Here is a 64,658-nt window from a genome sequence, read left to right on the forward strand (position 1 = left end):
TGAAAATCAAAACTATAAATTATTCAAAATTATTAAACCTTCCCTATTTCATCCTAAAATTCACGAAAAATCTGTCCAAAAAACATATTAAAGCATGCCAACAACAATTCAGATTTTGAAGGGACAAAATTGATTGTATTTTCCTAATTGTTATGGGCCTTAATAACATTAAGCCAAAATTGAGGGTTAAACATGCAATTTCTGAAATTTGTTGCATGCAGTTACGAGGCTTTCTTATGCTTCTGCAATTTCTTATCCGCAAGGTTCTGCAACTTTCCATACCGCAACTTTCTTTCCATTTCAGCATGCAGACATGTTCACCAACTACCAGGATCTTAACTCTCAATTATCAACTAAATCAAAAGCTACATTTTGTTGCAGGATTAAAGCAAAAATCTGAGCTGACCGTCAAGGACAAAGGGAACTAATCAGCAAAAGAAAAAAAATGCAGCAGGAGCTTTCTCTGCAAAATCACATTTACAAGCTTTCCGTAGCTCTCGGCTATTCATCACCTAAATCTATCGCACAACAATGAACGAAAAGGGAACTACAACATGCCATTTTGATAAGAAAAACAATTCCATCCCTCTAGCATCAAGAACAGGAGCTAAACTACCCAACCTGATAAACAAAGTTTCTGAAACAAGAACATGCAGGAGCAAAGAATCTGGCTTGACTGAGATAGAAAGAGGGAGGCCTCAACAACTCGAGCGGATAAAACACAAAAGAAAGACCAAGGCAACATCAAAACCTTAGGTTTCCTTTTAAAATTCTGGTTTAAGACTTTTTGCGAGAAAATTATTTCAATCAGTACCAACCTACCCCATTACCGATCACTGGATTGAGAGCAAGAGGAAAGGAAAGAGGATATACAAACGGATACTTATGCATATTTTAATAGAAAATAAGTACAGAATTCATTCATCAAAAATGTTAACGGATACTTATGCATATTTTAATAGAAAATAATTGCGGTAATTTTTATACATATCGAAAATTAATAGAAATAAGAAACAATCAAAGTCTGCTTTATGACTTCTAATTTTTAAAATTTAAGCACCAGCCAACCAGAGACAATATGATGACTAACAATTAATGTGTTTCATTTTTCAAGTGGGAATAAAAAATGAAAGATAAAAAAATATCCAGAGAAAAAGGACAAAACCGTTTTCCAGGAAATGGGTAGTCATTGTCTGCAAGTCATTTCTACTGATTTTCATTTCTTAGTATTGAATTGCACCGGCCAAACCCACCCTTGAGGGGGCCTTAACTTCCACGTTTTGCAAAACAGCCACAACAATAAAGGACAAAAAAAATAAAAACAAAGAAAACATCAAGGACCTCTGTTTTGTCGGTTGGAGGAAGAATCAGGACGCAGCAAAATCACAACCTTAGATTCAAGAACTTAAAGCTTAAAAAATATATATATATATTGGAACACCAGAAATTAAAAAGGCAAAAAAAGCAGAATCAAGAGCAAAAAAGGAAGATAGGAAAACATCCCTTTATGCAAAATTGAAGGAGGTATATTAATATCTTATCCCTCTCTGCAAAATTTCAAGTTATATTATAAGAAACTGATGAAGCTGCACTCATCCCATCACCACAAACAAGACTGGAAAGAGAGTATTAGCGCTTCTCATCTAAATATGTACATCTGATTAACCCCAACAACAAAAAAAAAGAAAAGCTAGAAAAACCCATAAGACAAAAGGGGGGGGGAACAGAAGAAGACGAAGAAGAAGAGGTCTCTAATATGATTATTTAGTTTCCAACAGAAATAGGTCTATTTTCAGCCAATCCCAAGGGTGATCTTGAGCGCTGTTGTCGACTGACGAGGGTGATTTCTTTAAGAGCTGGTCTCATCTCTGGCTGCTGAAGAGCACAGAGTAGCAATCATAACACACAGATTTCTCTTTGACATTTCACCAAACATCTTATATGCATTCACAAATTAATCACATTTAACTTAAACGCCTAGTCTCATATGGCTATTAAGCATATTTTACCCGTAGACAATCAAAACTACAACCATTTCCTAGATGTTTCAGTGGACATTTTCAGCCCCAAAATTGCAATAAAATCTTCAAATTCTCAGCCTTGATTTTGCAAGAAAATCTTGACAAACAAAACAAATGAACTATAAATAAATTACAGCAATATAATCAAACGATTTCAAGAGGACATGATGGTCTAACCTCGTCACTGCTATTTTTCATACGCTCTTTGGTTGGCTACCACCGTCGCTAACCCTTTTATTGTGTCTGCATATGGAAGCACCCAAAAACAACCGATCGATGAGAAAGGATAGAGGGAAAGTGGGAATTGAAGATGAAAATTTGAAGTGAGAAAATTTATTCAATTGTAACCAAGAGAAAGTGTGGACCAAAGTGGAAACCTTTGCCTGGGAATTCAATCGTATGTTGGAACTGAGAACTAAGTAATAAGAAGGCAGATGACTTTAAAGAGATGATATCCGAAAGTGTTTCAGAAACCCAAAACTGTTTTCAGAAACTGGTAACTTTTTTACTTAAATATGAACATTTTTTCCTTGTAGTATTAGTAAGTTTAATTCAAAAATAAGTAATTTTCATCAAATAATAAGTAAATTAAATTACTCAAAGTGTAAATTTCTATTTCTGACTAAAACTTATCTTTCAGGCATAAACTTACTAGTTTTAATTAAAAACTTACTAAATTTAATATTAATTATTTTAATATAATATTTAAAAAGTTGCTAAAAAATTAGATCTGTCACTGAAGGTAATAGCAACCTATAATAGCAGATTTTCCTAATATCGTTACATCAACTATAGGCCACTTGTAGCATTGGGCCCTTAACTCTTATAGTTTTATATTTTACTACGTAATCCCTTGTGATTTAATATTTTATTCACTAATCTCTTTAAGTTGTTTTCAAAGATATATTTACATAACCCCTGTGATTAATTAATAATTTTCAACTTCACAAAGGCGTATTTTTGATATCTTAATTGACTCCATTATGAAATGCAAATTTCGTGACTTTGACACTTTAGTCCAAACTATGAGAGAGAGTTATGTAGACCTTATAAAACTACCTGCGCGAGGGGGGGTTATATAAAAAATCACCGAAACACAAGAGGTAAAGTGTATTTTATTCTTTGAAAAATATAGGTCTGCAAACGCTTTATTTATGTTTGCTGGAAACTATTTTATTACTAGCTTGATTTAGTTGGATATTGCGACTGTGTGAACGCACAGAAAGCTAGCAATGCAAAGGAGGAGGGAGCCCACTGCTATAAATTGCTCCAGCCAGTCCACTCATTATCTTTCCAAGCATAGCACTGTATGGACGCACAGTCATTAAGATGTTCAACCAGGATACTTTTCTGTCTCTAACAAATTTAATTTAGTTGGAATTGTTTAACAAGAATGTGTAAATGGAAACTTCCTATCTCCACCTTCCTGGTTCCTGATTACCGCTTTTTACAGCAAAATTGGAAACCAGTCCGGAAATCAAAAAGACAAGGACGGAAAAGAAACAGAGACGACATATCCTAACTTTGACATGCTTTTTCTTCGTTTTCTGAAGTTTGACATGCTTTTTAAAAGTGAAATAGTACAAAGGATAGCGAATTAAAATAACCTTCAACGTGTTGAATCCCGTGTTTTAATATTGTAGTTACTTTATATGGTGCAACTTTACAGCCAAAAAGCTGCTTTGTGTGCAATAACGTGTATTTATATATGCTACCTTTTTCAACTTTTTGGATTAGAAAAAAAGGGTTGTGCTGCTTTATATAGAACTTCGAATGATGCAGGATTGTCAGCAAAAATGGATCCAAGTCCAGTATTGGATATCGTGAAGAATACCTTCACGGAAGCGAAGAGTTCCAAGTTCACCAATGGCAAAAATAGGTCTGTACAAATAACTCACTCAGTGTTTCCGCTTATCAAAGAAGCAGGTGGCAAGGCTCATGCTGTGATCAGCATTGATCCTGTCAGGCAAGAGCCTCTTCCTTGCAGAAAATGGCCTATCTGCAGGATCCCATTGCACGTTCGCGAAGATAACGAGAAAGCTTATGCTCCCAGATTAGTCTCCATTGGTCCACTTCATCACAAGAGGCCTGGTTTAGAGTTTATGCAAGCTCAAAAGTTGAGACTTTTTGATTCCCTTTTGGAAAGAGGCAGACATCATGGTATTTATGTACTCAATGTTCTCAGTGATGCTATGAAAGAATTGGAAGCAGAAACAAGAGAATGCTATGCAGAGGACTTAACACACATTGACAGTGATAGCTTCACAAAAATGATGCTAGTTGATGGTTGCTTTGTGATAGAGCTCTTGCGCCTCGGTGGAAAAAGTTACCAGGTATAGTCTTAATATCTCCTAGTGTTTTAGGTTCAAGTTTTCACACTCTTGTTCTTTTCCAAGTGGGTTTATATGAAGACAAAAATTTCTTGAACAGGGAAAGCTGGCAGATGATCCCATCTTTGCTACTCGTTGGATGCCATCCAATCTTGGTCTTGATCTCCTGCTGATTGAAAATCAACTTCCTCTATTTGTACTCCAAAGGCTTTTTGATCTTACCAGGTTGGGTGATGAAAAAGATTCTCTCAACAAGCTCGCTCTCCAATTTTTCGAGTCGCTCAGGCCAGGGAAAGATGCCATTACCAGCGAAACAACTGATCATGCAGACAGGAAATACACACATTTACTTGCTCTCTTTCATGCTAGCTTTGCTCCAACTGAAACTTACTGTTCTAATACCCAAGCAAGAAGGTCCTGTACCTATAATACATATAGTGGGAAAGGCTGGATCTACAGCGCTAAATCACTCAGCCTTTGTGGGCTGACATTCAAGAAAAAGTCCGGTAACATGTTAGATTTGGAATTCGAGGACGGAGTGCTGAAGATTTCCCAATTGTTCATTGATGATAACACAGGCATTGTGTTGAGAAATTTGATGGCTCATGAGCAGGGTGATAGAGGTTCTGCACCATATTTTACGTCCCTAGTAGTTTTCCTCGGCAATCTGCTGTGCTCAAGAGATGATGCTAGAGTTCTGATGAAAGCAGGGATCATCAGACAACCAGAGAATGATGAAGAAGAAGTAGTGAATTTTTTCAACAGCCTTGTTAAGCAACTTGTGTTTGACATGGACAGATGCTACCTTCATGAGCTAATTGAAGATGTCAATATTAGCAGTCAATCAGTCTGGGCAAAACTCAGACTACGTTGCCGGCCCATCTTACCTCACCTCAGAATCATAGAGATTGCCTTGTTTACTGTCTCCTTGGCACAAACATTTTTCCTCATCAGAAGCTCATAGCTTCTTCCACGTTGAAGGCTGATTTTTTTTTTTCTTTTGGTTGGATGTAACATAGTTCCTATCATGTTCTCCAAAGAAAACATTTCTTAATAAACAGAACGTCTTCCTCATAATTTTCCAGTGTTTTGGCTGGACTGAGAGAAATAATTTTGGTTGAATTACTAGTTACCCTTATGGTTTCACATTTTCCTGGTGAGCACCTTATTGTTCAATAATATTCACTTATACCTCCTTGTTATACTAAGCATTTGAGCAAAGGCATAGGTGGTATTTCAGGTGAATATTTTTAGACCGAATAAGGAATAAACCTATTGATCAATCCATAAGTCGGTGATTCTACCGGTAAAATTTCAAAAAAAAAAATGAAAAAAAAAACACCGTTCAATTGTCAATTGAACCCCTAATTCAGACATTATTATAAGTTAAATATATTATTTATTATAGGGTAAATTACATATAACCTCCGTGTGATTTCATCTATTGTTACATGATTTCCCTAACGTTTCAAAATATCCAACTCACCTCCTATAATTTTATGTAAAGTGAAAAATTAACGAAAAATAACTTATGTAACATCGTTAGTTGAAATACCAATAGTACTCTTACTTAAATACTAAATTAATTGACTACTTAACCACCTTGTATAAAAGTATTGAAAGATTACGTTGATAAATGTAAAAGCCACGAGGGAGTAAAGTGGATACTTATATAAATTATAAGGGGGTTATATGGATATTAAGATTTTATTACACGCGTCTTTAAAGTGCATTTGGTATAAACGCCGTGACTAATTCATTTTTCAATTTATATAAAATCACAAGAAGGTTATGTGATTATTTTAAAACTTTAGGTAAATTATCCAGCATTGTGTAAATTCACATGGGGATGACAAGCAATTTAACCTTTATTATATTATATAATCACTGAATCAACCGATCAACCCACCCATTAAAACCATTGTTGACCCGTCGACCAATCACCCCATTGGATTAGTGTCCAGACTGAATTTTATAATCATAAAAGACAGAGGTACTTTCTGTCTATTTTTCACCTTAAAAAAAAAAAAGAAAGGGCTTCAAATACTCCGTCCATAGTATAGCTTGTCCCCTCTGTTCCATGGTGTCATTTTTTGCCATCTGTTTCTTTCCTCTCCAAAAGGTGCTTTTTTTTTCTCCAAACGATAGCAGAACTTATATTGCAGATAAAATGAACTTACAAAGTTGGAGCAACTGCTCCTACATCATTTCTGGCTAGACTACTGAGCCAAAGAGGGAAAGATTGTTCCCAACTCACTTCACTAACCAAGTTTAAGGCAAACTTTGCCAATGGTGACTAAAATAGTTACCTTCCCTGCCAATAAAGGAAAAATAACATTTCCGGAACTCTTGCTTAAGCTTTTGGATGTCTTCGACTATCGTTCCAATCACTGGATCCCCAGTGCAGTCTTCTTCAATCCTTGCTACAGCCACATTGCAGTCTGATTGTATCCAGATGTTTCTCCAACCTTTTGGCCTTTAACAGTGCAGTTCTAATCGCGGTTGCTTCCTCTATTACTGGTTCAGTACACTTTTTTGCCAGCCCAAGCACACACTAACTTACCACTGTCATCCCTAGCCACAATTCCCCATCCTGCCACTTCCTTTGGTTGAGGGCTGCATCTGTATTTATCTTTATCACCCTCCTTTCAGGTGTTGTTCCTCTGATTCCAGCTCCTTGCTTGCTTTCTTCTTCATCTTGTTCGTGATCCTCCCCCCTTTGTGCCATCCTATACTCCTGCCATTCATATGTTGCCTTTTGTGCTGTCAAGCCTGACATTTCCTTACCTTTTTAAATTGCATTTGATTCCTGGATTTCCATATCTGCCACAGGATATTTACAGTTAATGCACTATGTTCCTCCCCATCCTCTCTTTCCTTTGCCTCCATCAAAGTGGTCCACCATAACCAGAAATTCTGCCTAAAGGAAAGAAAACCATCCCACTTAATTGGTGCAGCCTTCCATATCCATTCAGCATGTTGGCAGAAAAACATCATGTGCTCCAAAGTTTCTGTTGCCTCCCCACAGCATGGACATTTATCCTCCCCTTTCCTTGTTCTGCTTCTACTGATTTCATTGACAGGCAAGACTCTATGTAGACATTGAGGTATTTTAGCTGGAATCTTTTCCTTTGTTTCTTTATTTCATTTTCAGGAACAATTTCTCTCCATGCACATGCGTGAAAAAACACTTCTGCAAAAGTTTCTAAAACTTCAGTCTCGTTGATTATGTATTCACTCCCTTAATCATTCTTTTTCAGCAAATAAAACCCATTAGGCTTGAACCCTCTCTTTTGATGTTACATTTCATTATTGCCCCGTAAGCCTCATATTATTTCGTTCAACAAAAAGTTGACCGATTTCAGATTTTTCTTTTCCATTTTCTTAAGGGAATTTTTTAGGGATTACAAATTTATAGCAGTGATTCCAAAAAGAGATTTTTTTTTTAATTCTTGTCTAGCTGTTAATGATAAACTAAAGGAAAGCAGTTTGAAGCAAATGTCATGGATAACTGCTCCATACTTTGGATTAAAGTTTCAAAGTGATAAATGTTATCCTAAATTTATGAGATGGTAATACGAAAAAGGATGAACTACAAGAGGCTTAAGTATGATTTACCCAAAAAAGAAAAATTATGGTCCTCAGGAATGATAATGTCAGCAAATATCAGCCAGAACTATTTTTTTCAAGCAAAGTCCATCAATCGGAAAATTGGTTCAAGCTTTGAAATATCAGCAGATTCTTTTAGTATGCTTAATGTTATCTTTCTAATACATTGGGTAGCTCTTTATGATCGTATAATCCTTCCTATTACATCAAGAATCATGGGGAAACATGTTCATTTCTCGACAAGGAAAAGAATGGGAGGTGGAATGCTCCTGTCCCTTTTCTCCATGATAGCGACAGCAATTGTGGAGGGTAAATGACGTAGTCTGGCTATAAGTGAAGGATATTCAGATGATCCAGAAGCAGTGTTGGACATGCCAGCACTTTGGCTTCTTCCACAATATTTCCTGCTCGGCTTCTGTGAAGCTTTGAGTGTAGCTGTACAAAATGAGTTCTACTATTCTGAGCTTCCCAGAAGCATTTCAAGTGTGGCTTCCACTTTGTTCACACTTGGGATGTCTGTGGCAAGTTTGGTTGCATGTTTTCTTATGAACACCATTGATGAATTCGCAAAACGAGGAGGAAACGAAAGTTGGATTTCAATCAATGTCAATAAAGGTCATTATGATTATTACTACTGCAGTCTCGCTGGCTTAAGTATGCTTAACGTGATTTATTTCCTCATTTGCTGTAAGGCCAATGGTCCAAGCAAAGAAGATAACTAAAAGATGACTCTTCATGTACAGGATGAACAGAATTGATGGTGTTTCACTACTGTAGTATTAGGTTCATAAACCTGCAGATGGCTGTAAATCAGAAGATGAATTGATCCGGATGTTTTCATCAAGTTTACAAAAGCTATATTGATGTTTGAAGAGGTGATTTTTGGCGGGTAATTAGTCCAACCGAAATCAGCTCTCTTGTTGAGGTGGTGAGGTGGACTCGATTATCTCACCTCGGGTGGAATGAAGTGAGGTTGCACGTTCAAAGTGGATGGCGGGGCTTCTCCCCTGGTATCACTCCGACGATCAAGTTAGTATGAGAACGAGAAAGATAGTAGAATATGAGAATGAACAGTGTGCTTACTTGTTAGGAGTACATGAGGGGTATTTATAGAGTGAGAGTGGAGGGCAGGACGGGGGTCTTATGCCGGTGGGACCCATGCCCTGCCATTACGGCTCTACTCCCTGTCAGGTGGCCTGACTCTGACACTGTAGCCTTCTGGGTATGATGACGGAGAGTATTGTGCAGGTGCCATTAAGTGCCTCCAGTGCTTTTCAGATAAAGCACTAGTCCCGAGTGATGTCAGGTGGCTTGACCTCGTCAGCGTGCAACTGAGGTGGAGGTGCCGAGGTCACCTACACGGTAGACTAGGGATCCGGCCGATCTCAGGGGATATGCCCAAGACACGGATGAGCTCCGATGAGGGACGAGGTGGGTTCACCTCGGAATTGCGGGGTTGCCGAGGTGAGCATCCTCAATAAGCCCCCCAAGCCTCGGGAGCTCCGGGCTAGGGAGGTACCGAGGCTTCTTTGTGCCGAAGTCGTCAAGAGTCGGGGTCCCGAAACTGCTCCGGAAGATGCGGGGACGAGACACGTGGGCGAGTCAGTTGACAGGACGTGGTCACTGGTAACCGTCGCGTCGTGAAGTAGTGGGACGTTTCGTGCAGATGGTGTCAGTCGAAAGGACGGGGCATTAATGAAGAGAGAGGGAAGCACGTCTTTTCAAATTCGAACGTGGCTGCCTTTTCGCCTTCTTGCCGCCTCTTCGGATTCTCGCCGAATCCCTATAAATAGGGGGTCCTTTTCACCGCATGGCCCCTCACTTTATCTTTCAGCCTTCGACTTGTAAAATTCCCGAGTGTTGCCGAGGTGAGTCCAGCTCTGCCAGCCGAAATCACAGCCGAAGCCATCCACTTCGTCAGATTCCGTAGTCAACAGTAAGTATTTCTATTTTCATCTCATCATTCACATATGGCCAAAACGGCTAAAACCCATAAGGAGACCGTGAAACCGAGCTACCAGGCCGAGGTGGTGCCTGACACTTCGGAAGAAGCGACTTCATCCAGCTCTGGGGGATCGACGTCCGGTGCTGCGGAGGGTTCAACCGAGGTGGAGATCGCCGAGGCAGCCTCGGTGTCAGAGTCGTCCGAGATGAGTGAAGCTGGTTCCGAGGTTGTCTTCAATAACGAGCACGGAGCTCAGATACCCCATGATGAGGGAGTACTGGAGCCAGTAGCTCCGAAAAACGCGGCCAAGATTGACTTCGGCAAGATGCCGAAGTTCAGAAGTCGAGTGGGGGAAGACAGGGCTCAGAAGGTGATAAGAAAGTACCCTTTCAGACCGGGGTACATCATCACCTCGCCCGGACCAGATGACTCAGCCGAGAAGCCCCCCATGGGGACGGTGGCAGTCTACATCCAGCAACTGGAAGCCGGGCTGAGGATGCCGACGTCAAGGTTCTTCAGGGACACACTTCGTCACTTCGGTATGAGGATTACTCAGCTCGTCCCAAACGCGGTCCGCATTCTCGTAGGTTTCGAGATGCTGTGCCGACATCAAGAAGTGACTCCAACTGTGGATCTATTCCGCCGATGCTACACCTTCAAGGCGCATGGGACAGACAAGGGGTGGTTCTACGTCTGCAACCGGAACAACACCATCCCGAAGCTAGTCATCGGCGCCCCCACTTCAATAAAAATTTGGAAGCGTGACTTCATCTTCGTCTCGGCCGTGGACTTCCCACGGGGTTTTTGGTGGAGGCCCATCAAATCGAAGGCCGACGCCTCCGCGGGGGATCTCGAAGAGGAGTCTTTCCAGAAATTGATGGGGTCCGGACTTCGGATCTTCAGCTGGGACCACCCCGAGGCCGTGCTGGTCGATGGGGGAATTAGCCGAGCTCTACTGCCCCAACAAGACTCCCTTCTTTTCCATTAAACTTAAGAAACCTGTAATTTTTCTTTCATTGCTTTCCTTTTACTTCGGCTAAGGCATATGATAATATTTGCTTCTTGAGCAGTGACTAAGTTGTCGGACATTATCACGTCGAGCTCAGGTGCCGAGGTGGCAAAGAGGTCGAAAAGGAAGAGCTCGGACGAGACATCGGCGCCTCCGCCCAAGAAGAAATCACAAGGGCAATCTTCTAAGACCTCGGCGGAGAAGACCACCCCCACCACGGCAGACCAGAGCAGCTCGGCTGCTGCGGCCACAGGGTCCACTTCTTCAGTTTCGGAAGGGGTGCCATTAGGGGTGACCACGGCACTTCCACCTCCACACGGCCGAGACAAACAGTTGAAGGCTCCAGTCAACGCGGTGACGGCGTCTTCACTATGGAACCGTTACCAATGCCCCCAATGTTTTCTGGGGAAGATAAATCTCACCCCGGCGAGCATTGGTGTCCGGACTGGTCGCTCAAGGTTACGACCGATGCAGCCATCCTCGGGTCGCACAAGACCTGGTGATGCAGTCCTTGCGAGGACTTGGCGTTCACAAGGAAGCTGACTCCGGCCGAGATGCTCCAAAGCGTCATGGTGACCACGGCCTCCAACACCGCCTTTGTGGCCGAGATGGCACATCGGTATTGTGAACTGCTCGAAGAGCAGGACACCGGCAAAATACAAGATCAGATTGCCAAGCTAAAGAAAAAGCTGGTTGTGTCTGATTCCGAGAAGTCCGAGCTTCAGAGACGCCTTCAAGAAGCCGAGACTAAGGAGGAGGAGGCCGAGGCCACTGCCAACAGCCTGAGGTCGGCTCTGGAAGAAGAGCAGAAGAGGTCAGAGGAAGCGAAGAAGGCCCACGAGCAGGCTCTCGAGAGTGCGAGGACCTCGGCTGTAGAAGATTTCCGGAGGTCCGAGACCTTCATTGGGGATCTCGGCCAGCTGACAAGGCCGAACTTCATGCTTGGCTTCACGTCGGCTATAGATGAGGCCGCAGCTCATCTACCCTCTGAGGCTTTGGAGTCTTTGAGGAACAGTGCCAACTATAACGAGGACTCCAAGGAGCTGTGTGATCGGATGGCCGAGGGCATTCAAGCCGGAAGGAACTTGGCTGAAGTCCAAGATGAGTTCAACAAATGGCTAGTTGAGCTCGACGAGGTCTTTGAGGAGGAAGGAGGAGAAGAAGTTGGGGGCAACGTCGGCGAGGAGGGTGCCGAAGAGCAAGGAGGAGGAGGAGGAGATGCTCACCCCGGCGGGGAAGAAGCCGGGGAGGCAACTGGCCAAGAGGGAGCCGAGGCGGAAGCTTAGCTCATAGGGCTTTAAATGTAAATTCGAGGTGGGGAGATTATTAGAATACTCCTGACCTCGGTCTTTTATATTCTTCTTGTAATGCCTTTTCTTTATTGAATGAAAGATTTATTTCTTCTCACTTCGGCTCCTTTGATTTCTTGCTTCGTCCCCTATTTGTCCCCCTTATTTTTGAATAGCGGATGTGTAGCATCTTGGTATTGAAAAATAACTAAGCGGCTGAAGTGATAACTTAGTAAAATTTTCAAGCATAATACAGTCTGAGGTTCTCGGCGTGCCAAGTCCTCGGCACTAGAGTGCCATCTCGGTAACTTAGTTTACAATACCCACTTAGACTAGATTCCACAACTCGGTAAAGCCCTTCCCATTTCGGGCCTAATTTCCCTTGTAGTTCAGCTCGGCTGACCGAGTTTTTTCTAAGCACCAAGTCTCCTGGCAGGAATCGCCGATGCTTGACGCGGGCATTGTAGTAGTGTGCCAGGGTGTTCTTGTAGGAAGCTGTCCGAGCTGAGGCAAGGTCTCTTTTCTCGTCAATGTGGTCGAGATCTAGCTGCCTCTCCTCTCCGTTCACCTCGACTACATAGGCTGTTAGCCGAGGACTGGGTGTGAGGAGCTCCGCAGGGATGACAGCCTCGGTTCCATAGGTCAAGGAGAAGGGGGTCTCTTGCGTGGATGACCTCGGCGTGGTCCGATATGACCACAGAACACTGGGGAGTTACTCCACCCAAGATGATCCAACTCGGTGTAGTCGGGTCTTGAGGCCATGCAAGAGAGTGCAGTTGAAATTTTCTGCCTGACCATTGGCCTGAGGGTGGCCTACCGAAGTGAAATGTTGTTTGATGCCAAGGTTCTGGCACCAAGCCTTGAATGGGTTCTCGGCAAACTGTCTCCCATTGTCCGAGATAATGATCTGGGGTACGCCGAAGCGGCAAATAATGCATTTTCAAAAGAATTTTTGAATGGCCAGCCCTGTGATGGTCCGTAGAGGCTCGGCCTCAACCCACTTAGTGAAATAATCCACAGCGGTTACCAGGAAGGTATAGCCCCCGACCGCTTTAGGGAAAGGACCGATGATGTCTGTCCCCCATTGCTCAAACGGCCAGGGTGAGGTGATTGGAACAATGAAGTTAGAGGGTTGGTGAAACTCAGGGGCGTGGACTTGGCAGGACGGGCAGCTGAGAACAAGATTTTGAGCGTCCTGTCGAACGGAAGGCCAGAAGTACCCAAGAAGTAAGGTCTTCCTGGCTAACATCCTATGGCCGACGTGAGCCCCACATAGGCCTTCATGTATCTCACGGAGGACCTGGCGTCCTGCCTCGGGCGTGACGTACCTCAGCCATGGGCCAAGGTATGAGCGTTTATACAGTTCTCCATCGCGGAGCGCGTATCGAGCAGATTTGCGTTGTATCTTTCTCGCCTCGGCTCGGTCCTCGGGGAGGACTCCCTGTCCTAAGAAAAGGATGAACGGGCTCATCCATGTTTCTCCCGTGTTCACAGGGCAGGCTACCTCTTCCATGTATCCCGACTCGCTCAACACTTCCACCAAAATGGTCTTGTTGAGGTCAGAGAATGAGGTGGAAGCCAACCGGGATAAGGCGTAGGCCCGCCTATTCTGGGAGCGGGGGATTCTCTGAATTTCGAAAGATTCGAAGTATGCGATGAGTTGGTGGACTTTGGATAGATACCGTTGCATGGTTTCGTCCTTGGCCTCATACTCACCATGGACTTGGCAGACTACGAGTTGGGAGTCGCTGCGGACGTAGATCCGCTGTGCACCAAGCCTGCGGGCTAGTTGGAGCCCCGCGATCAAGGCCTCATACTCGGCCTCATTGTTGGTGGCCAGGAAGTCAAAGCGGAGGGCGTACGAGCACACTTCACCCTGGGGGCCCTCCAGGAGCAGTCCTGCTCCACTGCCATCTCCATTAGAGGATCCGTCCACATACAATGTCCACAGGTGTGGGGTGGACACTTCGGCAATGGCGGAGGTGGATTCTCGACCTTCCGTGAAGGTGAGCTCGGCCAAGAAATCAGCTAAGGCTTGAGCTTTTATGGCGGTACGCGGGCTCATACGACAGGTCGTACTCCCCAACTCAACGGCCCACTTAGTGAGGCGCCCGGAGGCCTCGGGCCGCACCAGTATCTGTCGGAGGGGCTGGTCGGTCCTGACGGAGATGGGATGAGCTAAGAAATAGGGTTTCAGCCGTCGGGCGGCGTGGATTAGTCCTAGCACAAGTTTTTTCACTTGAGTGTATCGAGTCTCCGGCCCACGGAGAGCTCGGCTGACATAGTAGACTGGCACTTGAGTGCCCTTATTCCGGATGAGCACAGCGCTGACAGCCTCGTCCGCTGCGGAGAGGTAGAGGTACAGCTTCTCCTCGAGCCGAGGTGAAGCGAGGGTGGGTAGGTAGTGCAGGTATTGCTTCAGCCTGTCGAAAGCAGCCTGACACTCCTCAGTCCAGGAGAACTGATCGGCCTTCTTAAGCACCTTGAAAAAGGGCAAAGCTTTTTCTGCGGACTGGGATAGGAAGCGGTTCAGTGCAGCCAGGCGTCCATTCAGCCTCTGGACTTCCCGGAGGTTCCGAGGTGGGGACATGTCCTGGATGGCCTTGAATTTGTCGGGGTTAGCTTCAATTCCCCGGCGGGAAATCAGATACCCCAAAAATTTTCCCGAGGTGACACCACTTGAGATTTAACTTCTTGGGATTTAACTTCATCCTTGAGTCCCGCAGAACGCCGAAAACCTCCTTGACATCTGATAAGCTAGCCGAAGTGGTTAAACTTTTGACTAGGATATCGTCCACATAGGCTTCCACGTTTCGCCCGATCTGATCCTTGAAGATGCGGTTGATCAACCTTTGATAGGTTGCCCTGGCATTTTTTAGCCCAAACGGCATGGTGGTATAGCAGTAGACACCTTGGTCGGTGTAGAATGCCGTTTTCTCTTGGTCCTACTCACTCATTCCTATTTGGTGATACCCCTTGAAGGCATCTAGGAAGCAGAGGACTTCATGTCCCATTGCTGAGTCGACGAGGGCGTCTATCCTCGGCAGGGGGTAGCAATCTTTGGGGCAGGCCTTGTTAAGGTCGGTGAAGTCGACGCACATCCTCCATCCACTGGTATCCTTTTTGACCATAACAGGGTTGGACAGCCAGGTGGGTTACTGGACCTCATGAATCATCTTGGCAGGCAAGAGCTTGTCGACCTCATCCGATATGGCCTTGCTACGTTCGGGGCCGAAGTGCCTTCGTTTCTGTCGCACAGGTCCGCCTGTGGGTTAACGTTGAGTTGATGAATCATGAGCTCGGGTGGCACTCCGACCACTTCATCTGCGGACCACGCGAAGACGTCTCGGTGGTCCTTGATCAGGGAGATCATTTCTTCTTTCAGGGGTGAGGGGAGTCCGGCCCCTACTTGGATCACTTGGTCAGGTTTCGCTTCATCCAAGACCACTTGTTCCACCTCATCCCCAGGCTCAAGCCTGTTGGGCTCTCCTGCCTTCTGAGGGTCGATGCAGTCTATGGAGAGGACCGCTGGCCTCTTTTCTTCTGACTTCGGCGAGGGCCGGGGTGTGACTGCTGCTTGAATGGTGGCGAGGTAGCATTCCCGGGCGGCGCCCACGTTGCTGCTCACCTCGGCCACCCCCTCAGGTGTTGGGAATTTAAAACTCAGGTGGTAGGTGGAGTATACGGCTCTCAAGGCGTTGAGCGTGGGCCGGCCTATCAGCATGTTGTAGGGAGAGTCTGCTTTGACCACCGCAAAACTGACAGGCACAGTTCGGCAGCATGGATGTCGCCCGATTGTTACCATCAGGGTCACCATGCCCTCCGGATGGACGACGTGTCCCCCGAATCCAACGAGGGGAGTTCTGACAGGAGTGAGTTGCTCCTTGGTCAGTTTCAAACTCTCGAAAGTTCGGTAGTACAAGACGTCCACCGAGCTTCCGGGGTCAACATAGACCTTTTTGACTATTTAGTTATTGGTGAGGACTTCAATCACAAGAGCTTCGTAATTGCTGGAGGCCGCAGGAACTGGGTCAGTGGGACCATAGGTGATGACCTCGGACAGCCGAGAGCTCGGCTCGGCCACCTCCATCCCGGCCTGGCGGTAGGTCCGCTTCCGGGAGTTCTGGCTGTCTCCTCCCGTTGGTCCTCCCGCGATGGTGTTTATCACCCCAGCGATGTTAGGGCCGTAGCCCGGTGATCCATCGCGTGGAGGCGGCTTGTCCTCCTTACGGTTTTCGGGACCTCGGCAAAGCATGTTCGTGTCCCGCCGGTCGTCTCGGCGGGGGCCCCGGTTCTCCCGGTGGGAGACACTTCGGTTGAAGCCTCCATCCTTGCGGACGAATTGCTTCAGGTATCCCTGTCGGATCAAATTCTCGATCTCTCGCTTCAGATCATTGCAGTCTTCCGTCTCGTGCCCAACGTCCCGGTGGTAGGCGCAGTAGAGGTTTGAGTTCCTCTTATCTCTCCTCCTCGGAATTTCAGGTGGGTTTCGGCCGAGGTGATTCTGCCTCATCACAGCCAGGACATGAGTACGGCTGGAGTTGAGTGGTGTAAGCTCGGCGTCCGAGGTGGACGACCTGCCTTTGACGATCCGATCAAAGACACTTCGGCGGTCTCGGAACTGACCCGACGATCCGCTGGGGCCTTGTTCGGCCCGACCGGCATCCTTTTTCCTCCGGAAATCTTGCCCGGTACGAGTGGCTTGAGCCTCTCGCTTCATGCGGTTTAGATCTTCACTTCGGATTCCCTGATCTACTCGATCCCAGAGTTCCCGAAGTGTGCGGGGGTAATCCCGGTGTATCTCAGTATTGAAGATTCCCGCGATCAGCCCATTGGTGAAGGCAGCTATGGTTACCTGCTCATGCTGATCAGGTATCTGCACGTTTTTCTCATTGAACCTCTGCACGTAGGAGCGCAGTGACTCGCCGGGGGCTTGCTGCAGGTTCAAGAGGTAGGCCGAAGTCTTCGTGATCGGACGAGATGATACAAAGCGGTGGATGAACCGATCTATCAACTCATCTAGTGAGGAAATGCTCCTCGGTTCTAAACCCCAGAACCACTTTCGGGCCGTGCCCTGTAGGAAGATGGGGAAAGCTCGGCAAATTACTGCGTCGGGGACGCAATAGAGCCGAAATGCAGAAAGGAAGGCGCGGAGGTGATCCTCGGGGTCACCTCGGCCATCGTAGGAACGTAGGGCGGGAAGTTTGAAATTTGGGGGGACCATCTCCCTATTGATGTCATCCGTGAAGGGCGGTGCTCTCAGGTATTCGGCTGCTAAGCCTCCGGGACGCCGAGGTGGGTCCTCAGCTCGTTTTCCCAGAAGACCCCGGGAAAATGCCCGGGAAATGGAGGCGATTTTAGAGGTCGCCTTGGAAGAGGCGCGCCTGGAAGTGCTCCGAGAGAGGTGCCCCTCATCGGAATCTTCGCCGGAAGGCACTTCAGGGGATTTCGTCGGTCTCCTCTTGGAGGATTCAGCCTTCTCCTTCCCCTGTCTCTTGAAGTATCTCCCCAGTTCCTCGAAGATGTTTGGGTTATCAGCCACGAACTCGGCCATCTTGGCGATGACATCTTCGTTGTTGGGCTGGGTCCTTGGGGACCCTTGTTCTTCAGAAATATGATCTTGCTGGGCTCCTGATGCCTGCCCAGCCCCAGTTGAGGGAACTCTTCCACTCCTGGAGCGCGTGGATCTCATTTTAACGGTAATCTCGTTCCCACAGACGGCGCCAGTTGAAGAGGTGATTTTTGGCGGGTAATTAGTCCAACCGAAATCAGCTCTCTTGTTGAGGTGGTGAGGTGGACTCGATTATCTCACCTCGGGTGGAATGAAGTGAGGTTGCACGTTCAAAGTGGATGGCGGGGCTTCTCCCCTGGTATCACTCCGACGATTAAGTTAGTATGAGAACGAGAAAGATAGTAGAATATGAGAATGAACAGTGTGCTTACTTGTTAGGAGTACATGAGGGGTATTTATAGAGTGAGAGTGGAGGGCAGGACGGGGGTCTTATGCCGGTGGGACCCATGCCTTGCCATTACGGCTCTGCTCCCTGTCAGGTGGCCTGACTCTGACACTGTAGCCTTCTGGGTATGATGACGGAGAGTATTGTGCAGGTGCCATTAAGTGCCTCCAGTGCTTTTCAGATAAAGCACTGGTCCCGGGTGATGTCAGGTGGCTTGACCTCGTCAGCGTGCAGCTGAGGTGGAGGTGCCGAGGTCACCTACACGGTAGACTAGGGATCCGGCCGAGCTCAGGGGATATGCCCAAGACATGGATGAGCTCCGATGAGGGACGAGGTGGGTTCGCCTCGGAATTGCGGGGTTGCCGAGGTGAGCATCCTCAATGTTAAAATGACAAAACAATTGTTGCTGTATGAGAAGAAGGATGAAAGAATTCATTGTACATGCACATAAACTAGCACTTCATATTTGACCGCAAAAGTGGTGTGGTAAATTGTTTAAATCTAGCTCAGCTGGTAGAACATCAACCCTGTTGCAATGGAAGTATGGCTGGGAGTTGTACTTGAACTGTTGAACCAGCACAGAAAGACAAAATTGAAAATATCAAATGTGTAGAGTTCATATTATTTTATCTGGTGGATGTTGAGAACCATCAATTGCAAAAGCAAATAAAAAATTCTACGGACAACTCAGCCAGGTTCAAAAGAATGTCAAAGAGTAACATACAAAAGTTCAAAACTTAAAAATAAGTTCGCTCCTCTACATAATCAATTTTTCATAGACTGGTTCTGTCTAGTTACCTACCGTCAAACATTTTAGATCCAGTCCCTTTTTATTCTCAATCCTGATGTGTATATCAGGAAATAGAAGGGAAGATGTTTGCTAAGTTTCTTTCCTTCTTTTGCTGTTTTTGACAATCTCAGCTGATCGGTAATGCAAATTAGTGTTTATTATTTTCCGTCATTTATTCCTTCATTGATACATGTCTCAGATATGGCCTATAGAAGGCCTAAAATGTGCCGCTTCTTAGAAAAACAGCAACACACAAGTATAACATGTTTAAATTGTATTGCTACCTCATAGGTACAGACTAGTAGCATCTCAAATCCAGATAAACAGAAATGATGTAGCTTCAATTTTATAGTTGAGAGACTCAGTTCACCTTCTTGCCTCAAAATGGAAACGAAAAGAAAAAAAGAACCAAAATGAAAAAATGAACATAGCAAAAGGGTGCATATACAGTAGAACTATGTAAAATCCATAACACATTATTGACTGCTAGGTGTTGAAAAGACGGCCGAAATTCTGAACCAAAAGAAAATAATTCAAAAGAAACGTGTTTGCTAATTTCCTTCCTCCTAGATTTTTAATTTTAATAAATCAAGTGGACACTATTTTATGGTATTAGACCATTGGCAGTGACCTTTGCTTATATGTCTCCTTCCAACAAATTGACGTGATTTCTATGTTAATCTTTCTCTAGTCTTTCTTAATCATTCAATTCCTTTCATATAGTCAGTACTACTAATAATAATGTTTTCAGTCGTTGAAAGTCCATTTGGGTGGCAGAAATTGCCTGATATAGTTTGTCTTGTTGATTTTGTTCACATTTTGCTGATATTGAATCATCATTCCACTGAGCTTTTCACTCTGAAAACAGAAGGGTTGACCAAACAAGTTTGGCATTTTGAATTCTTGTATTGCTGCACGGAAATCTCTGATGGCCTTCTCCTCCACTTGTGTTGATTCGATCTTACTCAATCTGGAGATTTTTTTTGCTAAAATGGATGTTCAGGAGTTGCTGGATAACAATGCAGAAATCGATGCATTCGAGCAGCTATTGGAGATAGAAGATAATTTGGAAGTCCTGAAGCTGGAGTTGAGACTTGTCAGAACATTTTTTATCTGTGCCAGAATATTATGGAGCAATCCAGAACCTGCAGAGAAGATTATTGATCGTGAGGTACGTCTAGGATCTTTCTTGTTTAGCCTCCAAGATTCTGTTCAAAAAAATGCTATGGAGTCGCACTCTCTTTCCCTTAGACTGGAAGAGGATGCATTCTCATTACTTAGTGATGCCTTTAAGTTGGTCCAGGATTGTCAAAATAACATCTATTCTTTTAAACAAGATTTTGACAAATTCTATGTCACTTTGTTGGGTTGCTTATCGCAATCCAGCTCGGCTGCTTTAAGAGATCATGAACTCATGGAATTTATGGATTCCCTGTTAGAGAATCTAGTCAATATTCTCTTACAGGATGATTGTTATGGAGATGTGCAGCTACTAATTCATGCTCTTCAAGAAAAGATAAAGTTCTTGAAAAGTTTTATTGTCTTTGCCATTTATCGAGGGGTTGAGGAAAGGCAGTTGGCAGATGTCTTGGCTCACTCTCAAGTTGTAGCTGTCAATGCAGCATACCTCTCTTGCCTGTGTTGGTTTGACAAGGATGAAGAAGAAGTCCATGATAAAGTGAAGTTGAAGATTTCTGACCTCTTGGATGGGATCAAGCCCATTGATCCCAGAGCCCATGAGATTTATATCCAAGTCCTGACTACTCCAGGATTATCAGGATCACCGCCCACTCTGAATTTGGTGACAATCAGCAGTGTATTGGGGGACTTTGTTGATTCTCTCCTGGGAAATATTTGGGACCTACTACACTGCGGTAGGAGTTTTATGGTTTCCATGAAGATACTTTATGAGGGACTACGATTCTTGAGAACCATTCTCAAGAATCAGCAGGTGAAGTTCGATGAGTTGGATGAACAAATGATCGATCTTATCGTAGTTGTTGTCAATGAGGCAGGGATTATAATTTGCTCTCTTTTTCCAATCCACATAGCCAAGGGAATGGATCTGGCAGTCACTGAATTTTTGGAAAAGATCAAACTTGTTAAGGCAGACTTAGCCCCCATCTATCCTAGAACATCAATATTCAGCTTTCCAAGTACCAGAGAACTGGACTTCATTGATCTTCTCCTAGAGAATCTAAAGGGACTGGCAAACAATATAGTCTATTCAGTTTCTCTTACAAAGGATAGAGTTCAAGAAGTGGAAGAAGATCTTGAATTCTTAAAATCTCGCTTTGAGAATGTTGCGAAGTATTACAACCAGCATGAAAAGCCCCAAGTTCTTTGGAGTAGCATTATAGAAGTGACAATCAGGGCAGAGTTTGTCATACATTCCTTGAGAGGAGGAGATCTATCTGATTCTTGTTGCATTCCTTTTAACACCATCGCAGAAGATATTAAGCTTATCAAGGCTGAGGTCTTAGAGATTGATGACCAAGAACAAGGCTTCATATCCAAGAAAGCTGTCAAGATTTCGAGTTCTGTGCCATCAGAAAGTGGTATCTCAAAAACAAATGAAGTTATGGTAGCTCTCTCTGATCAGATAGAGATAGTGACCACTTTACTTGTAAGAGGATCAAAGAAATTGGAAATTGTTTCCATTCTGGGTATGCCTGGACTGGGTAAGACAACTTTAGCCAAGAAACTTTACAATGATCCTTCTGTCAGATGCCATTTTCATACTTTTGCTTGGTCTACGGTTTCTCAAGTATATAACGGAAAAAATTTGTTACTTGAGATTTTGGTTTGTATTGTTCCTAAGCTTTCTGAACAATATGCTAAAATGAAAGAAGTTGATTTGGTTGAAGAACTCTACAAGCGTTTGAAGAGAAATAGGTATCTCATAATTTTGGATGATTTGTGGGATGGTGAAGCTTGGACACTCATGGAAAAATCATTTCCTGATGATGCTAATGGTAGTAGAATTCTCTTAACAAGTAGAAATCACAAGGTGGCTCTGCATGTTGGACCTACTAATAAACTTCACCATCTTCGCTCACTCACTGATGAAGAGAGCTGGGAATTGTTACGAAAGAAGGTATTTCATAATGAGGAGTGTCCTCCAGCACTACATGAGCTTGGAGTGCAAATAGCGAAAAACTGTAAGGGGCTACCTCTTATAGTTATCATCATAGCTGGAATTCTTGCAACGAGAGAGCCTGATGGCTGGGAAGAAGTTGCTCAAAGGTTGAGCTCCTACACTGTTTTGGGCACAGAAGAGTGCAGGGATATACTAGAGCTGAGCTATAGAAATTTGCCTGATTATCTGCAGCGATGCCTTCTTTACTTCGGAGCATTTAAAGAAGACCAAGAAATTCCAATTTGGAGGTTGAAGTATTTATGGATAGCTGAAGGGTTTGTGCAAGAAACTGAAATGAAGAGTTTAGAGGATGTGGCTGAAGAGTACATGATTGATCTAACTGACAGAAGCTTGGTCATGGTTGCTAAAAGAAGATCCCTAGGCAAGATTAAGACTTGCCATATTCACGATCTGTTGCATGAGTTTTGTGTCCTAAAAGCTAAAGAAGAAAACTTTTTGCGGTTCTTGCATGGGAATGATGACTCGTGTATCTATAATGTGTCAAGCAATATACATCGTTTGGGCATTCACTCCAAACTAGAGCTGTTCGAGAGGTCGATCCTATTTTGTCCTCGACTGCGCTGTCTGTTGCTCTCTGCTGATGGCTGCAGGTACCCATTTCAACAGCCAAACATCTCATTTGTCTTTCACATCTTCAAACTCCTCAGGGTATTGGATTTGGGGCAGTTCAATGTAGGTGATTGTTTTCCAAGTGAAGTAGAATTGCTTGTGGAGTTGCGTTTTTTGGCAATAAAAGGTACCATGCGCTCCATCCCATCATCCATAGCTAACCTTTCTAATTTGGAAACTTTTCTGTTGGATTCAAATGATGCTGCATTGCCCGATACAATATTGAACATGAACAAATTGAGGCATCTTCACACAATTGCTCAGCATACGAGGTTTTCTTTCGAGAAAGTCAATCTTGACAGCTCATCCATTCTTCATAGTTTAGACACCTTGAGCACTGCATGGATTTCTTATGGACAAGGCATTGAAAAGATTGTGAGAAAGTTCCCAAATATCCGTGAACTAAAATGCGAGCTCGATTATGAGGAATTAGCAGCATCTACTGAGAACAGAGGCAGCATTGTGGATTTAAGTTTTCTGAATAGACTGGAGTCCCTCAATATTATTCATGATGACTATGCTACAATATGTAAGATTGAGTATCATTTCCCTTTGAATCTGAAAAAGTTGACTCTTTCTTACTTCCCTTGTGGTACAGTCTCCACACTTGGAAAACTACCCAATCTTGAGGTCCTCAATTTGTCCTATGGACCCCATGATTGGAAAATATGGGAAATGAAAGAAGGGGAATTCCCTAAACTCAAAACCTTGAGAATGGGCGCATTGTGCACATTGAGATGGATAGGATGTGATGATAGCCTTCCCTGTCTTGAGAAGCTAGTGCTCTCGAGATGTGAAAAACTGACAGAGATCCCTTCTTGCTTATGGTATGCTTCCACTCTTGAAGTTATCATGGTGCAGCAGTGTTCAGACTTTCTTACAAGCTTAGTATGCGAGATTGAGGATGAGCAGAGGAGCATGGGGAATGAAGATCTCAAGGTTCACATCATTCCAGAGGAGAAGAGCGGTTCTGAAGCAGAATAAATTTGTACTCATGTCAGATGTAAGTGGTAAAATCATTCCTAGCTTTTGATTCATGAAGAAGATATTTGGCAGGAGTATCTTGCATACTCAAAATTTTGTTAGACAGAAAAATGGAGGAGGAAACAAAAAGAGATTGAGTATCTTCTCTAGATTTTACTCACTGAATCATGAATTTTATTGTGATATTAACGCATGAGATGCTAGAGCTTGTAAATAATTAGTAGGATTTTGTATTTAGAGAAAAGAAGAACTTGCACAATTTTGGGGCTAGATGACCATCTCTGGAATTTGTGGCTAATTTTTTTTCACTGTAAGAGTTATATAAACATATCCGTTTTAGCATCAAACCAATCTGTTAATTTTAAGGATGAATCGATTTCTCCTGAAGCCATGTTTTCATTCTGCAGGAGGGGATACTAGAAAAAGGACCAAATATCCTCCTTTTGGTATTGCATGACTCAGACCATACCAAACTTGTTTGTCTAAATAGCCACTGTTTAAGGAAGAGCACAACATTTCCACAGCTGATCAAGCTGCACATTAGTTTTTCTTAAAATCTCTAAAAATCTCTTCGTTTCACGCAATAGATGACTGTGTTACATGTTATGATATAGGTGATTACTTTTGTAATAACTTGACACTGATCAATATGTTGCTTTTACTTTGGCTTTAAGATACAAAAAAGTCAGTCACGAGGAGCTGAAGACATTGGAAGGAGTTGTTGTTGTCCTGTAACAGTTCAACAGAGGACCTTGGCTCTTAATATTTGGCAAGTTGAGTATTATTGGGAATTAATTCATATCTAACAGTCGAGAGGATGGTTCATTTCCTGGTTTGCCAATCCAGCAACATAAAGAAATAGAAGGCGATCGTTCATCGACAGAGGACAAGAAGAAATCTCCATCTGCAGCAGTTTCTACTCCAGGGTGTCATATTCTTTCTTAAGAAATTATGTCTAGCAAGCCCTTCACCAATGAGCAGATTTCTTGGTCTATCAGAGTGTTTCCTTGATACCTGGTTTTAGTTTTTCATTGCTTGTTTGTCATTTTATTTTCTATTTAATGTTTCACTCTGGTGATTTTCTTTGTTTTTTACTGTTTCTGTTTTGTCTCTCAAAGTAAGAGAAATGTACTCTTGATGTAACTTCATTATGTTTGGTTGGTTGATGAATAAGTTCTCAAAATGTTACAAGGAAGCTGCAACAGAAAACACTTCTACAGGTGACAAAATTGTGCAGTAACGGAATTTCCTTGGTGTTTTCTACCTAAGCCTTCTTGTTTGGCCTGATGGAACTAGGCAGATAATGTTACTTATCCTAGTGTCTTGTCGTGTTTCTCTAACCCTTCGCTTGCAGTATTTCTATGTTTTTTTTTTTAAATTTTTACAAGATAAGATGATCCACTGTAAGGCGAATTTCTTAGAATATTGTTCAATTTGAAAAAGTTCAGAAAATTAGGGTTATTTAGAGGGAATTGCCGAATAAGGGGTCGCCCCAAGTGAGAAGTGAGGCTACTAATAAAAATAATTTTCATTTTCATTTATTTTGGTTTCATGTATTTTGGATCGATTCTTTTTTTTCTTTTTCTTTTCAAAACCCCTTCACGAGCGGCGAAGGAATCTTGGTCAAATTGCTTCGCCGCTCATCAGATGAGCGGCTAAGCTTTTGTCCTTATTTGCTAATCGAATTTGGTGAATTTGGTGATGGGACCGAGTAGGTGACTTGGTCAAATTTCCCTTTTTCGAAGCATTCTCCTAATTTTTATTATTTTATATGTAATTTTTAATAAGTTATTTAATGTTTAATTTCATATATAATAAATTATTTATTATTTCATATGTAATTTTTAATAAGTGTCGCCGCTCATTCTAGTTTATTTTTTTTGCGAAGCATTCTCCCTACCTTTTATTATTTCATATGTAATTTTTAATAAGTTATTTAATGTTTAACAAAAGGCAGAGCAACCAAGTTTTTTCCTGGCATTTTTATGTAACCTTAAATAGACGTAATTAGGATTTTACGTTTTACATGAAATACTAATTTTCAAATTACAGTGTAACACTTTTTAAATTAAAATTCTTAAATCATATTACTAAAATTCTATTATAAATCAAAATTATAAAAAATTAAAATATAATATTAGAATAATGTGAAATTTATAAATTAACATGATAATGGAGTATGCTATTAAATTACTAATAAAATTTACTTAAGTCATGTTTTTAAATTTTATAATATTATTATCACAATCAATAATGATAAATAATACAATATTTATAGAATGTAATAATTAGTATATAAACTTAAATAATAATAAATCAGGTATAATTATAGTTTAGGATTTAAATAATTGGTATGGTATTAAAAACATTCTAAAATTTACCTAAGTCATATTTTTAAAAATTTTAATGGTAATGCTAAATTGAATAATAATACATAATGCAACATTAAAAAATATTTATAGATTCTATAAATATTGCTAATACATAATGCAAATTATTGCTAATTATTACATTCTATAAATATTGTTTAATGTTGCATTATTTATTATTATTCAATTTAGCATTACCATTAAAACTTTTAAAAATATGGCTTACGTAAATTTTTAGAATATTTTTAATACCATACCAATTATTTAAATCCTAAACTCTAACTATGCCTAATTTATTATTATTTAAGTTTATATACTAATTATTACATTCTGTAAATATTGTATTATTTATCATTATTGATTGCGATAATAATATTATAAAATTTAAAAATATGACTGAAGTAAATTTTATTAGTAATTTAATAGCATACTTGATTATCATGTTAATTTATAAATTTCTCATTATGCTTATATCATATTTTAAATTTTTGATGATTTTGGTTTATAATAGAATTTTAGTAATATGATTTAAGAATTTTAATTTAAAAAGTATTACATTGTAATTTGAAAATTAGTATTTCATGTAAAACGTAAAATTCTAATTACACCTATTTAAGGGTTACGTAAAAAGGGCAGGAAAAAACTTGGTCGCGCTACCTTTATTAAACATTAAATAACTTATTAAAAATTACATATGAAATAATAAAAGGTAGGAAGAATGCTTCGCAAAAAAAAAAAAATTAGAATGAGCGGTGACACTTATTAAAATTACATATGAAATAATAAATAACTTATTAAAAGTTACATATGAAATAATAAAAGATAGGAAGAATGCTTCGAAAAAAAAAAATAAAAAGGTAGGAAGAATGCTTCGGAAAAAAAAAGGAAAAAAACTAGAACATCTAACTATATAAAAGCGGGAGTTGGAGAAGGAACAGTGCAATTTTGGTCAAGCGGTTATCACGTAATTTTGGGCAACTTTGAGGGCAATTGTCAAGCGGCATTTTGGTCTTTTGTCATGTGGCTGGCTCTGGCTTTAGGAAGAATCGGTTAAGCTGGCTATTTCATTGATTCTCTTTTGCCGGAAAAAGACAACAATTATTAAGATGGCTCTTGGCATTATATTTCAATAAAAAGGTCTGGCTGTGGCTGAGGCTTGTTAGCTGTATTATTGTGCTATGTGGGCTACAGGGGCTAGGACTCACAAAAGAGAGCTATACCTGTACGCTCTCTATTGTAAGTAATGCTGCAGGCCTTGTTTTAGAGCTCTGCCATATGCCCTTTTATCTTCTCCAATACAACCCACCCCGGGCCGCCTCACCAAGAAAACCAGAAAAAAAAAGAAGAAAATCTCTGTCAAGCTCTCCAATATATATATATATCTAATCTAAATATATAAAAGGGAGAATTGTATAATGAATAGCTCCATTTTGGTCAAGCGATTATGCTGTAATTCTTGAGCTAGAGGGAAAAAATAACAAGTCCAACATTATCATCATATAAGTAAGCAAAATCGGTTAAGATGCCATAGGTTTCAACTAAAAATGGCTTCTAATTCTATAGCTTTTTCAAACGTACAATTAGAAGGATATATATTAGTCTATATATACATATTTAGTCTATATAATTATTGGAAAAATTTTAATTCCCTTATTTTTATTATTATACTTTTCATTCTATATATATATATATATATATATTCTATAAACATGAGCTTACTTTTGTCTTCTATGTGTGCTACATTATGAGTCTATTTCCTTTTTAAAAGAATAATTAGTTTGTTATTTTACTAATATATCCATGTTTAGTGTATATATAATTATTATAAAATATTTTAACATATTTGTTTTCTCTAATAGCTCTAAATTGCAGTAAATTGAAAAGCGATATTGTGTGCTGATCTTTTTATATTATTTATTTAAACATGTAACATTAATTAGACTATTTCTTACATTTGAAAATTAAAGTACTCTAAATTTGAAAAATAATGTAGTAATACACGTCTTTTACTGTGGATTAATGATCCAATATTAATGGAAAAAGAAATAGGCCTATATTTATTGAACTTAGTGAGTAATAGAGATATACATATCTAACAATATAAAGGAAAAGTTGCCCTATGCACAGTGATTTTTTTTGTCAAGCGGTTATCCTGCAATTGTTATTGGATGTTAGGGCTATTTTCATCAATTATTTGTTTGTTTTTTAACAGTTGCTATAGTTTTGGTGTATTTATTGGACATGTTGACTGAATTCATAATTGGTGGTATAAAAAGTGAAACCTATGAAAGTTGATTTTTTGTGATTAATTATTTGCTTTTGAAGTGTTCTGAAAATGCAAAATTACCAAGGAAATAATTGATAAATTGTTGTTGGCTTTAGTGACTTTAAAAATGGCTTTTATTACTGTGACATGAAATAAAATTGATACATGTTTTGTAAATGCACAATTATTGAGGAAACAATTAATAAATTATTGTTGGGTTAACATAGAATAAAATTGTTAAGTGTTCTATAAATGCACAATTATTGAGGAAACAATTAATAAACTATTGTTGGCTTTAGTAACTTTAAAAAATGGGTTTTATTATTGTGACATGTGGTGATTAATTTTTAGCAGTGTCAAGTTCTATGGTTCAAGTGTTTAATTGATTTTCAGGATCCCCTATTTTTTGTGTCAATAATGATTAATACTCTTTGGGAATGATTCACTTTACAATTTTCTAATTATCCTGATCCAAATGCAAAATAACCTTATACAATTTTTTAATTTATTCTTATGCATTCTATATATTATTGTTCTCATGTATTCTATATATTTCATAATAGTTAACTTTTAACAAAAATTATAATTCCCTAATGATCCGCATGAATTAAATAATAACAGAGATATATACTAATAAACTCATACAACAAAAAACAATTAACACGGGAAATATTAGTCCTCCTGCGCAACGCGCAGGCCGTCTCACTAGTAAGGACAAAAGCTTCGCTGCTCATCAATTGAGCGGCGAAGCGATTTGACCAAAGATGTTTTTTTTTTTTTTACAAAAACTGACCCAAAATACATGAAACTAAAATAAAGGAAAATTAAAAGTGTTTTTACTAGTAGACTCAACTCTCAATTGCGGCGACCCCTTACTCAGCATTCCACCCCGAATACCCCCAATTTTGTGAACTTTTTCAAAATTGACAATATACTAAGAAATTCGCCCCAATATGAGTGTAGGTATTTAATCCTCCCAATCAGCAGTGGTTGACTGCACAACGTTAATTAAGTTTCCATTCTAGCCATAATGTTGGCGTCTACAAAAACTTTTTGTTGCTGAAGAAGATGACCAAATCCCTTAAGCCTCAAACAATTGAAAAATGCGTAAATTACAAATCTCTTATCGTTTTAAATTGGATATAAATCATGAAAAATTAGATCCTACCTAAACCCTATCCAGACTCATGATTCTTTTATTGGATCTGGGTCTAGTTAGGGTTTGAATTTGAAAAATTAAATCCAACCCTACCCAATTAAAAAATTTTGATATGTATAATAATAGGAGATGGAGTCCCAAGGGTAGGTAAATAGTTTTTAATGAGGAATTTTTAATTATAATTGTAATTAAACAGATTTAATGCATTCCAATAATTGATAATAATGATAGCGGTTATGGATTAAAAGTTGGCAATTAAAAACTAAAACATTGTAATATACAAAAACTTAATATTAAAATTATTAATTAGCCACAATTCTCATTCCAATTTCATGATCATCAAAAAAACTAATATTAAAATAAAAAATATTGTCCTCATATGAAAAAAGTAGACTTGTTGCTCTTGTTTCGCATTGGATTGTGCTAAAAACATGAATAAAAGAAAAGGAAAATAGGAAAACTCCAACTATCTCTATCTATAAAATTCAATTGTTAGAATGTACAAGCAAAAAAAACTTATTATTTATACTCCATTATTGACAAAAATAGAATTAACATAATACAAAGAATTCAAATTACATGTATGTTTATTTTTCTAACTTAATTATATTCTTCGTTGATAAAAAATTTTGATGATTGTGGTTTATATGCAATAATGTCATGAATATACAATACTTTTGGTAAAACATGATATTATCAATATTTGATATGTTAGAGTTCAAGTTATAAATCAAAAAGTGTTTCTTCGTGATTTTAAATTTAATCTTAAGGGATATGTCAACTACATTGGAATGTTTTCTGTCTCTTTTCATTTAATAAAATTTTTAAAAGTAACTAGTTTAAAAAAATAAATAACATAAAAATACTATATTATGATGTTGATGATCAAAATTTTATAAAAATTTTTTAGTATTTAAAAAATAATATATTTTAAAATATTACAATCACGTGCTTTGCACGTCAACTATTACTAGTTATAAAAAACCTTAAAGAAGACAACATATTGATTGACTTCTGAGTAGTGAGTAACCAAAAGAGCAAGGGGAGCGGTGGGAAGTGCGACGCGAACATATGCCTCATCTCTTCCCAATAATCCAGAGGTAGTCATGAAATTTTTACACATAGATTGGAGAGCTGAGGAAAATAAAAGGCAGATCCATCCCAAGAGAGATTATGGCCTCCATTTGCATTGATTCAATCTTAGATGAACTGGAGTTGCTGGACAGCCACCCCAGTAAGGATGTGGACTTGGTTGGGCTGTAGCTGGAGGTAAGACTTCTCAGAACTCTCTCTTTTTGTGCAAAAAAATGGAGCAAACATGATGTAAGTTCCAGCTTGTCATCTAGTCTTGGAGATTCTGTTCAGAATGATGGGCAGCACCTTTTTAACTCTCTGAACTCCCATAGAATGGAGGATGGAGTTCAATGCTATTCTAAATATTTTCCTGACAGGGTCGCTGAATTTCGAGAAAAGATCGGGTCTTTTAACCCAGGAATTAGTGAGTTATACGTTAACTTCATGGATTTCATGATGCAGCAAGCCGGTTCCAGTTGCAGTTGTAAATGTACTATTCTCAGAGATGAAGTCATGGAATTCTTGGATTCCTTATTGGAGATTCTGGTTGATTTTGTCAGCTGGGGCGAAAAGCATTTTAGTTCTTTGCATGAAATCGAACCCCTTGAAGAGAAGCTGAGATTTTAAAAAAATTTCATCTGTTTCATCGAGATCAGAGGGGTTGATCATAGTCAACTGGAAAAACTTCTGATTCATTGTGAAGCCGTGGCAGTCATTTCAGCTCTGTTCCTTCACGACACAAGTGACTGGCGAGAGGTCTTTGAGATTCTAGAGAAGATCAAGCCTGTTGATCCCCAAGTCCGCGAGATCTATATCCATGTCTTGATGGATTCAAAGTCGTTTGAAATATCACACTCTCTCACTGTGGAGGCAGGTAATTGTAGCATCCTGGTGAATTTTGTTGATTCTCGCCTAGGCTGCCTTTGGGAGTTACAGGATAACAGTAATATTTTTGTGGCTTCTGCCAAGTATCAAATGCAAATGCTCTATAAGGGACTGAAGTTCTTGAACAACATTCTCAAGCACCAGCAAGAGGAGTTTACTGTGGTACATGAAAAAACCAAGGATCTTATTGAAGGTGTGATTAAAGAGGCAGGGATTGTAATTTTCTCGCTTTATATACAGGAAATGGAATTAGGATCGGCCAGGGAAATAGATGTTGCTCTGTTCACTATACTACAACAGATTGAAATTATTAAGGCAGAAGTAGCAGAAAAGTATCCGGTGAAGTCAGCACTGAACTATCCTAGTGCCAGTGAGGTGGACTTCATTGATCTTATACTAGAAAATTTGAATGAACTGGCAAGCCATGAAGTTTCTTCAACTGCTTTTACAACGGATAGACTACAAACCGTCCAAGAAGATCTTGTGATCCTAAGGACTTTCTTTGGGAATATTTTGGAGCAGTGCAACCAGCATGAGCAGCTTCAAGCTCTCTGGTGCCATTTTGCAGAGATGGGGCACAAAGCAGAGTTAGTCATTGATACCTTAATGCTTGGAGAGATATTTTCATCTTCTGTGGTGAGTTTTGATACCACTACACAAGAAATTGTGCTTCTAAAAAATAGGACCTTGGAGATTGTTGACAATAACTATGTCTTGGAAACCCAAAAAGATTTGAAGACCCCTAGACATGTGGCATCACAAGGTACTATCTCAACAATCAATGAAGCTGTGGTAGTTTTGGATGATGAGACACAAGCAATAATTGATCAACTTACAAGAGTTTCAATGCATTTGGACATTGTTTCCATTGTGGGGATGCCTGGACTTGGTAAGACAACTTTAGCTAGAACTGTTTTCCATGATCCTTCAATTATGTCTCACTTCTATATTCATGCATGGTGCTGTATTTCTCAAGTAGATTGCAAGAAGGATTTGTTACTTGACATTCTGGTTTGTATTGCTTCGACAAATTCTGATAAATATTATAAGATGAATGAAGATGATTTGGCTGAACAACTCTACAAACGATTGAAGGGTAGAAGGTATGTCATTGTTCTGGATGATGTTTGGGATATTGAGGTGTGGAATCTTCTGGAAAGATCATTCCCAGATGATGCCAACGGAAGTAGAATTCTCTTGACAAGCCGACTTTTCGAGGTGGCTTTGCTAATCAAGCCTACAGGTAAACCTTATCCTCTTCGCCAGCTTACTGACAATTGAGTGTTGGGAATTGCTACAAAAGAAGCTAATGCGCAAAGAAGGCTATCCTCCTGCCTTACAGGTTCTTGGGATGCAAATAGCAAAAAATTGTAATGAACTACCACTTACTGTTGTAATCATAGTAGGTATTCTTGGAACTCTGGAGCTAGATGGTTGGAAAGAAGTTGCAGAAAGGCTCAGTTCACACATCGTGTTTGGGACGGACCAGTGCATGAGTATATTAGGTTGAGTTACCAGCATTTACCTATTTACCTAAAACGATGCCTTCTTTATTTTGGAGCATTTTTGGTGGACAAAGAAATTCCGGTTTGGAGGTTAATGCGGTTATGGATTGCTGAGGGATTCGTGCAGAAGAGTGAGCTGAAGAGCATGGAGGAGATGGCAGAGGACAACATGATGGCTCTTATTAGTAGAACCTTGGTTATGGTTGCCAAAAAAAGCTCCATAGGGGGGGGGGGGTTAAAACTTGCTGCATTCATGATTTGTTGCATGAGTTTTGCATGGCAAAAGCCAAAGAAGAAAATTTTCTGCAGTTGGTACGTGGGTATGATGAGCTTCATAATTTTGATGAGCCCTATAACCTGCATAGGTTATGTGTTTACTCGCAAAGAAAGCATTTTGTGAAGTCAAGGCTATTTGGTCCCCATATACACTCTCTGCTATTCTCTGCTCAGGATGAAGGGGGGCTTTGCAAATATATACAGCTTCTCATTCGTTTTTCGCCTCAAACGTCTTAGAGTGTTGGATTTATGGGATATTAATCTAGGATTTCATTTTCCTAGTGAAGTTACTATGCTTATTCAGTTAAGGTACTTGGCAGTTCAAGGTGACAGGTGCCGAACCTGTGCAATAATAATTACTAAAAAGTCCTAATTACCACCACAAATAATTATAGAACAAATCCAAGTACTGGAACAGGGATCCTAGGTGTGCAATAGGTTACTTGATTCACCATGTTCCCGAAGAGTTTGCTCGATCCGATATACTAGATTTGTCTATAAAAATATTGATTTTGCGTACAATGGCAAGTAGGGTCGATTCCACAGGGAGCGGGTAGGAAATTATTTCTTTCCAAATTAGTAGAACGAAATTGGGGGATTTTCAATGGGAGGCAAATAAATAAAATAAAAATAAGAATAAAAATAAAGCGAACTAAATTCAGAACTAACTCACAAAGCACAATTCACTAAAAATAGCAATTAATAAAAGTTCTACCCAAAGGATCAACTGCTCAGGCACGGTCCAATTAAATGATCATCGATACAAAGATATTTCATCCATTCATCACTAGGTTGGTTATAGTTATCAACAAGCTCTGACAACCAGTTCTTCCGTACTTTTTCGACAGTCAAGGTACGACCATTGACTGCTTCTCTAACCAGATAACAACCCTAAGTACGACCGTATGAATTTAATTACCCAATTGCATTAAAGTTAGAAGAACCCAACCCTAACCAATAAACACGCTAAGAGGGTTTATTTAAGCTAGATCTTACGTTTCTCCAACATAAATCCAATTATAGTGGTCGCCACTAGGTATCAACTAAACGAACAATTACGGATTCAATTTAGTTAATGTGACAGTAGGCTATTAAATTAAATCAAATACCCGGCCGTTGATATTCAATTAATAAAATACCCACGAACAATTAATTCAGGAAACGCACGAATAGCAATAAATTGGAAGAAATAATGAAGATTCGATTAGATCTCACAGATATTATGGACCGCGCCCTCGCGTCAACTTTTGGATAGAGGAAAAAATTAGCCGCTCCTCGTCATGTTAAGCTCACGCGATTTAATTGATTTCATCCACGCAAACATCAAAGATTCTGGATTGGTGAAGTAGCGAAGATAGAAAAAGTGAAAAGTCTTGCTTGACTCTGCATGGGAGTCCGTACTGGATTCCCTAAGTTCAATGCCAAAGCCAACGGAAATTGAATAGATCCGAAAGCGAAAAGCAAAAGAGTCAAACGCAAACGCCAAAAACAAGGGAAAGAAAAGTCTTCTGTCTCTGACCCATTCGGCCGAAAAAGAAAAGCTAAAGCTACCTAATTCCTAATGTAATTGCTGCCGAAGAAAAAAACAAAAAGCAAAGAAAAACGTCTGACCAATTTTGCAAAAAGGTAAAAACTATGGCTAAAAGTAGTGATACCTCTGAATCTCGCTTTTTCTTCTTTATATAGCCGCCGCCAGGAGCTCTAAGACGTCTGACCCATTTCATTGAAACAAAAGCTAGCCTTTTAGAGTTTTAATCCTGTGCTTCTCGCGGTTCACGTGGACCAGGGTCCGGCTTTTCGGTAACGTCTACCTTTTAAGGCGTGGCCACGCTCTGAGACGAAGGGTCTTCTGTAAATTTGCCTCAAGAGATCATTTTTAATGCCGACCACCTATAATTCATACAAATATGAAATATAAGTTAAACCTCAGTACTTAGCACAGTAAATAGCCAAAATTAGGACAAAATAACACTGCGAAACGTGCCAAATAATGGCTCTGTCAAACCCCCCCACACCTAGGCAATGCTTGCCCTCAAGCATTTCGGAGCTCAAAAGTACAACCAAGAGAGCAGAGGTCATGTAGTAGTTTATACTAACACAAGCATTTCAGATCCCTGACAATATCACCAAAATTAGAACACACCGGACAGGTTGTAATTCAAAGAGAATATATAAATACTGGGGATGCTCGAATCAACCTAATGGAATGGCCTTACTATAGGCTTGCACATTTATCACATCTCCACCACTGAAAAGTGAGCTAAATACACAAATCAAAGGGACTTTGATCGGGTTGTAATGGGATTTAGGTAAAAGGCGGGATAGGAAGGCATAGAGAGGGGGTAATGTGTCGAGGGACTGTCTGAAACCTACCATATAACCACAATGCTTCACCGGAGGAGTTTCACAAACGAGGCAGTTTCACCTGCTACGCACACTGTGCAGGTGCCGGCAAGATTTTTTTTTTTTTTTTTTTACAACAGGCGGCTTGCAAGGCGTGGGCACGCTCTGTAAGCCATAGTCGCCTGATCACTCCCTTGATTTTTTCCTTTTTTTTTTCAATTTCAGATGTACAGAAACAGCACCATATAGCATCTATTCTGCTAACACTTGTGACCATAGATTTATTTGCCTTGCACAAGTAATAAATTTCAGACATCTCTTAATAACACAAGATTGAACAAGAAAGTCTAAAAAGGTCATGGGTTATCAAACATGGTTAACAGACAAAGAGAAGGATAAAAGCTCAAATTGGTTCACTATCGGGAGATAAGATGAGGACTTGGTTTTAGATAGCTAAAGAGGGTTAAATCCTAAATGCTCTTATCATTTCAAATGCATCCAGTTCAACAAAATGTGGTTTTGACATGTATAAAATAGCAAGTTCTAGAATGCCAATACCATGTGTGCTACCCACTCAATCAAACAAAAAATAGAGCAAACAAGTATAATGTGCTCATATAAGCCTCAAAAGCTCCCAAAAGTTTCAAGAATGGGTCAAGTCCAGTGTATTCAACACTCAACAACACTGCCAAGGGAAAACAAAATGCATAGCTAGCATATTTACCCACATACCCACGCACCTTGATTATGTCATTCATCACAGCAACATGCTCCAGCATTAACAAGCATAGAAATAGATAAAAAACCGACTAACTACAATGTTTTCAATTTTTTTTTCATTTTTTCCATTTTTGTTTGTTTTTTCTTTTTTTGTTTGTTTGTTTTTTCTTTTTTGTTTGTTTTTTTTTTAGAGTAACAAAGCAAAAAGAAATAATGGAAGCCACTCTCTCACACCTAAAACCTACATTGTCCTCAATATAGAAAAGACAAATGAAGTATTAGGAGAAAAGAAAAGAAACTTTCCTGACCACCGGGGAGGGAAAGTGAGACACTAAGGCGGAGGAGGTGAGACGGCTGCGTGCACAAGGTGGTATGGCGGCGGCGGACGCAAGGTGGAGTGGCGGCGATGGATGCAACACCAACAGGAAGGAGAAGACTGAAGCGTCAATTCCAAAACTCCATTCCTTAGGTGTGACAACCTAGCGTGGGCATGTCTAACTGCCAACTTCCTGTCACAAAATAACAACCCACTAAATGACACTAACACTTAACAAAAACTTCAAAAATATAAGAAAATTAAAACAAAAGAAGCCTTGGGTTGCCTCCCAAGTAGCGCCTTTCTTTAATGTCTTTGGCTAGACATAGCACCACTCTTTAGTTTGGATGTAATTGAATTTTCTTTGTAATTGGTGGCCCTCCTCCGGGATCCACATGGCCATTGAGTGCAACCTTTTTCCTAAATTTTCTCTCCATTTTTACCTCATGAATTGCTTTCATCCTATAGGACTTGTTCGCAACAATCTTGAATTTACCCCTATAAGCAAATTTAGAAAATTCTTGCACAGAGGGATTAGTGGTATACATAGCAAACACAAAATGAGAGTTAACAGGATGTTTTATTGTATCAAAAATATTAAAATAGACTATTTCTCCATCAAATTCCATCGTGAGAGTATCCTTACTAACATCAATTTTAGTCTGGGCAGTACTCAAAAATGGTCTTCCTAATATAATAGGTGATGGATTTGGAGCACTTCTATCATCCATGTAAAGCACATAAAAATCAGCAGGAAACATTAATCCATCTACTTGTACTAAAACATCCTCAACTATCCCATCCGGATAAGCACATGTACGTTCAGCCAATTGAATTATTATCCCCGTTTCTTTTAAAGGTCCTAAATTTAGGGAATCATAGATTGACTTAGACATTACATTAACAGAAACCCCTAAATCTATCATGGCATTTTTGATATTAGAATGGCCAATCTTACAGGGGATAGTAAACATACCTGAATCTCCGCATTTGGGTGGGAGTTTCCTTTGAAGTACAGCTGATACATTCTCTCCTACCATCACTCTTTTATCACCCCTTAGCTTTCTTTTGTTAACGCACAAGTCTTTCAAGAACTTTACGTACTTGGGTACCTGCTTGATCGCGTCCAATAGGGGGATGTTTACTTGAACTTTGCGGAACACATCCAGGATTTCTTTTTCCTTTTCTGCCCTCTTTGTCTTTTCCAACCTGCAAGGAAAAGGTGCTATATTAGATTTAATAGGGATCGAAGGAATAGATGTTACCTTAGGCTCTTCGCGAATGCGCCCTTCCTCTTCAATCTCCTTTTCTATCGCCTCCTCACTTTTGCTTTTCGAATTTACCAACTTAGGTCCCTCCACCTCTTTGCCACTCCTTAATGTCATGGCACTTACATTTCTGGGATTTGGCTCGGGTTGAGATGGCAATTTTCCATAAACATGGGACTCTAGGCGATTAATGGCAGTTGCCATTTGACTCATTCGAGTCTCCATGTCTTTCATGCCTGCTTTGGTGTCCTGTTGGAACTGGGTGGTGCTCGCGACTAAGGACCTAGTCTCTTGCTGGAGTTAAGCAGTGGTCGTGACTAAGGTCCTAGTCTCCTGCTGGAGCTGAGTGGTAGTTGTGGCCAAACTCTTGACAATCTCCTCCAAAGAACTTCTTGAGTTTGAGGCCGAGGGTTGGGACTTCTGTTGCCAAGATTGCTGAAATCTTGGTGGACGACTTGAGAATGCATTTTGTGGCCTATTACCATAGTTGAAATTGGGGTGATCTCTCCAACCCGGGTTGTATGTGTTGGAGTATGGGTCATACGGTCTACGAGGCGCGGGCACGCCTCCGGCCATGTTCACTTGTTCAGCCCCATCCTCTTTCAACATAGGGCATGAGTCAGTATGGTGGCCCATATTTGTGCAGATTCCACAGGCCTTTACTTGGGGCACATTTCCCAAAGCCAATTGTCGAACAACGGATGTGAGCTCCGACAACTGTTGCTGAATAGATGTTGACTCCACCTCATTAACCATGCGAGTAGGGTTACTCTCACGGAAGCCAAACTGTTGAGAATTCTCTACCATGGCTTCGATAAGCTCCCACGCTTCCCTTGGTGTCTTGTTTGCCAGTGCTCCCCCACTCGCAGCGTCAATGATACTCCTATCAGTTGATTGGAGTCCTTCATAGAAGTATTGGATTAACAGTTGTTCACTAATTTTATGCTGCGGGCATCTAGTGCACAACTTGTTAAACCTTTCCCAATATTCATACAAGAACTTCCCGAGATACTGTTTAATGCTGCAGATTTCCTTCCTCAAACTCGCAGCCCGGGATGCAGGGAAGAATTTTTTCAAAAACTTCTTTTTCAACTGTACCTATGTGGTAATACTACCCGCTGGTAGGTAGTACAACCAATCTTTAACTGCATCCTTGAGAGAGAACGGGAAAGCTCTCAGTTTAATTTGCTCTTCAGTGACCCCAGGAGGTTTCATACTAAAGCAAACACCTCGAACTCCTTAATGTGCTTGTGGGGTTCTTCGCCAGATAGCCCATGGAAAGAGGGTAAGAGGTGAATCAACCCCGACTTTAGTTCGAAAGCAATATTCTCCGCCAAAGAGAGGAATGTGATGCATAAGGGCTGGTGAGTCAGCTCCGGGGCAGCCAGCTCCCTTAATGTTTGGGTGTTGGCCATGCTTACTTCGTCTTCCACTGACTCGTTTGCACTAAATAATTGCCCTTCTTTACGTCTATTGGTTTCTTGCCTCCGCCTACGCGCTGCCTTCTCAACTTCAGGGTCGTATACCAATTTACCTGTGCGAAAAGAACGGGGCATAAACTAGCAAAAATACCAAGAAGAATAAAATAAAATAAAATAAATACTGAATTTGAAAAGAAATAAATAATCCAAACGCCAGCTCCCCGGCAACGGCGCCAAAAATTGACAGGTGCCGAACCTGTGCAATAATAATTACTAAAAAGTCCTAATTACCACCACAAATAATTATAGAACAAATCCAAGTACTGGAACAGGGACCCTAGGTGTGCAATGAGTTACTTGATTCACCCTGTTCCCGAAGAGTTTGCTCGATCCGATATACCATATTTGTCTATAAAAATATTGATTTTGCGTACAATGGCAAGTTGGGTCAATTCCACAAGGAGCGGGTAGGAAATTATTTCTTTCCAAATTAGTAGAACGAAATTGGGGGATTTTCAATGGGAGGCAAATAAATAAAATAAAAATAAAAATAAAGCGAACTAAATTTAGAACTAACTCACAAAGCACAATTCACTAAAAATAGCAATTAATTAAAGTTCTACCCAAAGGATCAACTGCTCAGGCACGGTCCAATTAAATGATCATCGATGCAAAGATATTTCATCCATTCATCACTAGGTTGGTTATAGTTATCAACAAGTTCTAACAACCAATTCTTCCTTACTTTTTCGACAGTCAAGGTACGATCATTGACTGCTTCCCTAACCAGATAACAACCCTATCTACGACCGTATGAATTTAATTACCCAATTGCATTAAAGTTAGAAGAACCCAACCCTAACCAATAAACACGCTAAGAGGGTTTATTTAAGCTAGATCTTACGTTTCCCCAACATAAAGCCAATTATAGTGGTCACCACTAGGTATCAACTAAATGAACAATTACGGATTCAATTTAGTTAATGTGACAGTAGGCTATTAAATTAAATTAAATACCCGGCCGTTGATATTCAATTAATAAAATACCCATGAACAATTAATTCAGGAAACGCACGAATAGCAATAAATTGGAAGAAATAATGAAGATTCGATTAGATCTCACAGATATTATGGACCGCGCTCTCGCGTCAACCTTTGGGTAGAGGAGAAAATTAGCCGCTCCTCATCATGTCAAGCTCACGCGATTTAATTGATTTCATCCACGCAAACATCAAAGAATCTGGATTGGTGAAATAGCGAAAATAGAAAAAGTGAAAAGTCTCGCTTGACTCTGCGTGGGAGTCCGTACTGGATTCCCCAAGTTCAATGCCAAAGCCAACGGAAATTGAATAGATCCGAAAGCGAAAAGCAAAAGAGTCAGACGCAAACGCCAAAAACAAGGGAAAGAAAAATCTTCTGTCTCTGACCCATTCGGCCGAAAAAGAAAAGCTAAAGCTACCTAATTCCTAATGTAATTGCTGCCGAAGAAAAAAACAAAAAGCAAAGAAAAACGTCTGACCAATCTTGCAAAAAGGTAAAAACTAAGGCTAAAAGTAGTGATGCCTCTGAATCTCGCTTTTTCTTCTTTATATAGCCGCCACCAGGAGCTCTCAAACGTCTGGCCCATTTCATTGAAACTAGCAGATGTTCACCATGCTTGCGCATGGTGGAAAATCATAATTATGCCCAACCCAGTTTTGGCTAATAGTTATAAATATTATATATGAAAAAAATTGCATAATATTTTTTAAGTGTGTTAATGTGTTAATCTTTTAACAAAAACTAAGTCATAAATTAGAATAATATTTTTTGTTATAGGATGTTTAGTAGGGTTAATCCACAATTGAATAATAGCTGGACACAGGTCAATTTTGATATTCACAGAAAAGAAATAAGTTTGTTGTATTTGAATTATTATTTACTAAAACAAATGTATGATAAAAGCTAAGAAATGGATAATTAGACTTTCACTGCTACTGAAGTTAAAATTATCTATTTATCTATAAGATACAAGACTAACATTACAAGAATTACCATCCACATGAAAATAATCTCTATAAGAATTGAGCTTCTTATTGCCAACACGATGTAGGTTATCATTTTTCCAATCATCTCACTGCCTTGCCTTTTCTTGAATAGCAACATCATCATCATCCTCCTCTTCACAACGTCTCAAGTCATCCTTAGGACCTTAGCCAATGTGACAGTAGTCAATTTCTATAATAATCAACAACCAAAATGTGAACAACATTTTTCAGTAAAACCACTACAACTTCTGATCTAAGTAGGTGCATAGCATCTCTTAAAATATAATTGGCTTCTTGATTCATCATATATCAAGTCAACAAAATCGAAGTAGCATCTCTAACATGTTTGAACATTTGATGGTGTTTAGAAAACCATGCAGATGACCTATTAGTCTATTTAAAAACAGAAAAAGGAAACTATAGAAGGAAATAAAAAAAAAATAGAATGTAGTGTGTGTCTCTGATGTAGAGAGAGGTAGAGAGAGCATTTGCTAAAGAAACAGGGTAGGATACAATATAGGTTCTCAGGTTGTATTAGGAAAGCTGACTATGAACTCCAATGATTCTAGCCTCGTTTGGAGACAATAAAAGCTTGGTAAATGGGATAATTATCTAGCACCATGCAAGCAAAAAGGTCCTCGCCCCCTTGCAAAAACGACCATTTGTTCTTGATCATTCCAAAGAGCTAGGGAGTAAAACCACCTAAAGCAAAGCCAACCAAAATGCATTGAACATTTACCATGCTCAAGAACAAACTTAGGGAATAGAGTAACCTTCTGCTATATTGCACAAGAGCCAAAATTTACAGCCTTAAAGCACCACATAAAATTGAGAAATCCCTCAAATTTAAAGAAAGATGGCTAACTATTTTCTTTATCGATCAAAAGAAAATATATAACAAGTACTTTTCAGTTCCATAAAACTTACCATTCATCCACTAAGGAATGTTAGTAATCCATGACAAAATCTTCAAACATGCAACTACAACACTGGAAAAAAAAACTAATAACAAATCTAAAAGGAAAAAAAAGGTGCCAAGAAAACAGGATCTCCAACAGCGAGACATTTGCATGTTATTCTTGCTGAAGAAAAAATATTGGTTGAAAGGTTAAGGTATTACGTTTTAAACTTGAATTCCACCATTGATATATAAGAATAGGGTAGAAATTCACGTGAGAAGAAATTATCTAAAATTTGTCAATAATGGTCTGAGATGCTATGTGCCAAAGAAATATTAGGAAGAAAGGACATATAAAACATACTGCAAGAGAGTAAGTAATTAGGGCATAATGGAAAGAAAAAATTTTGCATTTCATATTTACTTGTCAAACAATAAATTATTTGTTCAGCTTGAATTTTACCATTGGAAATTAAAAATAGTAAACAACTCACGTGAGAAGAACCTTTCAAAATTTTCCCTTTTTTCCTTTTAGACCTCCTAAAATTTTTCATTAATGGTTTGAAATGCTCTAAGCTCAGGAGAAAGTAGAAGAAAGAAAAAAATAGATAAAATATATGCGCAATAAAATAAGAAATGAGGTCATACAAACCTTACCTTTTAATAAATTCTCAAACCTAAATCGTAAACTTTAAATAAACAATAAATGGACACATATTTCTGAAAAAAAAGTTCCAACAAAACCCACAAAAAATGAAATCTGTCAACAAAATTGTTTATGAAGGGAAAAAATTCTAGATATTTTGGGTACCTATATCAGATTTTTCCACATCTTAGTAGAGGGACAATGGTTCTTGCTCCTGCGTTTGGAGAGACTGAATCAAAACAAAGAAGGAAAATGTTACCGAAAAAAAAGAAAGAAAACAGGGACATTAAACATAGGCAAAAAGGGTGAAAGTTTACCATGATTACATTTGGGGAAAAAAATGATTCAGATGACTGAGATGAATCAAACATCTTCCTCCTTCATCTTTGTTTCCTCTTTACTATTATTTGAATAGAGAGCTTGAGAGGAATCGACCATTAACGAAGAAGTGAGGAGAAATGGGTGAGACAAAGGAGTCATCTGCCTTTTTTCTATTCTGTTCTGGTGGGCAACCGAAGAGCAGGGGAAAAAAATTTGAGAAGTGAGAGACTTTGAGAAAGTTTCTGAGAGGGGAGGCGGTGAAACGTGTTACTTGGCACATTGGACAGAGAGTCCGAACAGATGCATGCTTTACTTTTTTATGCTTTTCATACATACATGCAAAACCTTTTTCGTTCCAACTTCCAAGACAACAAAAGAAGAGCCTTTCTATTAGTCTCTTTTGGATTCCAACACACGAATATTCATCAAAACAAAAAAATTCTCACACAAAATCACGTGCAATGCACATGGAGGACGACCATGTTTTGGCATCCTCTTCCCGATTTATATACATTCTTTAAACAATAGCTAGCCTTTTGGAGTTTTAATCCTGTGCTTCTCGCGGTTCACGTGGACCAGGGTCCGGCTTTTCGGTAACGTCTACCTTTTAAGGCGTGACCACGCTCTAAGATGAAGGGTCTTCTGTAAATTTGCCTCAAGAGATCATTTTTAATGCCGACCACCTATAATTCATACAAATATGAAATATAAGTTAAACCTCAGTACTTAGCACAGTAAATAGCCAAAATTAGGACAAAATAACACTGTGAAACGTGCCAAATAACGGCTCTATCACAAGGACAGATGAATGACATCCCATCATCAATAGCCAACCTCTCAAATTTGGAAACCTTTCTTCTGAAGGTACATAATGGCAGTTTCCTATTGCCAGGTAATATTTGGTATATGAAGGAATTGAGGCATCTGATTGTACGAGGTGATAGGATTGATCTTAGATTGACCAAAGACATCCTTGAAAGCTGCTCTTTTTTATATAATCTACACACCATTGCAACTCCAAAGCTTTATTTGGGGCAAAGCATGGAAAAGATACTGAAAAAGTTTCCGAATATTCGCAAACTAAAATGCTGTCTCTTAGAATCAAAAGAATCTATTGAGGACTGCAACAAGATTGTGGCTATGGACTTCTTGAGACAATTGGAGGCACTGAAGTTCGTTCTTTCTGGTTTGAGTAGGCGTGGGATTGAATTTTATTTCCCCTTGAATATAAAAATGTTGACTTTGGAAGACTACTCCTGGAGTATAATTTCCACAATTGGAAAGCTACCAAATCTTGAGGTTCTCAAATTACATGGTGACCGTAATGAGATAGAAACATGGGAAATGGGAGAAGGGGAATTCCCTAAACTCAAAGTCTTGAAATTGGCATGCTTGGGCATTCTCAGGTGGATAGGCTCTGATGAACATTTACCCTTTCTTCAGAAATTAGTTCTAGGTGAAGGTGTGGAACTGGTGGAGCTCCCATGTTGTTTAGGGTATATATCAACTCTAGAACTGATTGAGATGCAGTACTGTCCTGACTCTCTTATAAGTTTAGTTAGAGAGATTGAAGACAAACAGACGAGCATGGGAAATGTGGATCTGAAGATTCTTATCTTGGGGATTGAGGAGGAATGACTCTCTTCTTTATTCTTTGCTTAGGTACTGTGAAGCTTCTTATTGTAATGCATAAATGTACTGGAATCTGGTGAATAGTAAATGATTGCATTATTTGACAAATTGTTAGAGAAGATGCTGATAATGGATACAATTTTGCCAGATGGTTACCTTTGACATCTCTGTGCAATACTATTTGAACGAAAAACAAATTAAGATATGCTGCTTAGTGCAAACTTAGTCTTGCTATATCATGTAAAGAAGATTTCCTATGTTAGTGGGTAACTGACAAGTGTGAATACCTGATCAATATTGTGTTGGGAGAGCAATAGCCTCTTACATGGTCCATAGCTCTCTTTGTTGAAATGCAGCAATATACATTTGATGTTCCTTCAATCAACAACAAATGCAAATGCAAATGCAGGTTGCAACAAAGTACTGGGGTTGATCAAATCCATTATTAGTAGCATTTGGTTTCTTCAAAACCAGCCAATCATTTATTTGAGAGGTATAAACAAGCAATCACCTTCCTCACTTAGTTGTACTAGAATTTCAACTGGAAAAACTGGGGTTGACTTGACTTGATCAATCATTGAGGAGCAGAGAATGAAAAATCTATTTCTGAGGTAGAAGGAAATCTCAGAGCACACAGAAATTGCACACGGCAAAATGTCAGACAAAGGATTTCTTATTTTGTGGTCAAGATTGTTCATTATACATTCACCCTTTATTTGTCACATCTCAGAAATGGAAGAAGGAAAATTAAGCTATCACTTCTTAAATAGTTACGTCTCAGAAAAGGAAAATGAAAATTTTGTTTGACTGTGGATATCTTTTGGAATTTCAGAAGCAGCCCAAAATTCAACCTCAGAACTTCAAGACAATCAGCATGAGTTCACACGTTAAGTTCAGCATGAGTTAATGTTGAACGTCTTACCTAATGCAGTAATTAGCTTTTGGCAATCAGGACATGCAAAAACAAGTAATTCTCGATGCAAAGTTTCGTCTCTCTCTCTCTCTCTCTCCATATAGGACTCAATAAAGAAATAGGGCAAATTACATTTTAGCCCCCTGTGGTTTTCGAAAAAACCACATAACCCCCCTATCGTTCAAAAAGCTATACATAAACCCCCTGTGGTTTGGGTTGAACTGGCAAATAGACGGAAAGCATCCACCGTAACGATTCGTGGGCAAAACGCGCCTGTTCTTCTGGTAGCAGTAGGAAACATACCCATATTACCCCTGACCAATTTGACGTACCCAATAAAGCCTAGATGGGTGCTCCTCATCTCTTTCCATCTTCCGAAATACTTTGTAGCTGACTTTGCACTGAATGTTGGTGAAGGAACCCAAGATAGAGAACGAAGGAAATCTGAAGGTGAGTTCTAACATCAAGGTGCAGTCTTTTCCTTTCCTGAAATATGACTTGAATGGATTATTAATTTTTTTTCAATAAACTATAGATGTCATGCTCAAGCAGTGCTGGTGGAAGTACTGAAGATCTAAGGTACCAATACCTATTTTGTTCATGTGGGAGAAAAGCAGCGGTAAAAATTGTTGAATCTGACAAACCTTCAAAAGGAAAGCAAAAGAAAGTATCTCAATTAATTTAAGGGATAATTTCAGAAACCTCCCCTGAGAGTTGGACGGGTAACTAGTGTGTCAGAGAGTTGCCATAATCTCCTTAAACCCGCATGCGGGTTTAAAGAGTATTCGGATATTCTCATATGCACCTATGCAAATCGAACCAACCGGATATCTTATCCGTATCCCATTTTTTTAAATAAAAATCTTATAAATTTGAAAAATAAAATCAAATTTAGATGTATTAGGGTTTTAAAAATATTATATAAGTGATAAAAATTTTATAAATTGTAAAAATAAAATCAAATTTAAATAATTAAATGTTATATTTGCATAAGAAATAATACAATAATCATAATAATGATAATACAATAATATTGGTGTAATAAAACTGCCATTAATTTAAATATTTACTTATAATGCCCAAAGAGCCTAATTACCAATTTTTTCTTCTCGCGCTCAAATATAACATTAACCCGCATGCGAGCTAACCTTGAAATAGAAAAAACACAGAATCCCGCTTGCGGGTTTCAGTGTTATTATGCAGGCGGGATTTTAACCTGCTTGCTTGTAAACATGTACCACATTGCTCTGAAATTATCCCTTAATTTAACTACCATTATAGCTATGCGGCAAGAGTTCAAGTATAGACAAATAAGGAGCAGTAAAGGTTCAGACTAAGTTCTAAAGCAAAAAAGCACACATCAAAAGCCAATTTCCAAGATGCCTCAAGCATGGAACCAAATTCTGAAGCATTGAACCAAGCATTGAACCAAATTCGTATGACTTACTTAACATGGGCTCACACCACTGAACTTTGGATTCATTTGACAATATAGCTATCCAGAAGTTCATAACCAATTTTTACAAAACAAAATAAGGTACATAAGTAGCTAATCATTAAGTCCAGCAGACACCAAGATTCAACAAAAAGTGTAGCAACAACATATTAACAGTAGACACCAAGATTCAACAGAAAGTGTAGCAACAACATATTAAAAAAAAGCATTTGCAGACAAATAACTTAATTGAATTACAAACACGTTTAGCCCTCTTAGTCCTCACATTCTAGAAACACGTTTAGCTTTCTTAGCCCTCAAATTTTCCAACACACTTGCAACTGTTGGTACAAGTTTTCTGACTCTAGTTGATCTTCTAGTATCCAAAATGGGTTCAACAGCAGAAGCAGTTCTTGTAGTATCCAAAACAGGTTCAACAGGTTCATCAGTTGGTCTTCTAGTTTCAAAAACTGGTTTAGCAGCAGAAGTTTCACAAGGCTGCATAAATAGATAGGTTTAAGTCAGTTAAATGCAGTAATTGCAGTAATAACCATCATCATTAATAGTACCTGTGACACTGAACCCTGTTGTGAGACAGATCCAATACTTGTATTTCCAGCATTTACAACATCTTCACCTGCATTTCCAGCATCACTAGCTCCAGCAGGCACCTATTTTAATGGTAACACATAAGGTAACAAATTAAGTACATATGACACTGATTACAAATTAACTACTACTTACCTTATAAAACTTGGACTTTGGATGGATTGGGAATTTACAAGTCCTAGAATTATGTCCTGGCCTAAAACACTTCTTACAGTGCACAACAAGTCCTTTTCTTGTAGATGTGGTGCCTCTAACTTCATCAGCTTCTCTTCTTCTCACTTTCTTGGGTCTTCCAGGTTGCTTTCTAATCTTTGGGGGATTCACCTTTTCAGCTCCTTTTGAATCCCAATAGTCTTCAGAGGGCATTGCAGCTATAGTGTAGTTATAGGTGCTCAAGTATGCTTCTTTGCTATAACAAGGATCAACATAGTGTTCAGGCTCTGATTTATCTCTTTGAATGGCAGCAATAGAATGTGAGCATGGAATCCCACTTAATTGCCATCCCTACCCATAGCTGTCAAAAGTTGTCCACCAAATGGACTTTTTAAAAAGCAGCCATCTAATCCAATTATTCGTCGACAACCAGCTAGAAACCCATTCTTCATTGCACTTAAACTCCAGTACATTCTTTCAAATATCCCAACCTCGTTCTCATCCAGTCTAGTCACTTGCAGGACAATATGGCTACCAGGATTCCGGATCAACAAGGTAGCAGCATAATCTCTGATGACATTATACTGTCTTATATCATCCCCTTGTAGTGCCTCTCTTGCCAATCTTTTAGCTCTATAAGCCTGTCTCATGCTTATGTCCACCATAATCTCTCTCCTCACAGTCTTGACAAATCCTTCAATAGAAGAACTTGGTTCATCTCTGAACCTGTCTAAATATTTTTTGCTCAAATATCTTGCATTTGCATGATGATTGCTGTTCTCTTCCACACACATGCACTCCCTTTATTGATTTGATCTGAAAGGTGCTTTCATTTTGAATTGGGCTTGCCCGTATTTTCCAAGAACAACCCTTTTTGCACATGGCAATAACTTTTGCTCTTTCATTTTTTTTGTACTTCATGGTGTAGCCTTCCCTGACATTCCATTCCACAAGTGCTTCTCTAAAGGCCCGTAAGTTCTTAAATTTATCCCCAACTTTCAACTCAAAATCTGACTTTCTGAATTCAACTGCAGCATTAAAATCTCGACAACTATTACCTTTCCCATTTCTTTCATCATCTCCCCACATAGTGTCAAGCAGTTCTTCATCATCAATAGCAAATTCATTCCACTCTTCATTAGTTTTAGAACTCTCCCCTTCTTCAAATTTGTTCTTAGAAGAGCCTGGTGTTTGCAGATCCTCCATTGTATATGTCTGGTTCGCTGTTGTTGGTTCTTCATCTGTGCCTTTTGCCTGCTGCTGATTTTCTATTTCATTAGCCTTTGCTCTGTTTGCAAAAATATCCTCATCTTCTGGTCCTTCTAATCCCTCTTTCAACCACTCAGGCTCTTCTAAACTATCAGATGTAGCATCACCGTACTCATCTTCATTTTCAGGCTGTTTTTCAACTTCATCTTGCTTTTCTACAGCTTTTTCACCTTTTTCCTTTGCTGAATTAGACTCTGATTTGCTGTGCTTTTTGTTTCCAGTTAGCTTGGTCTGTCTTCTCACTGACTTCTTGACTATCTGTTTCCCCTTTTTGTTTGCTAACTTTTTTGGGGTATCTTTATCAGATGCCACATTTTGTGCTCCACTATGTGGGGCATCAGTGGGGGCACTTTTACCATGACTTTTTACTCCAACTGAAGCAATTTCACTAGGCATTTCATCACGCAATTCAGCATATATGTTGATAACATCTACTCCTTCATGTGCAGTTAACATTAACTCTATTTCTTTATCTCCTTTAATTTCAGCTGCTCCAACATACAACCCACAATTTGGTATTTCAAAATATAGGTTCACATTCGAGGCATCACCATACCTACTATACAATTTACACAACATATCCCTGGACAATTTTCTTGTCTCACAATTTTTAAATATGGCTACATCGTTACCAGTATAGACAGTTTCTGGTTCCCATATGAATATACCACCGAAATGCAATTTTATAGTAATTCTTTTTGAAGTTGTCATTTTTTTCAAAGCCTGCATTAGAAATAGTGAAACACATGATAAGAAAAAAAAACACAATCTGATTAAGAAAAGGACATTTAATAGATTACACACTTCAATGAAAACACATGATTACAAAAAAATACAATCTGATTAAGAAAAGGACATATTGCATATCGCATACTTCCATGGACCACATGACGGCCAATAAGCCGACAAGCAAAAATTATTCAATGTCCAAATTGTCAAAACTTTATCAGCAGCCAAATCACTCTATATTATTGAAAATCAAGCCACCCACATTTGACCCAAATCTGACACTAATCAACAAATCTCAAACTAACAAAGTCGTATTCTACCCATGTTTAGTTGAAATTCCGGTGATTTTAGAACTCCCGAATGCAATTTTCTTTACCCTAATCTTAATGCATAAATTCAATTCTAGTCGATAAAATACTCTATGCTTAAATATGATAATACAGATTGTCCCAAAGCAGCAAAATTTTAAATTAATCAACGCTTAAGCAAAATAATCATTGATTTATTAACTTTCCAATGCCCGCTAGTTTCTGTTCAAAAACCATGCAAGTGCATCTTATATGCTAAAATGATGTCAAAAAACTTACCAGATGCAACAACAGCTTTCGTGATGCTCTTTCACAGCTACTTTTTGGTCTTCAATGGTAGATCTTTGTGGGTTAAATTTCTCTCCTTCATTCGGTGGTCATGTTTTTCTCTCCTTTTCTCACGACAAAGACAGAACAAGGAAGAATCTGACTCATCTGCTTCCTTTTTGTATTTATATTAGGGTAATTTGGACATTTTGCCCACGAATCGTTACGGTGGGTGCTTTCCGTCTATTTGCCAGTTCAACCCAAACCACAGGGGGTTTATGTATAGCTTTTTGAACGATGGGGGGGTTATGTGGTTTTTGCGAAAACCACAAGGGGCTAAAATGTAATTTGCCCAAAGAAATATGGTTTAGAAATTAAAAGCAGCCATAATTATACTCAGATCTTATCTTTTTTTTTTTTTTTTTTTGTCAAAATATACCTCAGATCTTATCATTGACGTAAACATTCAGTCTAAAAGAATGTTTAAGAGAAGGGCAAATTTCACTTTATCCCCCTGTGATTTAGCGTTTTTTTACATAATCCCCATATGATTTTAAAAGCTATACATAACTCCCTTATGATTTGGATTAAAGTGTCAAAGTGACGGAAATGATTATTCGTAACGGAGTCGCATAAAATATCGAAAATACCCTTATGTAAAGTTGAAAATTATTTATTAACTAAGGGGGGTTATGTATATATTTTGAAAATCATAAGGGGGTTATATGGTAAAATATTAAACCATAATGAGATTATATGGTAAAATATAAAAATCATACAGATTAATGTGTCATGTATTTATAAGGGTAATTTTGACATTTTTAGAAGTTCCATTACGAGTGACTATTTCCGTTACTTTAACACTTTAATCCAAACCATGAGAGGATTATGTATAGTTTTTAAAATCATAGGGGAGTTATGTAAAAAATGCTAAATCACAGGGGGGAAAATGTAATTTGCCCTTAAGAGAAGTATAAAGATACTTTTATCAAAACGTTATCACATTTCATGTTTCCATGCCATGTTTTCAAAATATATAGGGTAAATTATATTTTACCCCCCTGTGATTTAGCATTTTTTTCACATAATCCCCCTATAGTTTCAAAAGCTATACATAACCCCCTTATGGTTTGGATTAAAGTGTCAAAGTGACGGAAATGATCATTCATAACGGCGTTATTTAAAATGTCAAAAATACCCTTATGTAAAGTTAAAATTTATGTATTAACCAAGGGGGGTTATGTGTATATTTTGAAAATCATAAGGGGATTATATGGTAAAGTATTAAACCATAAGGGAGTTATATGGTAAAATATAAAAATCATACGGGGGTTAATGTGTTATGTATTTATAAGGGTAATTTCGATATTTTTAGAAGTTCCGTTATGAGTGACTATTTCCGTTACTTCGACACTTTAATCTAAACCATAAGGGAGTTATATATAGCTTTGGAAACTATAGGAGGGTTATGTAAAAAAAGGATAAATCACAGAGGGGTAAAATATAATTTATCCAAATATATTATATCTGTGGGGAAAAGGTTGTATAAAATATAAGAGGAAGAAAATAATAGGTGTACTATACATATGTTGTTTAGAGCATTATTTTTATTCTTCTTCACCCTATTCTCGACATTATCAAAAGTTTCTTGGAGTAGCCTCTCTTTATTGCATCCATCAAGCAAATTGGCATAATTTCAGACGTTAGTCTTCAAATAAAGCACCATTTTTTTATCAGAAAAAAGTAGTGAAAGGATGAATTTGTCAATTTATTAGTTTGATTTTGACTTTTTTACTATTGATTGTTCGTTTTAATGTAAAAATTAACAGTAACACTTTGACTCAAATCATGAGAGAGTTATATACGGGTTTTTAAATCATATGGGGTTATATAATAAAATACTAAACTATAGGGGAGTAAAAGATAATTTATCCTTTAAATTCCATGTTTTTTGTCAATTTTTTTTAATCAAATTGGTTACTTGGCTAATAGCAGTGTACATTGTTACAAGAAAAGAACGTATTTATTATATTGATTGAGTGAAAAAAAAGTACTTATATTTAGTTGAGTGAAAAAAGTGCACTTTTGCAAATTTGGATGACAAAAAATATGTCAAGAGGCCTTGGTTAAGGTTGAAACGTCAGAATTGAGAAGTTTTGGATTCTAATTACTCCTTTCCCATTTTTTAAATCCCGTCGCTCCTCTCTCCTGATAGAGAGAATTTTTCAAAAAAATAATGACGAAAAGCAACAGTTTTAATTGGTTGGATTATCAATATTACTAAATAAAAAATTTTAATCACCAATAACACAAATCTTTTCATAGTTTAACGGCCATTTGTTCCATTTTGCACGTTCATTTCGATGTTGCCGTAGAAGAAGATGGTAATACCATCTAAGCACATGGTTTTGTACTGATAGCGAAACAAAAGAAAACTGGTATGGTTGACCCCAAAATCAACTACGCGGTTGTATTAGTTTCTTGAAATCCATATGAGATTTTATCGAGAGGAAGAAGAACGCACAAAAGTTTTCCCTGCTTCAATTTTTTCAGATCTGAGAGCACTGGAAGAACGATCATGGAAAGCAGAAAACTGTGGATGGACTGCATCATTATAATCGATTCAACGTCACAGAAACTGCGGTCACTGGTGAGCAAGCGATGTGATTTCAGCAGGGATAATCAAGGCTTGGATGAGCTGAAGGTGGAGCTAAGACTGGTGCAAACATTTCTTCTGTGTGCCAGGGAATTGGCATATTTCTGGTTTAGCCTTGAATATCCTGAGAATCCAAAACTGGGGCAGTTTTATCATCTTCTTCGCCGACTGGAGAATGGATTGCCCCCCATCGACCCAGCTGGCGCAGCCTCTAGTTGGGGAGATACTCTAGAGAATGTTAAGCAAGAAATCAGTGAAGCTTATGTTGAGATGTTAAACTCCGTAGGGCTACCCGTTTCTCTGTCTCAAGACAGATGGCGTCTTTTATATGACGAGCCTTCGCTGTTTAAAGAGACAGAATCATATTCCAAACTGCTTGATTGCTTGTTGAAATCCAGTTCTCTTAGGATAGAAGAATTCATGGAATTCCTAGACTCCTTGCTAGAGAATCTTGGGGATATTAACTTCTTGGGTGAAGCCTGTGATTCCAGATTTGAAACTTTATTCGAAGCCTTATTCGAAGCCCTTCAGGAGAAGCTAGTATTCCTTAAAAATTTTATCCTCTTTGCCAGGATGCAAAGCAAGCTTGATGAAGCACAGAAGGAACTCATGAAGCACTGTGGAGTGGTGGCTCTATCTGCAGCACATCTCTGTTACGCTTTTTGGTTTTTTAGGGATGATGATGAAGTGCTTTGTGGAGTGGAATTAAAGATTTCACGATCAATAGAGAAGATCAAGCCAGTTTATCATGAAGTCCGTTCGGCTTACATTGGCGTCTTGAAATTTCAATCATCATCCCTCACTCTGTCTACCCAAAGGGATATGTTTATAGTGGGGGATTTTGTAGATTCTCTCCTAGGTAATCTTTGGGAGTTGCTACAAAATTGTCCTACTGCTTTTATGGTATCCCTGAAGCATCAAATGCAGATACTCTATGATGGACTGCGATTCTTGAGAAACATTCTCAAGAAGCAGCAAGAGAGGTATGATGGACTAGATGGAAGAACCAAGGATCTTGTTGGAGCTGAGGTCAATGATGCTGGTGTTGTAATTTTCTCACTGTACCAGAAAGGAATTGAAGAAGTTTTGGCCATGGAAATAGATGCTATGATATTTTGCTCATTGCACAAAATTGAGCTTATTAAGGCAGAAGTTGGGGAAAAGCACCCATTGGCATTGAGTTTTGACCTTTCTACAACCAATGCACTGGCGCTTATTGATCTTCTCCTGGAAAATTTGAAGGAGCTGGCAAGCAGTAAAGTTGATCCAGTTTCTTTTGCAGAGGATAGAGGTAATTTCTTAAGATCGTACTTGAAGAAGACCGTGGAGCATCCCACCAGGCATCCAAACCTCGATCTTCAAATTATGCAAGAGGATCTTTTATTCTTAAGATCATTCATGGAAAATAATTTGGAGCAGCTCAACCGGAATGAAAAGCTCCCAATTGAAACAATGCAGAATGATCTTCTATTCTTAAGATCATTCTTGGAAAATAACAGGGAGCAAAACAACCAGCACGAGGAGCTCCAAGCTCTTTGGAGTCAGGTTATTGAGGTGGCACACGAGGCAGAGTTTGTTATCGACTCCTTAGTAGTTGGAGATATGTCATTTTATTCTCTGGTGTTACTTGACAGCATCACAGAAGAAATTAAGCTTGTTAAGAGTGAAGCACAGAATGCAAACCACAATCTCGAAGTATGTGAATCTCAACAATATTCAATTTTTCAACATAATTGCAACAATGGTGAAGTTGGACCTCCAAATTTTTTAAAATAATATTCCATTTTCTCTAATATTTTCTTCAAAACAGCAAGAAGCAAGTGGAGCACTGAACACACCCCACAGGTGTTGCACCAGGTAGCAAGCCAGGTATCCCACCAAGTACTTGACGAAGTTAATCTTGTCAAAACTGAACTCTCAAAGATTGATGACGAAAAGGATGTCTTCAAAGCTCAGAAAACTACCAAGGTTCTGAGCCAGGCGTTCTACTGCCTTCCTATTTTTTTCAAAGCAGCAATAAGCAAGTGGAGAGGCGAAAAGACTGAGACCTTGGAGATTGAAGGCGATAAGTACGTCATTGAAGCCCAAGAAGTTACCAAGAGCCCGAGGGACATGCCATCACAGAGTAGTATCTCAGCAATAAATGAAGCAGCAATAAGCAAGTGGAGAGGCGAAAAGACTGAGGCCTTGGAGATTGAAGGCGATAAGTACGTCATTGAAGCCCAAGAAGTTACCAAGAGCCCGAGGGACATGCCATCACAGAGTAGTATCTCAGCAATCAATGAAGCAGCAATAAGCAAGTGGAGAGGCGAAAAGACTGAGACCTTGGAGATTGAAGGCGATAAGTACGTCATTGAAGCCCAAGAAGTTACCAAGAGCCCGAGGGACATGCCATCGCAGAGTAGTATCTCAGCAATCAATGAAGTTGTTGTAGATCTGAAGGATCAGGAGCAAGCAATAATTGATCAACTTATAGGAGGATCAAAACAGTTCAACATCGTGTCCATAGTGGGCATGCCTGGAATAGGTAAGACAACTTTGGCACAAAAAGTCTACCATGATCCTTCAATTATATCTCACTTCCACATTCTTGCATGGTGTTGTATCTCCCAAGTATATAGCAAGAAAGATTTGTTACTAGAAATTTTAGCTTGCATTGACGAGAAAGACGAATATGCTGAAAGGAATGAAAATGATTTGGCTAACACACTTCGTAAACACTTGAAGCAAAAGAAGTATCTCATAGTTTTGGATGACGTTTGGGACACTGAGGCATGGAATGCTTTGAAAGAATCATTCCCAGATGATACCAATGGGAGCAGAATTCTCTTAACAAGTCGAAACCATGAGATTCCTGGTAAGCCTCACCTTCTTCGGCTACTTACTGAGGAAGAAGGATGGGAATTACTACAAAGAAAGCTGGAAGTTACCAGGGAAGAAGGCTATCCTCCAGAACTAGATGTTCTTGGGAGGCAAATAGCAAAAAATTGTAATGGGCTGCCACTGTCAATTGTCATTATATCTGGAATTCTTGCAACCCTGGATCAAGATGCTTGGGAGAAAGTTGCAGAAAGGCTAAGTTCAAATGGCGTGGTTGGTGCCACAGGACAATGCAAGAGTATATTAGAGCTGAGTTATGTACATCTACCTGACCATTTGAAACCATGTCTTCTTTACTTTGGAGCATTTAGAGAAGATCAAGAAATACCTATCCGGAGGTTGATGTGGTTATTGGTAGCAGAAGGATTTGTGCAGAAAAATGAGTTGGAGAGCACAGAGAAATTAGCAGAAGGCTATATAATGGCTCTAATTAACAGAAGCTTGGTTATGGTGGGGCAACGAAGATCCACAGGTGGGGTCAAGACCTGCCGCATTCATGATTTGTTACATGTGTTCTGTGTTGGAAAAGCCAAAGATCAAAATTTTCTACATTTGGTACAAGGGTATGATGAATTTCTTGAATTGGATGAGTTACAACACCCACGTCGGTTATCCATTTACTGTCAACCAAAGCAATTTGCGAAGTCAAGGATATTTTGTCCCCACCTACGCTCTCTACAACATTCTACATCGGGTGTTAGAAGGCGTGAAGTATCATACAGCTTATCCTCCATTCATCAGATGAAACTTCTTAGAGTATTGGATTTGGGACATATTAGTTTAGGTTTTACTTTTCCGAATGAATTATGCTTGCTCGTTAGGCTGAGGTACTTGGCAGTTCTAGGTAGGATGAACATCATCCCATCCTCACTAGCTAACCTCCTAGATTTGGAAACTTTTATTGTGACAACATATTATTCAGGTGGTGGCCTTTCTTTATTGCAAGATGCTTTCTGGAATATGCTGAAATTGAGGCATCTTCATGTACGTGGTGCTCTGATTGATCTTAGTTTGGCCAATGACAACCCTGAATCCTCGTCTGTCTTGTATAACTTAGACACCTTTTCTACTCCAAAGCTTTACGTAGGGCAAAGCTTGGATGCGATGATAAGGAAGTTTCCAAATATCCGCGAACTGAAATGCTGTCTCCTAGAATCAGAGGAATCTACTAGTGACAGCATCAAGATTGTGGCAATGGACTCTCTCAGGCAACTTGAATCACTAAAGCTGCTTCTTAGTCAGGTGAGTGCACATCATATTGAACTTCTTCTCCCCTCAAATCTTAGACGGTTGACCCTGGTGGACTTTTCTTGGAGTCTACTTTCCTCCGTTGGACAGCTATCCAATCTTGAGGTTCTCAAATTAATCGGACAATCTGATGGTGATGGGGTTAAGGAATGGGACATGGAAGAAGGACTCTTCCCCAATCTCAAAGTCTTGAAATTGAAATCCTTGAATATAGTCTGCTGGAAGGGCTCGGAAGATAATTTTCCCTGTCTTGAGAAATTAGTTTTGGAAGATTGTGTGGAATTAGAAGAGCTCCCTTCCTGTTTATGGGAAACATTAACTCTTCAATTGATCGAGGTGCATGGATGTCTATACTCTACTGGAGATTTAGCTCGAGATATCATGGAAAAACAGATGGACTACGGAAATGAGGATCTGAAAATCTGCATCTCAGGGGAAATTGAGGATACTTCTTCATGGTCCGATTGAAATTCAAAGGGATGGTCAGGGTATTCTGAAAGATCATCTGCCATAAGAGTGAATATCTTCCGTTTGGCTTTGTTTAGAATGATGTAATGTTTTTGGCTTTACTGCATATATATATGCTGAAATTGTTAGTAACAAATTAATGTACTAGTAAAGATAAATTGATTGTGAAAAAAATTGATGATCAATACACTTTTTGCCAGATGGTTATAATTAAGTCTAAAATATCTGCGGAATCCATTTACATGTTTTACATTAGCTTTGCTTGAAAATTGGAGTTCACAATCTGATACGATCTTGAACTGATGCTTAGTCATGTCTGCTGTGTCATGGGAGATAAGAGGCTATGGATGTGATGGCATCTGCTATGCTTTTGGCTTGCAACTTTACAGCTCTGTAAAAGAATAGCACAATGATTTCTGCAGGATTGTTTAGATGATGTAATTTGTATCACTTCATTGCATATATATATATATATATATATATATATATATATGGGCAAATTTCACTTTACCCCCTTGTGATTTAGCATTTTTTACATAACTCTCCTATGGTTTCAAAAACTATATATAACCCCTTCATGGTTTGGATTAAAGTGTCAAAATGACAGGAATGATCATTCGTAACGGAGTCACCTAAAATGTCAAAAATACTCTTATATAAAGTTGAAAATTATTTATTAACCAAGGGGAGTTATGTGTATATTTTGAAAATCATAAGGGGTTATATGGTAAAGTATTAAACTATAAGGGGGTTATTTAGTAAAATATAAAAATCATACGGAATTAGTGTGTCATTTATTTATAAGGGTAATTACGACATTTGTAGAAGTTCCGTTACGAATGACTATTTCCGTTACTTTGACGTTTTAATCCAAATCATGAGGAGATTATGTATAGTTTTTAAAATCATAGGGGGGTTATATAAAAAAATATTAAACCACAGGGAGGTAAAATGTAATTTGCCCTACATATATATAGAAAATTGTTAGTAACAGATTACTGTACTAGTGGATAAATTGATCATCAAAAAGTTAATGGTCAATATACTTTGTGCCTGATGGTTAATTAAGTCTACAGCATCTGTTGAATCCATTTTGTAGAATACGAGTTTAGCATGATGGATTTATAAGTCAGAAACACGTTTCACATTGGCTTTACAAGAAAATGGTTAAACACTATCTGATACAAGAAAAGAAAACAGAAGAAGAGTTCTTTCCCATGCCTCTTTTTGGCTGCTGTATGTGATGAAAGTGTGCAGCAGGGGTGACTTTGAGTTCTTGATTAACAATATGCAAAGCTGCAAAAGCATTTTAATTTTGCAATTGACGGTAATGCCTATAGGTCGCTTGAACAGGATGGGAGAAAATGGAAAAAAAGTATGATTCTTTGCAACTGATACGGCCACTTTGTCAATCTGATAAATGACAAAAAGTTGCAGGATAACATAAACAGGAATTTGTACCAAACAAATCTATTTGGCTACCTCCAGTTCGTGAGGCTTCATGGCAGATTCTTGATATGAACATAAATTTATTGATGGGGTCAGAGTCAGAGTTGACTAGATTTTTTTTTTTTTTTTTTAAGTTAAAAGCGGGATCATGTGGGCGGAAAAACTAAAAAGGAAGAGAAAAGATAAGGTTAAAGAAGAATGAAGAATCCACATGGATTGTTTATTTTTTGAAGTTTTTATACACAAATGTACTATAATAATTTGATATATGTGAGATAAAAAAGGCGATTGAGAAATGCATTCGTCAAAAATGTAATTTTTGTTTTTTAAAAAACAACAATCCAAACAAGGCCTAAGCTTTTATTATTAATTTTAATTAAATGTGTTTTTATTGTTGGTATTGGAAATGTTTTCATAGGCGGTAGAAGAATAATTTGCTTGGTTTTTAAATTTTTGACCTGAAAGGAGAGGGGAACACACACACACACACACACCCTTTGCTGCTACTTTTAAATCAAGGGAGAGTCTCTAATTTTTGTAAAAACCAGGGGGAAGGTTAGTGTAATTTATCCTAAAAGAAAAGAAAGCGAAGATAAGCAAAAGGAAAAAGAAAAGGGGGGAAAAAAAAAAAGAAAATGAAGAGGCAGTTTTGTCCTTGACTTTCAAAATGGAGTGTAAATTGATGATAGACGGAAATTTTAGGGGACAAATTGACAATGAATTAGCATGCGTGACCAAATGACGGGCCACGTCCTCCGCCCAGAGCCACCCAACTTGAATTTGCCACTCCGAAGTCCAAAGTATAGATGTTCAAGATCTGAAGTTGCAGTTCTGACAAAGACAGAAAAAAAAAAAAAAGGATCTGAAGCCGTTCCATTTTCTGAATTTCTGTTGAGCAATCAGCAATCCAATCCTTCAGCTCAGATGGGCACCTCGAATTACTTGTATTCACTCTTGGAGACTCTAGAAAATCCAGAAATCGAAAGGGATCTAGATGTTGTTTGGCTCAAGGAATTCAGACCTGAGCTCCGGCTTTTGAGAACATATCTTCTGTGCGCTAGAGAATGGAGCAGAGACCTGAAACTTTCAGAATCTCATGGTAACAGTAGTAGTGAACTCGCAAGTGTGAAATCTTCAATGTCTGGACTTGAAGCTGCCATCAATGAGTACGCACAGGAGTTGCGATATACTTTTCTCAGATCAAAACGAAGCAGAGTAGGGAGTAAAAATTTGATGCTGATGCTGCTGGATGTTGAATGGACCATCAAAACTTTGAGGCAACAAATTGGTGATCTGTTCATCACTTTGCGGAATTGCTCGTTCTTACAAACCTTCTGCCGTCCAGTTGGAGATGAAGTAACCGAACTTGTTGATTCCGTGCTGAAGAATCTGACGGATTTTGTGAGAAAAGTAGGATGTGACGATCGGGTTCAGGTTTTGCAAGAACCAATCAAAGACCTCCATGACAAGCTGAGTTTCTTGCGAAATCTAATTCGGTTTGTTATATTGCGAGGTGTTGCTGGTGAGCAGAGACAGTTGGTTGATGTCCTATCTCACATTAAGATTGTGGCAGTAAATGCAGCAGGCCTCACTTACATGTACTGGGATGATGGAAAGGATGGAGAAATTTGCAACCAGCTGCAGGTTAGCATTTCCGAACTGCTGCAGAAGGTCAATCCCACTCATGCCCAAGTCCGTGAGATTTATATCCAAGTCCTGATAGCTTCAAATTCGTCATGGTCTTCATATACTCTGACTGATGAGATGCATAATCAATTGTTGGGGGATACTGTTGATTCTCTCCTTGGTAATCTTTGGGAGCTACTGAAATGCACTACCAGTTTAATGGCTTCTAGGATGGATCAAATCAGTGCAGTATGGGAGGGACTGAGATTCTTGAGAACCATTATCAAAAACCAGCAACAGAAGTTTGGTCAGATGTATGAAAAGGTGAAGGAGATTGTTCCGGCTGCAGTCAATGAGGCAGGATTTGTAATGTCCTCACTGTATATGCATGAAATGGAAGTGGATCTTCTGATCTTTCCTTTGCAAGACAAGATTAGGATTATCGAGGCAGAACTTGCAGCTAATTCTACAGAAGCGGCAGCATTTGATTCTCCGAGTATCATGGTAGAAGAGTTTAAGCGTGGTAAAGCGGGGCTTTTGGAGATTAATAACAATGAGCACAGTTCTGAAGCCCTGAAAGCTGCCAAACTTTCAACTGTGTTGCGGTCACAAGGGACACCCTCCATGTTCAATCAAGAAGTGGTGGGATACAAAGATGAGGCAGAACAGTTAATCTGTCAACTTACCAGAGGATCAAAACAGTTGGACATTGTGTCTATTGTTGGCATGCCAGGACAGGGTAAGACAACTTTAGCTAACAAAGTCTACCGTGATGCTTTAATTACATGCCATTTCCATGTTCGTGTTTGGTGCTGTATTTCTCAAGTATATCAAAAGCGAGATGTGTTATTGGAGATTTTGGCTTGTATTGAGCCTGAGAGGTTTGATTGGGGTATGATGCATGAAGATGATCTTGCTGAAGTTTTGTACAGAAGTTTGAAGGGAAACAGGTATCTCCTAGTTTTGGATGACATTTGGGACATTAAGGCATGGAATTGTCTGGAAAGATCATTCCCAAATGATGCTAATGGAAGTAGAATTCTTTTAACGAGCCGAATTCATAACTTAGCTTTGGAAGCCAAACCAACGGCTAAATCTCTCCCTCTTCGCCAACTCACTGACGATGAGAGCTGGGAATTATTACAGAAGAAGCTAGCAGAAAGAAACGGCCATCCTCCAGTGAAAAGTGTTTTGGGGCGGCATATAGCTAAAGGTTGTAAAGGACTACCTTTAACAATTGTCATCATAGCAGGAGTTCTTGCAACTTTAGACCAAGATGGTTGGGAAGAAGTGGCAGAGATGCTAAGCTCAAAAGTTGTTTGCGGTACAGAACAATGCATGGATATATTAGAGTTGAGCTACATACATTTACCAAAGCATTTGAAGCCATGCCTTCTTTACTTTGGGGCATTTCTAGAAAACCAAGAAATTCCTATCTGGAGGTTGATGCGGATGTGGATAGCGGAAGGATTCGTACACAAGACTGACCTAAAGAGCCTGGAGGACACTGCTGAGGACTATATAATGGATCTAATTGGTAGAAGCTTGGTTATCGTTAGTAAACAGAAATCCACAGGTACAGTGAAAGCTTGCCGCATTCACGATTTGCTTCACGAATTTTGTGTGACAAAAGCTAAAGAGCAGAAATTTATCAAGTTGAGGCATTGTTATGCTGAAATTCTTAATTTTGATGAGCCAAGCAGCACCCATCGATTGTTTGTTTACACCAATGGGGAGAACTTTGAGAGGTCAAGGCTGTTTTGTCCCCTTCTACGTACTCTCTTGGTCTCTGCTCAATCTCACGAACCTAAAATTCAAAGCAATTTCCATTTCGTTGTTCGGATTTTCAAACTTCTTAGAGTGTTGGATTTTGTGAAAATTAATCTGGGTTCCATTTTTCCTGGCGAAATAGCATTGCTTGTTCAGTTAAAATTCTTGGCAGTTCGAGGCACCATGAAATAGCCAACCTCTCAAAATTGGAAACTTTTGTTCTAGAATCATGGCATCATAGTCTTTCATTGCCTGATAGTATTTGGAATATGCAGACATTGAGGTATCTACATGCACGTGGCAGCTTTTTTAATCTTAGTTTGGCAAAAGACAATGATGATAGCTCCTCAGATTTATATAATTTGCACACATTTTCAGCTCTAAAACTTATATTGGGACAAAACGTGAACAAAATAATCGCCAAGTTTCCAAATATCTGCAAACTAAAATGCAGATTCAAGGAACAAAAGAATCAGTTGGGGAATGGAGCAAGATTGTGGTAATGGACTTTCTGACACGACTGGAGTCTCTGAACCTGTCATTTGGTCTTGTGGATGAGAATCCTTTTGAGTTCCATTTGCCCTTAAATCTGAAAAAAGTTGACTTTGAAGAAATTTCCATGGAGTATAATTTCCACAACTCGAAAACTTCCTAATCTTCAAGTGCTCAAGTTAGTGGGTGCAAAAAGAGGTGGGACGGAAATATGGAACATGGAAGAAGGGGAATTCCCTAAACTCAGGTTTCTAAAATTGGTTTCCTTGCGCATTGTGAGATGGACAGGCTCAGGTGATCATCTTCCTTGTCTTCAGAAATTAGTCATGGAACGCTGTGGAAAATTGGAAGAGCTCCCTTCATGTTTAGGGTATATTCCGACTCTTGAAAAGATTGAGGTGCGTCAGTGTCGACCCTTTGTACGAAGTTTAGTCCACGAGATAGGGGAAGAACAGATGAGAGGGGGAAATGAGGATCTGAAGATCCTTATCTTAGAGGAGATTGAGGATTCATCTTCATCAGATTCAGTTGATGGGAGATATGTTCTTTTGTAAGTTTGAATATCTCTCTGTAATCCATTTTCAGGATGATGAATTACGTTACTGTAATGCAGATGTGTTGAATTTTGATAAACTGACTCTGAAAACGCTGATGATGCAGTTGCATTATTGCATACTATAAAACTAGTCTTGCCATTGTAGTAGAGACAAACTGCATTTTTGTTAAAAAAAGATGTTGCATATTGAGGGTAATGAAAAATAAAAACTCCGTGATGTCATCCTCTATTGATGCTTAGCTATTTGTACATGTTCAGCAAAGAAAATAAAAACCCCTATTGACTGAATCTCCAAGAAAGCCGCAGATTTATTTTACTTTTATGTTCTTTGTAGGTAGGAGGAGCGCAAAATCAATTGTGGCAGAAGCTTGTGAATTTCAGACATGTCTCTGAGTTTCACTAGAGGTTTGCTCGCTGTCCCAAAATGTTGGAGCAGGGCATTTATTGTCGCTTTTCTGGTAACTAGATGGGCATTGTCTAGGTTTCTACTTTAGGTGATGAGTAATACTGATAAACTTATTAGCCTTTCTTTCCCTTTGTTACAGGTAGTTTGAGTTTCTCTATATTTGATGGTCGATGACATGCAGAGCTATGTATATGAGCTAAATATTGTACGAAATTTTCTGGCTCATTCGTCAGATATGTCCTTAATAGACATGATGCTAATTTGCTCAAGTGATTTGATACTAAATGAAATCCATCTCTGAAGAACTAGTGACAAAAACTTTCAGAGAACCTTATTTGATAACCCAAGAATTCAGGCTTGCTTCTCCAAGTCCAATTTGACTAATTTATTTTGCTGTGAGGCCTGTAGAATTCTGGTGAAGTTCACATTCCAACAGAATGAGTTTCCTATCGGTCTAAAAAATTTGGTCCTCTTCAGACTAGTTTGATGGTCAAGGAACATAATAAAAATGATACATCGATTGACAAGGATATCATCTACACTGTATTTCATAGAATCAAATTGCAAATTGAGCAACATGCAAAGAGAAATTGAC

The 64,658-nt window shown here is 39.2% G+C and overlaps 7 protein-coding genes across 8 annotated transcripts; 5 read left to right on the forward strand and 2 right to left on the reverse strand.

Annotated features, from left to right (window-relative positions):
- The first annotated feature begins 3,817 nt into the window (after nucleotides 1-3,817).
- LOC113772121 (UPF0481 protein At3g47200-like) lies at nucleotides 3,818-5,428 on the forward strand. Its single transcript, XM_027316681.1, has 2 exons — nucleotides 3,818-4,354; nucleotides 4,452-5,428. The coding sequence occupies exons 1-2, from the start codon at nucleotides 3,818-3,820 to the stop codon at nucleotides 5,313-5,315; spliced, it is 1,401 nt and encodes a 466-aa protein (XP_027172482.1). The 3' UTR covers nucleotides 5,316-5,428.
- Nucleotides 5,429-12,444: 7,016 nt separating this feature from the next.
- On the reverse strand, nucleotides 12,445-14,793 carry LOC113772130. The gene is made up of 2 exons (XM_027316692.1): nucleotides 13,424-14,793; nucleotides 12,445-12,907 (listed from the first exon to the last, which is right to left on the reverse strand). Exons 1-2 carry the CDS (start codon nucleotides 14,791-14,793, stop codon nucleotides 12,445-12,447), a joined length of 1,833 nt encoding a protein of 610 aa, XP_027172493.1.
- Nucleotides 14,794-19,941: 5,148 nt separating this feature from the next.
- LOC113772138 (putative late blight resistance protein homolog R1A-3) lies at nucleotides 19,942-23,703 on the forward strand. The gene has a single exon (XM_027316703.1). It carries the CDS (start codon nucleotides 19,942-19,944, stop codon nucleotides 23,701-23,703), a length of 3,762 nt encoding a protein of 1,253 aa, XP_027172504.1.
- A 6,967-nt stretch (nucleotides 23,704-30,670) lies between these two features.
- On the forward strand, nucleotides 30,671-32,966 carry LOC113772146 (putative late blight resistance protein homolog R1B-17). The gene is made up of 4 exons (XM_027316715.1): nucleotides 30,671-30,756; nucleotides 31,034-31,126; nucleotides 31,228-32,699; nucleotides 32,863-32,966. The coding sequence occupies exons 1-4, from the start codon at nucleotides 30,671-30,673 to the stop codon at nucleotides 32,964-32,966; spliced, it is 1,755 nt and encodes a 584-aa protein (XP_027172516.1).
- A 5,218-nt stretch (nucleotides 32,967-38,184) lies between these two features.
- On the reverse strand, nucleotides 38,185-39,440 carry LOC113772154. The gene is made up of 2 exons (XM_027316724.1): nucleotides 39,102-39,440; nucleotides 38,185-38,982 (listed from the first exon to the last, which is right to left on the reverse strand). The coding sequence occupies exons 1-2, from the start codon at nucleotides 39,438-39,440 to the stop codon at nucleotides 38,185-38,187; spliced, it is 1,137 nt and encodes a 378-aa protein (XP_027172525.1).
- Nucleotides 39,441-59,951: 20,511 nt separating this feature from the next.
- On the forward strand, nucleotides 59,952-62,801 carry LOC113772162 (putative late blight resistance protein homolog R1A-10). Its single transcript, XM_027316735.1, has one exon. The coding sequence runs from the start codon at nucleotides 59,952-59,954 to the stop codon at nucleotides 62,799-62,801; it is 2,850 nt and encodes a 949-aa protein (XP_027172536.1).
- A 418-nt stretch (nucleotides 62,802-63,219) lies between these two features.
- LOC113752299 (putative late blight resistance protein homolog R1B-23) lies at nucleotides 63,220-64,297 on the forward strand. Of its 2 annotated transcripts, none has more exons than XM_027296425.1 (2): nucleotides 63,220-63,651; nucleotides 63,992-64,297. In XM_027296425.1, exons 1-2 carry the CDS (start codon nucleotides 63,320-63,322, stop codon nucleotides 63,993-63,995), a joined length of 336 nt encoding a protein of 111 aa, XP_027152226.1. In that variant the 5' UTR covers nucleotides 63,220-63,319; the 3' UTR covers nucleotides 63,996-64,297. The 2 variants fall into 2 exon arrangements, with proteins under 2 accessions (XP_027152226.1, XP_027152221.1); XM_027296420.1 differs by having other exon boundaries at nucleotides 63,996-64,297.
- The last annotated feature ends 361 nt before the right edge of the window (nucleotides 64,298-64,658 follow it).

The sequence above is a fragment of the Coffea eugenioides genome, chromosome 1 (genome assembly GCF_003713205.1).
Source record: "Coffea eugenioides isolate CCC68of chromosome 1, Ceug_1.0, whole genome shotgun sequence".
Lineage (NCBI taxonomy): Eukaryota > Viridiplantae > Streptophyta > Magnoliopsida > Gentianales > Rubiaceae > Coffea > Coffea eugenioides.

Bases quoted from the DNA above. Each gene is read 5' to 3' on its own strand.
- LOC113772121 (XM_027316681.1), top strand. From the start codon at position 3,818: ATGGATCCAAGTCCAGTATTGGATATCGTGAAGAATACCTTCACGGAA. The intron at 4,355-4,451 runs GTATAGTCTTAA...TTTCTTGAACAG, and splicing joins TCGGTGGAAAAAGTTACCAG to GGAAAGCTGGCAGATGATCC.
- LOC113772130 (XM_027316692.1), bottom strand. From the start codon at position 14,793: ATGTCCCCACCTCGGAACCTCCGGGAAGTCCAGAGGCTGAATGGACGC. The intron at 12,908-13,423 runs GTACTTCTGGCC...GTAACTCCCCAG, and splicing joins AGGAAGACCTTACTTCTTGG to TGTTCTGTGGTCATATCGGA.
- LOC113772138 (XM_027316703.1), top strand. From the start codon at position 19,942: ATGGATGTTCAGGAGTTGCTGGATAACAATGCAGAAATCGATGCATTC.
- LOC113772146 (XM_027316715.1), top strand. From the start codon at position 30,671: ATGGCCTCCATTTGCATTGATTCAATCTTAGATGAACTGGAGTTGCTG. The intron at 30,757-31,033 runs GTAGCTGGAGGT...TTCATGATGCAG, and splicing joins GATGTGGACTTGGTTGGGCT to CAAGCCGGTTCCAGTTGCAG. The intron at 32,700-32,862 runs GTAAACCTTATC...TAATCATAGTAG, and splicing joins TTTGCTAATCAAGCCTACAG to GTATTCTTGGAACTCTGGAG.
- LOC113772154 (XM_027316724.1), bottom strand. From the start codon at position 39,440: ATGCCCCGTTCTTTTCGCACAGGTAAATTGGTATACGACCCTGAAGTT. The intron at 38,983-39,101 runs GTATGAAACCTC...ATTACCACATAG, and splicing joins AGTTCGAGGTGTTTGCTTTA to GTACAGTTGAAAAAGAAGTT.
- LOC113772162 (XM_027316735.1), top strand. From the start codon at position 59,952: ATGACGGGCCACGTCCTCCGCCCAGAGCCACCCAACTTGAATTTGCCA.
- LOC113752299 (XM_027296420.1), top strand. From the start codon at position 63,320: ATGGAAGAAGGGGAATTCCCTAAACTCAGGTTTCTAAAATTGGTTTCC. The intron at 63,652-63,995 runs GTAAGTTTGAAT...CTTTGTAGGTAG, and splicing joins GATGGGAGATATGTTCTTTT to GAGGAGCGCAAAATCAATTG.